Raw genomic sequence first — 71,747 nt, forward strand, 5'->3', positions numbered from 1 at the left:
CCTGTCTTCTGTCTGGTTATCCTGTCTGACGAGAATCGGGACCCTTGTGCCTTTTTGCACACTTGCCTGCCTGCTTTTATCCTCCTTTAGACTAGGTTGCCTGTTCTGTCTGCCTGTTGTCAAACTTTTCTCTGTTCAACACCCCAGTAAACTACAAGCGTTTACTCTATTCTGCCAGTGAGTCTGTGAGTCCACAACCTGCTTACCTGAATTGCTCCACTAAAATCTATTGTTTGGTCATTTGGCTGAAGTGACCCTTTAAAGAGAGGGCTGCAAGAGAATGAAGGGCGGGGCAGTGACACCTACATACTTTCATTAATTCATAATAGCTTGTTTTTGGACACTTACAAGTAACTTTTAATCTTTGGTAGTCTGGACATCTGTCACATGTTTGCAACAATAACTACTGAAATACTGAAAAAACAGTTAAACTTAACACATATAATTGTATAATGATAAATGTCCCAATATTATTGTAGTAGTAGTTTTCTTGTAGCTATAAAGTAGCTTAGCTTACAGCTAAAACATTAGCTCTGACAATTTGCATGAAAGATATCTACACAGACACACACAATAAACATGATTTAAGTTTGATGTGTTTAACTGCAAAGCAGGCATTGCTATAACAAAATTAAATTAAGTTTAAAAATGCTGTGCCTGCCACAGAGTGCTACCTTCTCCCATGTGAATAAGGACTAAACTGAGCATGTGCAGAAATTGGCCACATTACAAATGACCCCTGTTACAACCATCCCAGGTCTCCCCTATGTTACAAAAACAAAATTATAAAGGAAACACTTTTGTTTTTGCCCCCAGTCATCATGAGCTGAACTCAAAGATCCAAGATGTACACAAAAGGCCTACTTCTCTCAAATATTATTCAAAAATCTGTCGAAATCTGTGTTAGTGAGCACTTCTCCTCAAAAATAACATTCATAAAAATGGAAATGACTGCTGTACTAGTAGATATTATATCATTAGATTATTATTCAATTCATGTAAAAGGAGGATTTCGAACAGTACAGTTGGTTGAGGTGGAGCTCATTTTTATATATTTATTTTGTATCAGCCTGCAACTAATGATTAATTGTTTGAGAAATGCCTGTCACAAATTCTCATGGCCCAAAGTGACAATTTCACTATGGACAACCAATAGTCCAAACCTCAAAATAAATCGAAATTATTAAAATAATTAACTAAACAGAAAGTGGCATGAAAAGAAAAGTACAAATAGCTACCTCAAATTTCTTAATAAGTATGCTACGCTTAATATAATCAGTTACATTCCACCACTGGTGGAGTGGAGTGATGAAAGTACATTTGAATGGCATAACACTTTAGATCACAGGAATAAGAGGAGATAATAAGGAGTAAGTGATGAATATGAGTCACGCTGTGGACGGAGGCGTGGAGCCAACTGTAGCAAGCAGGCAGCAGCGCTCTCCACTGTGCCAACAGCGGCTCCTCCGCCACGGGGAGGGGGCGTTTAGAAAACTGCAGCTCACGATCGCTTATAGTGTGTCGCCTGATTCTGTGGAGGTGTAGTAGCCATGGCAGCCTCAAACACTGGCCAGCAACACCCATCACCGCCTCCGCTCCCAGTTCGCTATAGACTGTCGATTGAGGCGCATTGCTGTGCCCCCCCTGTTCTCCCCGCCGTTGTTTTTGGACCAGAGTGTCCCGCAGTGGCCGTCGACTGACTGCTGGACTGCAGCAAGTAGTCGACCCATCGTTTGAGCCCGGTGCACCTAGAGAGCCCGGGCATGCCACCTGTCTCGACTGGAGACACTGTTGTCTGGGCCGAAATTCGCCTTTCCTCTTGAGGGAATCAAAGTTACTGCAATGGAGACTTCGGGGAGGGATGCAGCAGTCACATACTTGGGGAAAGCTGAGGAAAGAGACGGATTTTATGAACTGGAACATCTGCCTCCACTACTGGAGGACGAGGTGAGACCGAGGGGGTTCTATTAAGAAGTTTTTACATTTTATGTTATATATTCAACAGAAAGGGTTAAATTAGCTGTTGTATTCTTAGGCTACATCAAAAGAAACATGTTTCAAGTTGGTTAGATTACATGCTTTTCATAAAGACTCAGAGGTTCCTTTCTTCAAAAACTATAATAGTCATTGAAACTGCTGAGATTGTAAGTCAGTTGCAGAAGCTTCCTGAAGGCCTTGGATATATTATTATTTGATTTGCACCTCAGCTGCATCAGCAGTTTTTCAGTTCATGTCAAAGCTGTATTATGTATATGATATACATACACACAGTATAGATTCTGATTCTGATACAGTAGCCTATACCGTAAAAGTTCTATATTTGAAATTTGAAAGTTAGAGTACTGAAGTATAAGCAAAAATATATTTAAAGTAGGAAAAGCGTGTAGTTCTTCCAAATAGGGGTCAAGCCCCTAAATCTGGGCAGCCCTGAGATGGTTTTGGGGTAGAAAAGAATAAAAAAACAAAGTTCTTCTAAATACATATGTATTCATTTTTTGGACATTGGATCTTTGCTTTTTTGTTTGAAATATTTAATAATTTTACCTATTTTAGCCATGAACAGCTATTTAAATGAAACCATCTAAGTAGGTTATAGGGTAAAGCACTCTTATAGACATCTGAAATGTGACAAGGGGCCACAAACATACTTTTCTTAATCTGAAAAGTAACTATAGATGTCAAATGTAGTGCCGTAAAAAGTACATTATTTCTCTCTGAAAGGGAGTGGAGTACATGTATGAAGTAGCATAAAATGGAGATACTCAACTAAAGTACAAAAACCTCAAAATTGTCCCTGAGTAAATTTCCTTAGTTACCTTCCCCCACTGACTGTAACTTCATGTAGTGGACGTGAACTTTTGTAGGCAACTGAGTGTGGATTTTAACTGAGTTATGGGAAATATAGTTGTTAGGATTTTCATAGACATTTTTGGCAGAAATAACACAAGGGATGAAGGAGTAGACAATACAACGCATTATCAGTAAATATCTTATTAACAATTTAGTCACTCTTTTGAAAATGTAAGGAACTTCAAACAGAAATACGTTGACTACTGGCATTTTGTTTTACTGTTCTTCTCAGTCCCAGCATGCAGGGAGAGGAAGCAAACCACCAGTCTCTTCAGAACCCTGGAGCTCAGAGGCAAACTTATGTAGGACAGCGTATTTAACTTGAGGGGGGTGAGAGAGACTCCTAGTTATCCTCTGCACTGTTCTCAAGGGAAACTGTCTATTTATGGGGCTGGTGTCGCTGCTGCTGCTTGAAGTGGCACTTTTCTGCCCTGTAGTTGTACTGTACCCTACTAAAACACATCGATATGCTTTGTTCACAATCTGCTGCGACTCTCCTGCACCTACAAGAGTCATGAAGCAAAAAAGACACTTCTTCTGTAGTCAGGCCAAGATAGTGCGGTGATTTAATATGAGAGTGATTACAACCGTTAAGACTTACTCACAGTTGGAGTAAAAATAAGCTCCCATTGAGGGATGGTGTGGTATAAATAATGTCATGGAAGAAATAAAATGTAAGTTCGTGATAATGAAGTACTGTAGTGGCCTAAAGTGTTTGACAGTTGCTACTTTGTAATGCCCCACACTCCCCACTTCCACCCCTCTATCTGCATTAAGGCCAGCTTTTGTGTTCACATGCTGAACAGAAGATCCCGTAATAATCAGACGGCAGCATTATGCTGGTTGCTCCGTGGAATCTCTGAGATCATTGCAATTGTCAGGATAAATGGGGCCATTTGGTAATAGTGGATCACAGATGATGTAGTGTGTTCATGTGGGTGTGTAGAGTCACTCCATGGTATAAAAAAGGCATGTGTGGTTGTGTGTAGGATGTCATGTATTTTGTGTACCAAATGCCCTTGCTACTGAAGCATTTTTCAATGTGCTGTAATAAGTAATAATTAAACATACCTTGTGATTGCCTTGAAGTAATTACTGTAGACAAGGACTATTCTTGAGATGGTGTAGCACACAGCACACAACACACAACGATTTCCAAAGCAGACCATAGTTTTTTAAGACAGGGAAAGGAGAGAGGTGGGGAAAGGGTAGATTCCTTCAGGGCAATTGCGTTCATCACATTTACAAAAATCACAAGTGTTTTTTGCAGCTTACAGGGTGTCTGACAACATCATGCAAAGGATCCTAATGAGTGACGGTAAAAACGAGGGAGAGGAGTTTGTTGTGTACATAGAGGAACTGCTAGCAATACTTTATTTTCTAACATTTCTCCAACCCTGACTCACGTTTCCGCCTTCGTCTTTCCCAATAGCTCGCCTCTCACGAGATTTCAGAGTGAAAATTGTCCTTTAGCGAGACTTCAGTTTCTTGTGTTTCCTGTGTCACCAGGTGTTACTCGTAGGGATCCTTTCCATGATGTTTTCAGGTATAACCTGGTACCTGGTATAACAGTCTGAGTCTGTCACTGGCAAAAAGAAGCGCGTTTTGTTGACGTAATTTTGATGGCCGCAATTACCCCGACGGAAAACTGTGCAGCCACTGCAGCTGGTTCGCGACTGCTCGCTGAAGCCATCTCCTGCATGGATTCCTAAACCTTTTGTACCTACTAGTCATTTTAACACAAGAAAATAAGGCCCATATTTAATACAGAAATGATTCTTTAAGCTACCACGTTGTTGCTGCTGCTACAACGCTGCATTATCCCCACGTTACATTGTATCCATCTCCACCCCAGCATCCACCTGTAGGATCTAGTTTCTTCAGCATTGAGGTAGAACTTTGTCATCACTCTCCAGCGTCCCCCCTGTGCTGCAAAGAGTGATGGGGTCAGAGCCCCAACACCAAAATTTAGCCTTTCACACTCTGTATTTACATTTTAATGAATCTGTTCCACATGAGTTAGCTGACTGAAAAGCTGCTGAGAGCAGGGGCTGTTTTGAAAACTCCTTGACGGGCCTTTAGGTGCTCATGAAGTAGAGAGAAACGTGAATGCAAAGAATCCTCGCTACATTGAAAGATTCTGTGTCTATGTATGGTACAATCCTAATTAGTTAGGATGACTGTTGCATTCTGCTTCCTTCTGTCTTCTATTATTTTGAGAAAAGAGCTAATGGTCGACCTAGCAAAATAGCAAAATTTGACAAAAGGCTGGCAAAGGCATTAATTAATTAGTAAAGAGCAAAAAGAGCATTTTCCTTCACACAAGCTATATAGAACCAGAGCACTGATGCTGATCAGGCCTGCCCCTTCATACTTTACAGATTTCAGAGTGTAAGCATTAAACTCACATTGTGTGCATACACCAGGTGTGCTCACCTGGACATACTTGTACGTGTGTGTCAACAGGAGAATGTGTCCCTGGCGGACATCCTTTCTTTGCGGGACAGCTGTCTGTCTGAGGAGGAGGTGTGTGCTGTCTGTGCAGAGTGTGTTCTGGCGCTTCAGAGCATCAGACCTTCCCACCTCTTCCACACCCTGTGCATAACACCAGACACTCTGGCCTTCAACGCCCATGGGAATGTTTGCTTCATGGAGCAGCTTAGTGGTGAGTCTACATTTATACATTTATGCAATAATTAAACCACCCCTTGATTTGCACATAGATGTTTTTTGCCATGATATTTGGCCTATCCTGTTCTGATTCTGGGTTTGACTGATCATGGAACCAATGGGCTGTCAAATCTTACATGCTACTGATCGAGCTTCCTGGTAACATATTTTTGTTATTCAGATTGTTTGACACAAATATTCTTATGTCTGAATATTAAGAAACCAGAAGAGACGACAGATGAGATCAGACCTGCGCTGCAGAGTTTAAATGTGTGTTTGTCTCTTAACTGCAGTTTAAGCTCTATTTGACTCAGAGAGAAGGCAACTTTTCCCTTTACTGATTCGTTGCCGTGATCTGTATCACTTTCAATTTGCAAATTCCTGCTTGAAAACGCTCTCGCTGAATCTGTCAGGCTTTACCAGGGTCTACAGGTCTGCTCTGATTTGCACATCTTTCTCCTTCACAGTGCTATAAGGCCCCCGTGACATCGAATGAAAAACAGGAATCAGGGCCCCAAATCAGGAATTAATATCCCTCACCTCTTCTCTTCCTATTCTTTCTCATACCCTAATTTCTTTCTCGTTCTCTATGTTATCACTTAAACTAGCATTTGTGCAGGTCTATGTACACACACACACACACACACACATACATACACACAGCATTGATTAGATCAACAGTGTCAGAGTTGCCAGGGGGATTGTTGTTGTGGTAACAGCTTGGCTAGCCTATCATCAGTCAACCTGTGTGCTCTCACACACGCATTACACAGCTGGCATGGCATCCTTTAAAGCATTGCATTCATTTATCTCAACGCAAATCAGTAATAGAGACACTTTGTGGAGATGTTTTGATCACTCTGTCAGATAAAATCCTTCGCAGCCTCATTTGATTCCACGCTTTATTGGATTGTGTTTCAGTCCTCTGGCTAAGATTCATCCTGTGGATAGAGAAAGAAACCGCACTGCCCACATTACCCTTCTTGTGTTAGTTGCTCATGCTGAGCACAGTGCATCTATATCATTAATCATAACACTACGCTCTCCGCTTTACTTGCTGTACAGTTTCCTATTGATTCCATTTAGTTGAACTCTTTTGTGCGATAGTGATGACATTTCAAACTGACGCACACTTGAACGGCCAATCCCGTGCTCACACACAAACAGGCTCTCCCTGTAAGGCTGTATAACAGAGTGACCTTGAAGGCTCTGGTGATGAATCTCAGTGAAAATAGCTGTTGCCACAACGACTCATCAACGGGGTTCATTTCAGCTAATTCATTACTGCAGCAGTCACAGGAAGGTAGCTGTCAGTGACTGTGGGTGCTGCTGCAGCGCTGGCATCACCAAGATACCTAACCAGAATCACAAAATGTCTTCTAATGGTTTTCATACAGTGATGGCCAAGAAAAACAAACTGCTGTTCCATTTCTAATAAAACAGGGCTGGCTGTGCTCTGTGGGGAATCTGATCAGCCCATTTGGAAAGTGTTTTGAATCAGTAACATTGCTCAGCTCATGCTACCTGTTGTGCTAAAATGCCGTAGGCATACATGACTCACAAAGCTCTCACCATCACCCTGAAGGCAACTGCGTCATTGACAATGGATGTCTTTTTTCTCTCTTATTCATTCACTATTTTACTGTGTTACAGACCTCAGTGACTACAAAGGGTTTAAATATTTTGTCGTCCTTTTTATCTCCAGTCTGTCCTTTTCTCCTTCGTGTTTGTTTGAATTGAGGGGAGGCATTTGGAAAAAGAGAGGAGACATGAGGAGAAAAGATCAAAAGAAGGAAAGAAATGAAAGAGAATGAAAAGGGAAGAGTAAAACAAAGAAAAGGAGAGAGGAAAGGAGAGAGGTGGGAAGGAAATGAGAAAGGGAAGGAAAAATAAGAGGAGAAAACGTGAAAAAGGCTAGGGAGGAGAGGAATTTAAGGAGGTTGAGAGATGAAAGTAAATGTAAGGACAGGTAATGAAAAAGGAGAGGAGAGGGAAAAAAGTATGGAGGGAAATGAAAGAGAGGAAAAGAAATGGAAGGAAACAGGAAAGATATATAGTTGAGGAAAGGATAGGTGCAGACAGGTTGGGAAAATAAATGAAAAAGCGGAAAGGGAAGCAAGGGAAAGGAAAGAGGGGAAAAAGAAATGGAAGCAGAGAGAAAAGAGTTAATGAAAGCGAATGAGAGAGGAACGAAAGGAGGTGAGGAAAGGAAAAAGAATAGATAGGGAAAAGAAGAGGAAAGGGAAGGGAAGGAAAGGAAAACAAGAGGAGATGGGTGAAAAGGGCTAAGGAGGAGAGGAGAGAAGAGGAGAAATGGAGAATGGTCTCACTGCACCTGGGAGGGGATATCATAACTCATGTAGACAAACCCAGATCTGTCACAGCCCACTTTACTCCCCTCCTTCCCCTTCCTCCTCTCCTTGGCCTCCTCTAACTCTGGGTCCAACCTCTCTCCTGCTGTCTCCATGTGCCTCTATCCTAAGTCTAGTCCAGTTGAGGGAGCGTGTGTTTGTGATGATGTTTTCATATATCTGAGTGTCCTGCTTTAGCCTGTCTGAACAGTGGCCTATTTCATTAGGAAGAGGAAGAGGAGAATGATGAGGATGCAGCGCTGCTCCTCAGTGGCTGCTTCGTCTTCTGATCTGCTGATAGCGCCTGTCTTGTTCGTCAGGGATCATCTCTGACACATGCAAATGAAGGGAAGCCGCTGCGCTAGCTCACTGGACTGTTGTGGTTTAGCATGCAGGAAACAGATTCATCTGATTTGCATCTCATTACGGTAGATGCTTAGCAAGTAGGTTACAGTACAGAATTGACATGGCTTTACATCAGAGCGTTCACATCAAATGACAAATGTCCCTTTTTGATGGCATTATGATTTACTGTATGCTTTTCAGGCATGCTTAATGGAGCAGTTAATTGGTATGTTTTCATCCTGCAGATGATCCAGAAGGCTCCTTTGTGCCACCTGAGTTTGACAGCACAGGCAGCACGTTTGAGGTGAGAGATGGCGAATCTTCATTATAGATTTTAATCTGGTCACAGTTGCACACAGTCACCCCTGGGATTTTCTCAGTACGCCACACATTCACGGGCACCTTGGTGATGTTTGCTGAGGGAGAGGAGAGTGTTCCTCGTTCTCTTTTCTCACCTGAAATTCCCCACACAGGCCAGCAATCATTCACCTCTGTCACCTCCATCTAATAATGTGAAATCTCTTTAGTAAGCTTGCGACTTAAAGGAGAATACTGGTTTATTTCAACTTGTTTTTGTACTTGTGGCAATCAGTCCTAATGGAGATTAACACTGTACTTGCCAAGTAAGTAAGTAAATAGCTGAGATCTTACAGCTAGTTAATATCTCTGTTTAGAGTGACCACATTTTAGACAGTGGAGGAACTAACTATCTAAGTTTACTTTACTCAAGTACCGTATGTATACTTTACTCGAGCAACTCCATTTTAGGCTACTTTAAACTTGTTTGACAGGTTTAGTTTCAAGTTACATTGCAGATTGAGATTAGTAGTACAAAATATCAATAGACAAATTATAATGTATTGAAATAAGATGAAGCTACGCAAGTAATTAAAAATATCCCCTCCTTTACCAGCTGCAACATTATAGATATCTAGTATTTATTGTCCCAGGAGGGTAATTTGTCTTCACAATCTGCACATGTTCATGTCTCACAACAAAAACCTACAAATATATGAAAGAAAAAAGTGGGGATGTGGTCATTCTGAAATGGACCATTCTGCATAATGAGTACTTTATTTGTGACTTTTTTACTATATTGTGATGCTAATAATGTACTTTACTTAAGTGACGTTTAAGGTTTTCTCTCTCTCGCTCTGTTAATTAATTCATGCTTAAGTTTGTGTTTTTTCATGGGTCCATTTTGACAAAAAAATGTTGGACCTGTTAAGACCGCTACCTGCTGTAGTTCAGACAACTCAGGTGAAATGTTTATTACAGCAGAACATAGTTACATTTTGGTGTCTAGACCAAGACCTCTTCACTCCCTGCAGATATGTTTGCACTGTGAAACATGAACATGAATTTTAGTGGAGCTGTGTATTGACATACATCATGAGGCAGAATACACCTGCAGCTCCAGGTATGACACTGTATTTTATCCCCTTTATTTTATTCTATTTTACTAATTTTATATTTATCTTAAACGTGTATTTTAGTCTTACTTTTCTTTATCTTGTATTGTTTTTGTATTATTGTTTTTTGGGTATTATTGTCTTTACACTTGTTAAAGCACTTTGTAACTTGTTTTTGAAAAGTGCTCTACAAATAAAGATTATTATTATTATTATTATTATTATTATGAATGTGTCTGTGTACTCTACTGTCTATATGAATTTTCTTGCCTTTCCTGCCACAAGTCTTCCACTTTTTTATTGTAGGATCTGTATGCATTATTCACAATGGCTATTGTGGGTTTAATAACTTACTTTCAGTATAACTTAGTGTGTCTCTGTAAACTTTATATTTAGTTACTATAGGTGAAGTCTAGAAATATGGTAAATAGTATTTTTGCTGAGAACAATATTTCTCATGTGATTAGATTCAGACGTTTTTGGCTTCCTTTGTGGTAAAATACAGAATATAAAGGTCAAGCTCACACACTGACATTGATGACACTGCTCTCACCATAACATTAATACATGTACAGTAGACTTGTAAAAAGGGATTTAAAAATGAACTGTGCATTCTAAGTTTACTGTTTGTCAAAATTTCTGTTCTTCACTCCTCTGGTGTTTTTCTCAACTGGGTTTTTCTCAAGGTAGATTTTACGCACGGCCAAAGTAATAGCTTAAGCAAAACAGGAGTTAAGGCCTTCATCTTAGTATTTACTCTTCTATTTTGGTGACCCACACTGGGATCCGCCTAGCACATGTGTTTACCACATAAGTATGGGTACAGTCCACTTCAATTGTTGGAAGTGATCGTAACATCTGGGATGTGAACTCAGATGCACCTGGTTCAAATCCACTGCTGCCTTAGAGCTCACCATAATAAGCACTTTCAGTGTAGCAAAGCAAAACAAATGCTCCGTCATAAATATGTACAATACATGACAATTACTGCCCAGAATGGTAAGAAGATCTTGTATTTTTTTTTTGCCTTCATTCACATACAGTCATTCACAGATTCAGATCGCTGCACTTACTGTTAATTCACAGCTGCAGCTAGTCCCTGATGATAGTGTTTCCTCCTCCTTTATCTCCGGCTGCAGGGCCATGTTTACTCTCTGGGCTCTACGCTTTCTGCCGCACTGAACTTTGTCATCGAGCCAGAGCTGGAGGCAGAGCTGGGAGAAGAAATCCAGAGGCTGTTGGAGCAGATGCAGGAGGAGAAGCCTGAGGACAGGCCTCTCCTGCAGGTATAAACACCCTTCTTTGCTGCTGAAATTATTATAGCATGGTTTAGAGAGGGGTGGAATAATTCTCAATTGAGCAAATTGTGTTGGTATCCAGATGTACAAGTGAAATAAAGTAAATAGGTCAAGTCAGGTTAGTGGGTTTCACTGAGATGCAAATGCAACAGTCATGGTATTGCATAATTTGGTTTACATATGTAGTCATAAAAAATGAACAGCTTTAGAAAGTAAGTTTCAGTTTCAGGTCAACACTCAAATTCATTCACCACATAGACATAATACACACTGAGATAAAGCCACAGAGAAATACATTTATTTAATTTTATCATGATCATGACCCAAGGAAATGGATGGTTATTGCACTGCAGCATGTGCGTTGTATTTAATGACATTATCGATAGTAACATGACTTGAAAATATATGTAACCCAAACAGGGAATAATATTTGTGGCTTATAATGTCATGTACATAATTTGCCACAGTAGAACACTTTGTAAGTGTGCCTTTTTGTGTGTGTGCATTTTTTCTTACAACATTATGAACATTTTGTGCACAGTCATGCTGAAAAAAGTGATATTTGCACACCTGGGTCTGGATAGATGGGTGCGTAGGAAAATTAGCAATGCATCAAAGTAATAAAAATGAGCTCCCACACACTGTTGACACTGCAGAGCTTATGGTAAATGTATTAAATATCTATGTCACGGTCTGCATCAGACATTTCATGTCATCTTGCTGTACAACCCTGTGTTGTAAAATGATAAATAAATCTACTTTGTACCTTGTCAATTACAATTATAATTCTTAAAATGACTATAAGTAGGACAATAATCCTGTGAACATCCATAATACAATACAATATATAATGAAATGTCTGAAATTTACTTGATGGAAGCATAGCTTTTCAAATGTACAATCAGAATTACTAATTCCAAATAAGTCACTTTGACAGAAATATGCTGTAGTTAACGTCCTTCTGTGTTTTGCCTCTACCCTCAAATGTTGTCTGAAGGTATCTACAAAAGTAGAACATAATCATTATGTCTTTTATTTTAAATATCACAAACCTGCAAGTTCACTACTCCCACAGGACATCCTCTCTCTGGCTGAAGCAAGGCTGTCTCATACCTCCTCTGCAGCTGTGTGCCGGAAACTGTCTTCTATCGGGCGACGGGTGCTCTCCATCGAGTCAGTGTCAACCTTTCAAGGTCATTTTCTTATGTCACTTTTCAAATGTCACTGTTTGGTCTCTGCTGGGATTTCTCCTGGTACTAATTGTTCTCTTTGTATATCCACAGATGGACAGGAAGGCTCCTGGGAGGCAAGATGGCAGCATCCCAAACCCAGATGTCTGCTTAAAGGACTGAGCTCGGAGGATAATACCAAAGATCTGTGTGTTGACAGTACTGTTAAAGCAAATGGTCTGTCTAGACAGCAGGTATGTGACACAGCGTAGCTACAAACAATTTTATGAAGCTGGGAGAAATGGCTAGTAGCAGTGATGACGCTTACCAACATTGCAAAAAGTTAGCGTGTTCCGACAGTGGAAAATGAATGTGTCCCAAACCACCAACGAGCAGCACAGGTTAAGAGCACAGAAGCCCCCCATTACTCTTGTAATGTTAGCACTTTTAAAAAGTAACATTAGCTGCTGTTTACCTGCATAAATTCAGAGCACAGTAGCCCCCTCATTCTGGATTTTAGTAACGTTGAAATTCTATCAAAATATGACAGGCACATCTGACGTATGCCAGATGCCTTGGTAATAGATGCCGACGGTATAATAGGATTTAATTAAGTATTATCAGCTGCAGGGGATCATGAAAGGAGCCTCTGCACACCTGTTTGTGATGTTCTGAAAAATTATAAGCATAACAACTTGATGCATTTTCCACTGCCAAAAGCCTTTCACATACACAGGACTTTCTCCCAGGAGACTGTTTCTGTTTGTGTCCTCTGTGAAACCAAAAGTCAACACTGACTTTTCATTTTAACCCAAACCATGATCTTTTCCTTAAACTGAACCAAGTAGTTTTGCTGCCGAAGCCTAACAAAACTGCAACTGAAGACTGAAAATAATAATAATACTAATAAGTCAACTAAGTTAAAAAAAAAAAAAAGTTGCTCTTTATACTCCATCTAGTACATCTAGTAGTTTTGAAAATCTAGGGTTACCATCGAGACACAACTATTTCATACTCCATGCATAGGCAGCATAGGCAGTTTAAAGTGAGTTTAAAAATTTTGCCCAAGGTTCCTTGATATCATAAAATGTTGCCGTTATCTCAACCTTTTTCACAACCATTAATGAATAATTAAGATTATTTCTGCATTCAGAACAAATGAAGCAAATGACTGTATGCGAAAAACTCTATCTCCAGGTGTGCGGGGGCTGGGATTCCTCTCTCTGGGCGGAGGACATGGACGACAGTGAAGGGGACGGCATGAACTTTGCAGATGACCTGGACTGCAGGTCTCACAACAGCTCCCCAGTGAGGAGGAGAGCCCAGCAGAGGCTGAACAGGGTGAGGGGGGCTCTTAACCGCTCCTGCTCTGTCCCAGACTCCAACAACCCCCCTTGTCTTTCCCCTCCAACTCACGGAGATATCAGTATACCTGTATCCGACCTCACAGAGATAGGAGTGGATGAACACTTGAGCTGCAAGTCCGTGTGGAGTAACAGACTTCAAAAACTCAATCGGGGCAAGTCCTGTGAGTCTTACCCACACAGTAGCGCTGAGGATTGTGTGAACTCAGTTGTGGACAACCAAATGTCACAAGGAAATGAGAATGCTGCAGAGATATTATGCAGTGGAGAAACAGAGATTCGAGGGTGCCATGAATGTGAATTCCATAGCTGCACCCAGGATTCAGCCTCTCTCTGTACTTCCTGTCAGGAGCTGGAAATGGAACAGGACTCTTCTGGGGACCTGAGTTCATTGAACCACCGCCTCTACATTCCTAATAACCACATGACCAAAAGCATGCTGTGCCTCAATGAAGAATCTCAGGATGAGGTTAGCTAGTGCCAGAGGGCTCTCAAATCTCTGACTGATTGTATCTCGCAGACGGATCTGGTGCAGACATGGAGGTCCACTGACGAGTTGTCTGTAAATCAGAGTAGCTGTGAAAGAGAAAGATAGAAACAAAAAGGTTTCTGTGGTGTGGGTGTATATCAGTCCAGAAATGGGAACAGATTAACTAGATTTTCTTCAACATGGTATTTTCTCTAAGTTGCAGTTACTGTCTTTATCAGCAGGTGGGATTTGCGCTATTGAACATGAAGGATTTACTGCATTGTCTTCATGTGACCTTAGCATAAAACTTTGGTTATATGACAACAGCTAGGGTGACCACTTACAAGCTTAGCTCTTATTTACTTACTCAGCTCTTAGGAAAAAGCTAGTAAATGGCCCCTGTGTTGAGATTAGATTTAGCAAAGTAGCCAGCAAGCCAAGGAAAAGATTGCTAATATAAATCAATAAGGTCTGCTTAGCTTTTTTAATTTACAAAAATGAACTAGGGCCATTGTAATCTGTTATCTAGCCTGTTGTAGTAGCCTGTAATGAAACATTCTAACATACTCAGTAATGTTTGTTTGCTCAGAACCTGTTTTATTAGTCTTCTGTATAAATTAATTTACTTTTCAGGGGGAAATGTTCAGTCTCAAAGAGACAGAGTAATCACATACTCAATCTAATGAAGTGGACTTGTGAGCATTTCCATTTGGCTAATCATTGCTGAAAGTTGCAATGATTCAAAAATAGATTTTGAGAAAGTCAAGTTGGGGATTAGTTCAGGGTTTATTTAGGCATACTGAGAGATATTAGCCCCAAAGTCTGTAACTTTTTCCTGTTTTTAAACAGTGCTTTATTTTCTATCCAGTGGATCTCTCTAAGAGAGTTGCTTACTCGATGTGGACGGAGGCTGACAGTTAATGAGCTCTGGACACTGTGTTACACCTGCCTGTCTTCACTGCAGACCTACATTGACTTTCCAGGTGATTTTAACCACTGCTTAAAACCAATCTTTTTTTTCTGGATTATTTCTTTCTGTTCACTCAAGAGCCAGCTCTTAAAGTTAATTTTGGACTAATAGAAGAAAATTCCAGGAGAGACAAAAAAGAAAATTCAAATATTATGTAAATGATGTTACATGGCTTGCATTTTGATGCCCACCATTGTGCTGTGCAGCTGATTCCTCTTTTTTTCCCATTAGCCTATTTATGCCTGGACACAGTGCATGTGGGCTGCGAAGGAGAAGTACTTTTCTTGAAACCTAAAAACATAGGTAGGTTTACTTCAGTCCTATACTTTCAGTGCTGCTGTAGAGCATTGAAGTCTAACATACTTCCATTATTTTAATCTTTAGTTGTTTATTTACAAATGCATTTTGAAAATGCCCTCTTTACCAAAGTATATGAGGCAACAGTCTCAGGAGCTGACTGTCAGTGTTGTTTGCAGGGTCCCGAGATGAGTTTTACCTTGCTCCTGAATATCAAGAACATGGAATTGTGACTGAGAAGGTCTGTCTTTCTGAACTGCTTTAATTTGTTTTTAAAACTAACTTTCACTTAAGAATTGCTTTGGTTGTAGCCTTTCCCCTCTTCTTTTCTGTCTTGGCTCAGGTTTGTGTGTATGGGGTTGCTGCTATTCTCTGGGCTACAGCCAAGTTCAGTTTATCACCTAATCAAAAACTGGCAATGCCTCGCAAACTGAAGAGACTGCTCCTTGAGATGGCAAAGAGGACGCCCATTGAAAGACCTACCATCATCATGGCTAAAAAAGTATCTTTTTTATTTTATTTTTTTCAAAAGTATGCATTGTTCCTTTAATCCAACAATTTTTTTTTACGTAATCATCAGACAAATTATCTGCAAGGCTCTCTGGCAGATAAGAAAGCTGATGTGTCATATGTGGCTGCCTGTTGTGCACTTTTCTTCTTTTGCCAGGCACAAAGCCACTGCAATTTGCAAATCTTTACTGCATTGGCCTGAATTTATTATTGATTCCAGTACTGAAACACTATTTCTGTTTTCATCACTGTTATAACACAGACATAGCTGTGGGCTCAGTTTAAATGAGCTAAAAAAAAACAAACAAATTACAAAAGACAAATGAGTTTGACTTTCAGAATTTTGAAATGAAACCTAAATGAGAACAAACAGGATGACAGTTTAAACAGAGGCCTCCCCTCCCAGTTATCTTTCATGATCTGTACTCTGTGGGGGTAGAGGTGGGGTGATACTTATACAGGAAAGTAGAGAGAAATTAGATTGATTTCTGATTTGAGTGCACAGTTCTCAGATTGACTATCACTATGTCTAAGATTTACTACCAGTGTAGAACATTTCTCAACAACCCTGCACTGTATAAGCTTGTGATTAATAGGAAGGTCTTTGGTGACAAAACTCACACCCTCTATTTGTGTTTTTGTTCCAACTCCCACCACATTTTTGAAAACAATTTTTCACCCCTCTCTAGGAATGGTCTGTTGCTCAGTTAGTAGGTCCACAATTTTGGTAGCACAATCATGAAGTTAAATTTTGGGGGTTTTAGTGAAATTTGACTAATTGATCGATTGCCACAGACTGTGGTGTAGATATCTTTGGTGCCCGGAGGAAGAACCCTGCTGACTTTGATAATCCCCTGACCTTCTCTTTTTTGACACTAACATGTCAAACATCTGACTTTTCTTGTAAAATATCTCAATATCTACAAGATGGATTAAAACAAATGTGTGTTACAGACATTCATGGATAAACCTTAGACTGTATGGATAAACTCTTCTGACTTTGGTGATCCGATCTGACTTTTCCTGTAGTGCCATCTGCAGGCCAAAGTTCTGCAAAACTAATTAGCCTGAGGTGTACTTTGTGTTTAGTGCTGATGAACTACTGTTTAGCCAGCAGCTGAGTGAGGTACTTAGGCACTACGGTGCTAACATGCTGATGTTTAACTGGTCAGTGTTACCATGTTCATTGTCTTAGTATAACATGTTAACATATGATGTGAGCATATTAGCATGTTAATGTTAGCATTCAGCTGTGCATCATTCTTTTTTATATTTTAAAGCATATTTTATTTTGTCTTTATCATATCATTTATTTTGGCAGATATTGCAACTTCAGAGATGAGCATTTTTCCAAATAGACATATACCTTTTGAAAGAAAATCACTTGCTATTGGTAAAAGTGGTTTATGATTGTATTAATCAAGGACTTAAGATGAACTTAAAACAAATGTAGTAGCTGTTAGTTTTACCAATTGTGGATGTTTTGTCTTCAATCAAACACTTAATTCTGACAGTATTGGTGTCTGTGTGTGATTGAAGTTTTCTGCGTTGTTATCACACTTGTTTTTGCGTGGATCTGTTCCAGAGCTGCCGTGACTACTTATCACGTCAAGGGACTAATACTGAGACTGTCTGGAAAAACCTCATCAGCAGAGTTCACCCGGTAAACTTACCTTTGTTTTTCACCGCTGATACATTTAAATCTTTGTATCTTCATCTATTTATACATTGTATATTATATAATTCCAATTGTTAGAGTCAGCTTTTCTGTTTGGTCATCCTCTTGATGTAGGCCCTGTTTTGTCTCATTGAAAACTAGGATCTCACTCTATTGTAATGAACCAATTCTGTTTTCTTTCAGCCAGCTTCAAAATCCAGTGATGCAGATGATTTGAGTGCAGCTCATCAAAGCTCATGTAAAGAGTCTGCACAAAACAACAGCGGTAGGAACTTCACTTTAGTATAAAGGACCCTCATGCAATATACTTGAAATGTCATATTATACACTAAATTTGCCAAACATTTGGGAGACTACTAAAAAAGGGAGCCTGGCTTTTAACTGGGATTATGCCATAGTAGCAGGTCCTCAATATTTTTACACATTTTGTGTAATTTACCATTGTGCATTGCATGAGACAATATCACTGATATTGTATCTGGCATTGTTGTAACTGTGTGTAGGCTTTGTGCCCATGGCCACTGAGAGCCGACTGGCTCCTGTGCCTGGCCCTGTTCCCCACAGCTATTCAGTCAACAAGGAGTTCCATCTCCCAGAAGCCTTTACTTCCACTGCCACACACTTCACCCCCATCATTCTGACCGATGAAGGGGACACAGAGGAGGAGAGAAAACACGTTGGAGCTGCCAGTGCAGGGTATGGATGTGCCAGACAATTATTGTTTTATCATTATACATGTTTATGAATGCATCTGTTGTAAAAAGCTAAGTAAAAGTCAGTTAATAAAATTTAAAGGAATAGTTTTAGAAATACACCTTTGCTTTCTTGCTGAGAGTTAAATGAGAATAACCAGCTAGCTTGGCTCTGTCTAAAGCTAAAACAAGTCGAGCTACAACCGCATCTAAAGCTCAATAATAAACACTTTATGTCTCATTTGTTTCATCTGTACATAAACCAAAGTGTAAAGATGACACCTTGTGGGTTTACAAGGAATTATGTGCTGAACTATTTCTGAGCCAACTTACTTCCTCCACACACGCACACATGACAATGTGTGACAGTAATTTACTGATACAGCTCTTCCAGAGTTACACTAAATGTATCAAATTCTGATAATACAAAGAGTCATTTTGGAGTCTTTGTGATACTTTTACAACTTTCCTTTTGTTATGATTGTGTATGTTTGTAATTATTTGGGCATGTGTGTGTCACTGTACACAGTGACTTACTGATATCTCTACCTAACAACAACACTCCACAAAGTCAATGCGGCAGGCAAAGAAATAGTCCAGCACATAACCACCCATAAAACCGCAGGTTGTTCATACATTTGATTGTTTGGATTAAACAAACACACAAAGACAGAGTTGTTTCCCCGTGCTTCCAGTCTTTATGCTAAGCTAAGCTATTTGGCAGACAAATATGAAAGTGGTATCAATCTTCCCATCTCAGCAAAAAAGGGAATAAGTTCCCAAAACTATTTCTTTAAGAAACAGAATTAAAATTAAATTGAATTTAAGAAAAAGAGGAGAAATGTAATACATACAGAAAATGCTTCACAGCTTTAAAAGGAGAACGTTTATTAGGGATTGTTTATTTTACAGGACTGTGGAGGAATTCACAAAAAGCGGTGAACACATCGGGGAAAGGGACCTTGATTTCCCTTCACACTCTGAGTACTCATATCCTACTCAGGCTGAACCAAGTCTACACACACAAGAGTATCCTGTTAATCAGGCAGTCATAACTACAACTTCGACAACTTCTAGTGACAAGATTCTGGTCAACTCTACTTCTGCGCTCCCTGATATTTCCTGTCTTGAAGTCTCTCTTCCTCCACCGTTATCCACTAACCTCAATGGATGTGGTGTTTTCAACAATTACCTTTTCCTACAGGACCCCACAACAGGACATCTTTCCTTAGTGCCTGTGCAGGTTAGGGCTCCCGAGTCTCTCCTTGGGTTGGATATAAATCTCTCCCTGGTGCCACAGCCTTTGCCGGGACTAATCACAGTTCCAGAGAGCACTGGTGGTCCATTTATTAACTGTCTGAATGTGGCTTTGAGGCCTGAAGCTCAGGGTTATGGCCCACCATCATCTTATTTTAATGGTAGCTCCATCATTTCTGATATCCCTCTGGAGCACAGTGTGCCCAGAGCTTACAATGGACAAACAAATCCAGGAACTGGTGAGAACCAGTCTCCTTCAGAGTCCATCTCCCCTCAAGTCCACCCTGCCCTACAGGAGGTGATTGACCTGCTCAAGGGAGAGTTTTCACTTGATGGGTACTTGGATGATGGACTTGAGGACATCGTCATGGGTATGTGTCTTTAGATGACTGTAATATAATTTTATTATTCCTGCATTTGCTTTACAGATTAGTAGTGAAAAAACCCACTATATGTACATTATGCAGTGATTCCCATCCAGCGGTATTGTACACCAGGGGTTACTTCTGCAATTTCTAGGGAGTTTGTGGAAAGATTAAAGGTCGGGTAAACTAATTTGAGTATGTTATGATTATATTTTTTTATGTTCACATATTGAATTAGCTGTGACACCTCAACACCACATGCTGTGTGAAAACTAGTTTGCATGTAAGCCGACAAGTTGAAACAGTTAAAAGTGAATGAATAAACAATTCAAAAGTAATGGATAAAATGTTGAAATGTCCAGCTTCTGCATCTCCAAGCGGTAGTAGCACGGATGTAGATTTTACCTAAACAGTTCAGTTCTATGTGCAAAGTATAATTATAGCATTAAACAACATCCAGCTTAAACCAATTCAAACAAACATTTGGAACACGACCTGAAAAGGTTGCTACTACCCTGACAGACCCGAAACCACACTCAGATGCTGCCTCGCATAGGACTTCTCAGTCACAAGAGACGCTGTACCAGCGGGGCAGACCCCTAGGATGTGACAACCATGGTCAACCCTGACTGATGGAGGCCATAATAAGATAATTATAAGATCTCTACATACATGCAATAAAAGCTCTGTATTAAATTATATATTTATATATCAAGTTCCACATAGATATGTAAAATAATAGTAATGTTAGTGGTAATATTACAGATATCAATGAAAACATAATAACAGTGATAACAATAGTAATGATAACCATACTATAGTTTCAGACTCCACAGCTCCCAAGGCAGAAATACTGAAAGCGGCAGAAGGAGAGGGGAGAAAGACAAGAAATGTAAATGTAAATGCTCTGTATTTGTATAGTGCCTTTCTAGTCTTTTCGACCACTCAAAGCGCTTTTACACTACATCACATTCACCATTCACACACATTCATACACTGAGCCTAAGTGCTCAAACAAGTTGAGAAAGCAAACGAGACAGTGAAGAAGTTGAGTTAGTAACATGCATTAATGGGGTAATAATAGAGGTGACAGTGGATAGTGGAGATGATGTCTGCCTACTGAAGTCAAACTGGGACCTGGTTCCACAGGAGAAGAGCTTGATAGCTGAAGGCTCTGGCTTCCATTCTACTTTTGGAGACTCTAGGAACCACAAATAATCCTGCATGGGCTTTTTCAGATATGGTGGTGTCTGACAATTAAGGGCTTTGTAGGTAAGCAGAAGGATTTTAAATTGTATTCAGGTTTTTACAGGGAGCCAGTGCAGAGAGGCGGATAATGGACAAATATAATCTCTTTTCCTAGTTCTTCTCAGTACACATGCTGCAGCATTTTGGATCAACTGGAGAGTCTTATTTGGGCAGCCTGATAATAAGGAATTGCAATAATCCAGCCTAGAAGTAACAAACGTGTGATCAAGCTTGATCTCATCTAAAACTCTCTCTGTATCTATTGACATCAGGATGGCAGAAGTAAACTAGACAGCTGCAGCGTTGCAGAGAACCGAAACCATGTTGTCCAAGCTAGTGCTAACACCAGACACCAGACACTGAAGACATTTGTAAATGAAACAACAGAAAAATAACCAATAATATTATCTTGAGTTATTCAGACATATTCAAATAGAAAATCTTTTCTCTTTTCCGAGGGGAGTACATCTTCTCTTTGAAGGAGCTCCAGTACCACACGTTTGCCAGTGTTGTGAAGGAGAGGTTCAGTGATCTGTACTGGGAAGACGACTTGCTGGGTGTATTGCACTGCCTGGTCCACTACAGCCCATCCACACTGTGAGTAGGACTTCAAACACTTGTTCCACTTTATAATAAGGCTATGAAATGCATGCTTAACACAGTTTATGTGCATAGTTAATGTTTAATGGCTCAGCAGTAAATTAATTTAACTAACATTAATTTATATGCCACCAAATTAGCTGGAATCCAGTTACCTGTTATTATAGACAAATAAAGCTGTTTTTTCAAATCAAACTGGTGGTCAGAACATCTGCATGTACCAGGATGACCCAGTGCTTGTCAGATTTACAAGCTCAGCTGAAACATGAGTTGTTGTTATGATTATATTTTTTGTTTCTGTTGAAAGAAAGGAAGTTTAGCACAAGCACAAAAAAGTGCACTAAAGCCAAAACAAATCTAGCGGTGTCAGTTGGCCAGCCAAGGGAGGATGGACCGATCTTTAAGCTGATCGTTGCGTCATGCAGCAACATGTAGATGTTTGCCTGTGATTACCAGTCCCATGCATTACTACATCATTGTGAGTTATGTGTCAGTTATGCATTACCTAAGCATCTGTTTTGTAGCTTTTATTATAAATTGAATAAGTATTAACCCTGAAATTATGATTAAGTAATTAGTCTGTTGACAGAAAACAAATCAACAACAATTAAATAATCAATTAGTTGTTTAAGCCATTTTTCAAGCAAGGTTGCTTCACATTCTCTGGTTCCAGCTTCTTAAATGTGAAAATCTGATGATTTCCTCCATTTAAATAATCCAGTAGTAATTGAATACCTTTGGGGTGTAGCAATTTGAAATCAATTTCTGGGCCTCGGGAAAAACTGGAATGGGCTTTTTTAAAATGTTTATTTTGTGGATGTATCCATTTGTCTGGAGGATCACGGAAAGCACACAAGTGGGACCCAACAAGTGGCTGCTTGGTTTCAGACATGAAATGCTGCCCACAGATCAGATTCTTCAGAAATTCAAATAATGAATGAATGAATGAAGAGAAATTTAAATGGCAATCCAGTCTGGTTATTAGGCTTGATAATGCTAACACAGTCCTTTCAAAACTGCCCCAGTGCTCTGGAAATGACATATGTTTCACAACATATTTTCACACATCAATATCAATTACATAAGCTCAGTCGGAGCAATCTTTGCTGCTACAGTAGCAGTTGCATTTTTCAAAAGTTATTTCAAAAGCGCCAAGCTTCTTTACACCACACCACAACAACCCCATTTTTGCTGTGGTCACAGACCACACATCATCTCTACACTTTTTACAGCATGTGAAAAGTTACATACTGTACATATTTCAGTTTTGATTACAAAATCATCTACAGTTCAGATTATACATCAGTGTTTAATCTGGCGGTGGGTTGTCAAATTAATCAAATCAGCACAATTAGGCTAAACTGAGTTGAAGAGATTGTCTTGGGTGAAATTGAAAATTGATATATTAGTAACAAAAATACAGCCAGTGCTTCCATCCAAACAGTGAGATGCCCAAATCTGGCTGCTTGTAGTCAGATTTTTAATTTATTCTTATGTCGGATGTGAAGATTATGCACACAGAATGATCCACTCCTCACTGAACATGACCTCTCCTCCACACACTTCCAAATGCATGTGCACACCATACGCAGCATTCAAATGAGCGTTAATACAATATGCACGTCTAAGTGTATGAATGAATACATGAATAATGGCAAAGAAAAAAAAAGCTTTGCAAATCTCTGTTCATTTAAATGTGAGCTGGAGATGAGAAGAGGGACGAGGCTGTCAGTTCTCTCAGACATCTTTTTGTCCTGGTGTTGCCATGCTCTTATGCTTAGGGCAATATGTGGAGAGACCCTTTAATCTGCTGGCAGGGAAACATCACAGCTTTGCAGAGAGATAGATACTCTTCCTCCAGGGCTCAGCTGTGGAGGGTTATTTTTTCCACTGTTTCATTTTCTCTGAGGGGACAGAGGGGGGGCTGTGGCCCCTCTATTGAAAGATGGTCCATTCTAACTCTGACATGGACTGGAGTGGACAGTTTTTTGTTTGAGCCCAATTTTATTTTATGGATCAATTGGTGTGATTTGCAAGATGTGAGCGTTGTGACATTCCCCTCTGTGTAAAAGTTGGATGCTGTATTCTGTATTCTGGCTGTTTCGTTCAAATTATCTTTTTTATAATATACTTAAATGTGTTTTGTCACTATCTTTGAACACACTGTGTGTGTGTGTGTGTGTGTGTGTGTGTCCTAATGTGCCTCATGCAGCGGCTCTAATGAGCAGCCTCCATCAAAGGCTGTGAAAAGGGCAGCCCTCACCCCGCCCGTGATAGCCACTGTCTGGGGAGGGAAGAAAGAAGTTTGCCTGCATGGTTGTCTCGACCTGAATGGGAACATTCACACGTCCAGTCCTGCTGCTGTGGATTCTTGGGAAGAATCCGAGGCCCGGTCCTGTCATGGAGAAAATGAGGCTGTGCTTGAAGATTTTGAATTAAGATTGGAGAATAGTCAACATTGTATCTATCAAGGTAGGAGATAGACTTGGATATTCAATATTGTTTTTGCTGTTTAGACAAAGATCAAACCTATCTTAGCTACACTGTGTAATAATGATTTAAATAATCTTGGTCATGGCAAATACATCTGTTTGGTTGAGAACCAATAGCTGGTTCAATCATGGTTCTGGTTCCAAGTTTATAAAATGCACAGATTTGTTCACATAGCAGTGTAGAGCAGGTAGTCAACTAAATACAAAATATGCATCTATGTGGCAAAACTTGTGTTTAGTGCGAATATAATGCTATTATTTAAGAACCATATTGAAAGATGCCCTAATGTATATCCTTTGTAACACAAATTCGTTGAAAGCAAATTTTATAACTGCACCCCAGTTTTGTTTTTGTTTTGTTTTTTTAGATATTAGCAATAGTGCAAAATGAAAATACTCCAGTACAAGTAAAAGTCCTTCACAAAAAATGTCACATAGTAAAACTATGTCTGTCTTATTAGTAAAATTTACTTGCCCCTGAGTGTTCTTCTATTTTATATAATTTATAACAGAAAATATTTTATCATTACTGATTAATTATAGCATTACGCAATTTACTTAGTAGGTCAATGCAGAGCTGATTTTAACTGTTTGATATACTGTTGGGTAGTTTAATTTATAACAGTATATTATAAGCTGGTCATATGATTTACATGTAAAATATTTATGTGTAAAATAGCTAGAAACTAAATCAGTCAAAGTACGATATTTACCCCTGAATTCTAGTGGAGTATTTCCATTTCATGCTCATTTATACTTCTACACAAGTAAAAACAAGTTTCTTAAATTTGTACTTACTTACTTACTTGCTTATTTAGCTACATCCCACCACTGCAGTGCTCCTCATGCAAACTACCTAAATAGATTAATTAGGGTATTTCTGAGGATTTGCATTTGGTACACAGATTCAATACTGGTTCCAGATTTGAAAATATACCATTGAACCCCAACCAATGTTTTGATATTTCCCTTTATTTGGCTGCTGACTGAAATCATGTGAGCTGTGACTGGCTGTTGGATGCTGCTCTAAAGATTGAGGCCCATTCATAAGAGTCCAAGGCATGCTAGCAAACTAACGATTTTTTTCTCCCCTGGAACTCATTCCTCGCCAGTGGCATTCACAAACACATGCACACATACTCTTGCATCTGCATGTGTTGTGCTACTAAAATATGCTACACAAGTGGTCTTGAATACAAACAGCCTCTTACAACGCACTTGATAAAAACACAGCGATCAAAATTTGAAAATTGGGCTTGAAATGCCATTACGCTCATCTTTCGAACAGTGGATGCATTGTGTAGCTATGACAGGGTTAGCAACAAATACCCCCAGCGCCACACTTGGATCTCTATCTGAGTTTTCCAGTTTGTTGTTTGTTTTTTTTTGCTCTCCATGTGATTCAGTCCCTCTCTCTTTCTCTTCCCCCTCTCTCACCGCCGTCCCTGTTTACCGGTCGAGGCATGAGCACTGACGGCTCGGACGCAGGGGTTATGGAGGGAGGAGATCATTCAGCGGGGGGCAGCGATGAAAGCCCCTCTGAAGCTGAGCTTCTGTCGGGGAGAGAAGAATGCCTGATGGGAGCCCACGACGAGCAGATGAGCCCCGACTGCTCGGAGGATATGGAGGACAGTGACTCTCTGCTGTCAGAGCGACTACTCTCACCTGGATCCAGAGCAGAGGGACTGGGCCTCAGCTTCAGTCCAGCCTGGGCCTTGGCCTTCTTCGGAGAAAATTGTTTTAGTCCAGAGGTGATCCAGTATGCAGTGAATCTGGGACAGCACGCAGAATCACCATGTCTGGATGTGAAAACACAGGTGGGTAAACCTGTGAAGCTTACTGACAGTGAGTCATATTTGACCTTAACCGTATGTGTTTGAACAAACGGCAGACTGCATGAAGTGGCTGATTTATTTATCAGATTCTATTACACTAACTCAATGAAATGTATATATAAAGTATGTGTTTTTTTATTTCATGCCTGTTCCAGTGGATGTTTTTTTAAAAGAAAAACAGGTTGACTGAACAGGTTTTTAGCAGCAAAAAACTATTTGTATATTTTCATCAAACTATTCTCTGACATTATCCCTGCAGATTGAAAATGCTATGCTGTGAATAAATCCAGTATTTTCATTTCTATTCTTTATGCATTTTATCCATGTATCATTTTACAGCCAAGTGCTTATTAAGCACAGTTTCACTTCCTAGTTTCATTGAGCCTTTCACCAGGTCGGGTTTTATGATTAAGTGCAAGAATTATTTTCCTATCTGTAATGAAGTGGGGCACGGTCAGGCTTTGGGGTAAATAGGATGAGAACATGTGGTGGGACTTAAAGATAATTGGCGTATTATTCTCACCAAACTGGATCTGAATATTAATATGTTGAACTTAGCCCATGGCAGAGGAAGTTATTATCATTTGCAAAAGAATATTAATGAATAGTCTTTGTGTTTGCATGCTTTGATGGAACCACTGCTCCTTCAGAAGGTTTGTGCAACAGCTAATAACACACCTTAAGTGCCGTGCTGCTGCGACTTCTCACTCATTTCTCTTCAAAAGAGCTGTTGCTTTTTGTTGCCACAGTGAAGAGAGAAAAAAAAACAGCTGCCCCATCCGCACTGGAAACACCCAAAGGCTTCTTTCAGTGGAAGGCATGTGGTGTTATTTTAGGGCCTTTTGTGTGACTGTGTGTGATTTCCTTTGAACAGGAACTGCAGCAGCAGCTGATAATTGAAACAAGGAATCTAAAGAAAACGAGAAATTTCTATCAGAAGCTTATTCAACAAGAGAGAAAAAACAAAGGTTGGCTACCCATTTCATAACGCTGATAGTATACAAACATGGCATGCGTAGCTTCCAGTAGGATCTATATCACAGTGTATGTTTTCCAAAGGTTCTGAGAGCAAGCTGATGCTGTCCAAACTCAAGTCCCAGTTTGAAGAACTCCGATCCAAAGTGGTCTTCTTGGAGTGTGTGAAGAAATACCTTGAGGTACTGACAAAGCTCTCCAATCCCCACTGCTATTTCTCATTCATTCCCTAACAACTTAAATTCTTTGATATGATTTCTTGTATCTCTGCAGATTCTGAGTGTGGACCAGTGGGGTTTGGAGGTTTCATTACTGCCTTCTTTGGCTGTCTGTGGTCCTGGCTTTTTGGACCTTAAATCCTCTGAGGACCCGTGTGTTCTGAGCTATGGTACCAGCAAAGGAAAGAGCACTCTGCAAGCTGGATCTCCTCTGGGCCTCATGGCTTACCTCTACGCCAGGTATTATTGATGAGGGCTTAAGTTAGAAATGCGCTAGTCATGGCTTTCCTCTAGCCGTAAGGTTGTGTGAATTGCGATAATGTCTCAAAAGTATTGCCTGTGTGATCCATTTTCTGTGTTCTATTATTTATCCTCCCTGCTACTTTGATCTGTCCAACAAAGGGATTTCACAAGGACTCTGGTTAGAAACTTACCAATTTGCAGCAAAAAACTGAAGATTCTTGATGAACAGTGTTTTTTTTTTTCTAAAATAAGGAGTTTCATTACAGCTAGTTTCACAGCAGTATATTGCTGGTATCTGTGAAGTATCTCAACAACTACTTGATGGAGACAGCTGAATCATACAGACTTTGGTAATCCCTTGACGTTTAATCTACCGCCACCAGCTCATCATTATTTAACTTTGTTCAACATTTGTTTTATGACCATATACCTGCATGGCATAATGACATTTCCATTCCCATCAGTCTCAGTTGTAACAAATGTTAGCATGCTAACATGCTATCCTAAGATGGTGAACATAGTAGACATTATTCCGGCAGCATGTTAGCATTGTCACTGTGAGTAGATATGTATGTATATAGCATGTTAGCATTGTCACTGTGATATATCTGTATATCTATATCTATCTATATATATATCAATATATCATTGCGAAGCATAGAACTTTGTTCAACAAACACCCATCCACCCACACATCCACACACCCACACCCTCAAACACACACACACACATACACACACAAAGTCATAAAAATCATGTGTTGCCATGGGTTACTAATTCCTTAATTTGCAGTAGAACGTAAAATGATACATTTTAATGAACAGTGTTAAATATTCTGTGTTGGTTTCTGAACCATTCAGTGTCACTCTGTTCCTTTTCAACCTAGAAACACTGCCGTGGAGGGTTACACCCAGCAGTTCCTGTACACCTATCGTTTCCTCTGCACTCCAGAGGAGTTACTGCAGTTCATAATGGATAAATTCATCAGCGCTGCAAGGTATTATATATCTAGAAGCTCATGATTGCATAGAGAAACAGCTATCTACAGCACAGTATACCAAGAAAAGCTCCAGTCCGGCCTCTCCTGTAAACTGCAAATCATAATGCACTATAGCACACAGTATGAAACATCTTGATTGTATAATGATATAATTTGTTTTCCATGCTAGGCAAGGTCCAGACATGTCCGGGGACAGTGAAAAGATCTTCCATCGCAGTTTGGACTTGCTCCGCTTCTGGATAAGAGACTGTAGACACGTCGACTTCACACCGAAGTCCAGCCTTGTAGATACGTTAGAAAACTTCCTTAATACTGAGGTGACCACATAAACATACATGTTGCTCTACAGTGATGACTTGTCAGTCAAATGGCCTGAAGGTAGCTGTTTCTGCTCATGCTACCAACACACTTCATCTTCTGTTAGTTATTTTTCTGCTGTTTGAAGCATCAAACTTGTGTGTTAACATATTTTACAGGTGAAAGGACCATCGGAAACTGGGTGGTTAGAGCGGCATAAGTAGTTGTCTTTCATGAAGCATACAACTCACCAGTGCAGTGTCTTATTATATGACAGAGAATAGCAAAAGGCATCAATTATAAGTGATTTTTTTTTTTTTGCGATAAGATGCAGTTTAAGCTTTTTAACTGTGTAAATTGCTTCATGTCACCTTTTTTTATCTCCTTATAAAATGTCTACATTCTGTAATTTCCTTATTTTCCCACAGGTGATTCCTGTAGACAGCAGAGGGGAGGCCATTCTTGCTGCTCTCCACAGCCCTGCATGTACGACTTGGAGCCAAAGAGGAGGAAGCCTGATCAGCTTTGAGGAAGATGATGATTCTGTGTGTCTGCATTCATCTACTGAGGATCTTGGGAGAAAGGTCAGTATAATATGGTCAAGCTAGGCTTTGTTTGGATTTTGTCAAAAAAAAATGGTAGCTCAGTCCTTCCCGATCTTAAGGTTTTCCTTAGTGATCAGCTACAATAAAATCAAAACTGAATTGAATTTGCAGTTTAGTACCACCAGGTTTATGCCAAGATTTTCTGGACTGACCTTTTATTTGATAATAAACGTTCAGTCCACTTTCAGTCCATAATCCAATCTTGATCTAAATTTAATTAGGGAAAAACTTTTTATGTAAAGAAGATCTGTTGCAGCCTGTCTTTCTGGTGATACGTAAACTGTATTTTAAATATAAAATGTCTCTCTGCTGTTTACAAGCAATAGCACCCTGCATGCAATATAGAACAGCATCCCTTCCCCTACTACTGTGTTGTCAGTTAATAATGACATCATTCAGAGCATGTATCCTCTCTTGTCAACTGTCTTTCTCAACCCTTCAGTGGAGATTCTCGCGAGTAGTGGAGCCCTCTGCATCCCTGCCTAAAGAGAAGGTCTTCTCTATTGCCACAGCCCTGCCTATGCCTTGCTATGGCTCCCTGGTGGATGACCTCTCCAACGTCTGCCTGCACAGTGAAGAGCGACTCCCCTTCAGCCAGAATGAATTCAGCGCGCAGCACATAGCCCAACAGCTCACCCTCCTGCAGCAGGTACACGCACAAACTGCACAGTGCACTCCCCGACTTTGCGCTGAAGTTGTTGTTGTCTCTTTTTACCACTAGATGGAGACATGCCTTTATGTATGCATGGTAAGACTGATTCAGTCAACCCCTGATCTAATATTGAAGTTATACATTTTGTAATGCAGGAAATGTTCCAAGGATGTCATCCAGTTCATTTTCTCAACTCCAGAATAAAAGGAGTCAGGGACAAAGTCTCAACCCCAAACAAGTGAGTACAATGATTCAGCTTTACACAAGATTAACTTACTTTAAATACAAATAGGTGACAACCAAAGGTTTATTAATGAGACTAGTGTCATTTATACTGGGGATCCAGGGGACATGTCCCCACCACATTTTGAAATGGCTGATTTGGTCCCCATTACTTTTTGAAAGCATTTATTAAAAATGTACCAAAAAATAGCACCAAGAAGAAACTAACAAATCAAAATGCTATGGGAAAGGTTTATTTGCACAATAAGAAAACATGCAATCAAATATAGTTTTCCCTCATATTTAATCTAAATAGTGCAAAAAATCTTCTTGTCTTGTTCTCGTGCATTGTCACATCTCATGACCCTAATGTATCATCAGGCCCCTAATCTGCGCCCTTATGTCCCCACCACTTTTCAACACAACGTGACGCCCTTGAAGGCATTGACCATGAGCTTCCAGCACAGCTTCATTGCTACTTGGCAACTCTCTGAAATCTACTAGAGAGATGAACATCATTCCTCCAAAAATAAATTTGGAAATGGAAGCTTCTGTACTCCACTAACTGATGATGGTCCAAATCTGGCCATCGAAAAACATTTTTGACGCCCTTTCAGGTTTTTTAACAAATCTAGATGACACTGTAAATACAAGTTTCATGGAAAATATGTCTTTTTAACATTTAACAATAATTAATACTCCTTATGAAGAAAGAAGCATGCAAACTGAGCCTACTGTGCTTTAAAATTAAGTCTAATAAATTTACCCAATGAATTAACAAATAGTATAATGGTATTATGGCATTTTTTCTTGATAAAGTACTAAAACAATAAATCTATTGTCAAATACATTTTTATTGCTTGAGTAATTATTTCTGGTATACCCCCCCCCCCCAGGAATGTGTCTCATCATATCCCGCCAGCAGGGGGCAGCAGTCTGCTTGTATGTGAGGGGACGCCATCAGACAGCCACCTCCAGCAGCTGCTGACATATGCTGACAGTGTCACTAACTGGATCTCTGCTGAAATAGTCATCTGTGACTCTGTCAAGGTGAGAGGAGACATATCTCATGAAAGTAACAGGGTCATCTGGGGGAAAAGGCAGCCATTACTGTCACAGCCTGTGCTTTGATTTCTCATCGGACATGGACTCTCATGTCAGTCACAGAATTTCACCATATGTGCTTTCAGTTGTTTCTTTAGTCTCTTTAGTGGTTGAATGGTTTATAGACAGTTGGGCTAAGCACATATGGGTCTAAAACCTGAAACAGTAATAAACAAAATAATAATATTAATAATAATATTATTGACACATTTCATCCCCTCAGCTACTTCCTCGTACATTCACACAGACACTCCATTCAAACTTTAAAATGCTCCGTTGGTGCAGTACGTCTGCGCATCCATTCAGATTTTGATATCTTTCATACCGACATGGCAGCTGGTGCTGACACAAATTACGATGTACTTAGACTCTCTGGTGCTTCAGCTTCAGTTTAAATTTCTACTGTCATCTTTCACACTCCAACTGACAATGCAACTGCTTACAAGCCTTGAACTCGAACGTTCAACAATTACAAGTGATTTCAGAGGCTTTTGGGTTTTTATAAAGATGCTTCAAATGCTTTCATTGTTTCAACTTAAACTGCAACACCCATTCAACATTGCAGATGGAATGCAAAAACATTATAACCTGTTCACAGTGTTTGGACAGGCTTCATAATGCAGCCTCCTGTAGTCCCAATAAAAGCATACCACTGTAAAAACCTACCAGGATTTTGCATTTGGCCTTATTAAGCATTTTCAAGCTCTCCTCTATTGCAGACACAAGTTGCTTTGCTGACCAAGTATCTGTGGATAGGAAAACACTGCTACGAATCAAGGAACTTTGCCACAGCCATGCAGGTCCTCGGAGGGCTGGAGAACATGATTGTCAGGCAATTACCAGTAAGACTGCTTTTCATAAATTACTCCTCATACAAATTCTGAGTTTCTGCAATAAGTCAGCTGCCCTCAAGCTAAATGTTTTCTTCAGCTTTGATAAAATTGCTTGGTTTTAATTAGTTTCACGAATGAGAAATTAGCATGAATGCATTTGACTAGGATGTAGAGAGTGTGAGTGCAGTGAGGAGGACTGTGGCCTGTGAAAAGTCACAGTTACAAGACACCAGTGTAAAGAAAATATAAGAAATTTCCATATTTCCTTCAGAAGGCAGGTTGTAGTCACTGACTCCTGTGTTACGTTGAAACCAGGGTATAATTCGTGTTCATTTTGGAGCTACTAAATAAAACTTCCTCCTCTCTTGCCAACAGGCTTGGAAACATCTGTCTTCCAAGGTGTGTGAGATCCTGGAGGAGCTACGAGCCGTGCAGGTGTGTGTGTGTGTAGGTGTGTTTGAGCAAGCACACACGTATGTTGTTTGTAACTGAAGGCTACGCCACATATTGTGAAACTGGGCTGCAGGGCAAACAAATCAATAGAAAAACAGCTTCAAGCAACTCGCCTGTGTGCTGTGGGCTTACAGCCGGCTGTGCTTCTGAAAGTTACCCTCAAAAGAACCTGAAGCATCAAATATTATGCATCACTCTCTTACCATCTATTTAGCTGTAATTAAGAGAAACTTGTAGAATAATTTGGCTTTGAAATGTAGAGGTTAAATATGTTGAAGACCCTTTATTACAATACTACTTTGGATGTATTTATTACTGCGCCAAGCACCTGAAACTTTGGCTTAATTGGAAATTTTGTACTTTTTCTATTAAGTAAAAACTTTGTGGATAAATTGCTCTTTCCTCAGGTGTTTCTGAAGAGTGACGACCTGTGTCTGATGGGGGGAGAACACACGAGGAGGAGGCCCACCCTGCCATCAGTGCACATCCTGGCCATGCACGTGCAACAGCTGGAGATCGGAGCCTTCAAACTCACTACTGGAGCGTACAAGTGGACCAAGCTCAGGTGAGGAGATTTTTAGATTTTTAATAAGCTGCTATTGACTTTATGTGGCAGACCAATGTTTCTGGTTTTGTCTCATAACTTCCAATCTCTATTGGGAAAAAAAAAAAATAACATATATATAAAACTACCGGGAAAGAAAGTTCCTCATGTGAGTTCCAGATGTGGGGGTCTTCATCGCTCTACATTATGTTGTGACTGTGGCTGTTGCCAGAACGCAGACAGGAAGTTTAAAGAGAAAACGTCTCTGCGGAGCACTTCCTTGTTGCTGAGAAACATAAAGCGGATAGATGCGCTGGGCCTCTTAAAATAAAATCCATGATGGGAAGTTCCCATTCCCCTCTCTTCATCTAATAGTAGAACCATTGTTTTACTGCATGTTGGATTTTGCACTAATTTGACTTTGTTAAAGGTGGGATATCCATGACATGTGCAAACAGCCAGTGAAATTAGCCTGATACCTATCCTTGCAGTGACACAAAATATTAACAGTTTGTGTCATTAGCTCAGAATTAGCTCTCTCCCCATATCCCAAGTATCCATCTATGACAAAGTCGGCCAACTCTCTATAAGGATGCATTTTCCTGTGTCCTTCTCCTTCACTCCAATATGGCTGACCAGATGCTGAGGTCACAGCAAGTGGCGGTTGGATGGTAATGGCGCAGCTGTTGAATTTGGGTTGTTGGTAGGGGTGCCAGTGTTGCACCAGATGGCGCCCGTGGGATGGGGTTGATTGGAAAAGAGGATTTCTTGCCAGATGCTGAGCGGTGACCGGCTATAGCCAGATGCTGGGGTCAGGAGATCTAGCAGGGAAAGGCAGAGACACAGCTGGTTACTGTGGACCCAGGGTTATCCCCGCTCTCTCCAAATCAGGTCACAGACAGAGCTGATGATGCTGCTAGGAAGAAAGCTCTGGTATGATATGCACCTAGATATAAATTCCTTTGATGTTTTCACTTTTCCTTTTGTTGTGTTTTCCCATTTCATGTTGCTCCGTCCTCTCATCCGTCCGTCCTTGGCTCAAGGAGCATAGCAAAGGTTGTGAGTCAGGTACATGCCTTCCAGGAGGCTGTATACCCCTACAGCCCCGACCGGGACCTGCAGGCCTACCTCCGACGCCGCATCGCCCGGCTCGCCACCTCTGACATACACCTCTTGGCCGCCGACAACGACGCCAACTTCCAGCAGTCCAGCGAGCGACAAACGCGGAGGATCCAGGACACGCTGAGGAGGGTTAAGGCCACTTTCCAGTGAGCCCTGCCCTGGTCACATCTCCCTGCCCAGAGCCAGACACCACCACCAGGTTGACACCTCATGTCCAAGCCCAGATTAAGAATCCAGGCCTAAGCCACGACCCTCAGATGCCTCTGTTGACCTGACAGCTGAGCCTTGTGGGCTGGAAAACTTATTTTGCTGTTGTATGTTCACTATTTGTCAAAGGTCCCTTAACTTAAGTCCCTAATATCAGTTTAGACTAGACTCCCAGATAAGCTTTAATTATAACTCATACCCTTAAGATTACACAGATATAGCTGTTGATCACACTGGTTTCTTTCACATATCTCTTTGGTTTTGATATTAGCTTTCACAAAGAGAAGTGATGAGCAATGTTTGTAATTTGAAACGATTCTTCCTCAGATCACAGGCTGCGCTTTTCAGCATTATTTGTGAACTTAGCTTTTATAACCTATAAATAATCATACGTGGACTGAACATGGCAGCAATGTAGATGCATGTCAAGGCTGGATTACCAACATGGCAAAGTGGGCAATTGCACCAGAGCCCGAGACCCCCGGGAGCCCCCAAAAGCCACAGGTTCACTGTGTAGCAATGTGGTAATGTGATCAATTGTAACCTTGTTTGGGAATATGCACCACTAAAGCACAATATCAGCTGACATGATGAGGGCCTTTGGGTGGAATTTTTTGTCCATGCCAGCAGCATCAAAAACTTGCAGAAAAAGTTACAGTCCCTTCAGATTTCGAAGCTGTTAACCATCCCACATCCAGTTCTGGTAGAGAATACTGGCCTCTTGTGGCCCTGTCTTAAAGAAGGGCTAAAGATCTAGTTTTAAGGCCTTCATTATTTCATATGATACTGTGCTTGCGAGGTCCATATTCCTAAATTTTATTACATTTAATGTTATCACCACGCAGCAAACCTGGGAACATGTGACATTCCAGCGGAGTAATGCTGTGCACATTACTCAGAAAGGAGAAGGAGGTAAATAGAGGCCCAACAGCTAAGTTTTACCCCAGGTCCCCTTGCAGGACAATCCAGCCATGTCAGACATTCAAATACAATCTATTTGATGTCATTGAAATGTGTTTGACTTGTAGGAAACTAGATTGAATAATACAGATTGTGTTCCATTCATTGAACCGTTTATTGATCATATATTTGGCTTAACATGCAACAAGTAGTCTCTGTTTGTTTACAAATTAGGAGTATACCAAATTAGATTTATATGACTAGATTGGTAAATTAATATCTAATATCAATCCCATGTAAACAGCACAATGTGAAATTATTGCATTTATTATAGTGTGTCGTGAAGGGCAAAAGCTAGGCTGACTGTCATGACAATACCTTACCATTACAGAGCAAGTGATAGAACGTAATGAGATGTCAGTGTGAAAAATGTTATTTGAGGAACGATGTTCAGTCAGTGTCTATTTTCTATTTTCCTGCCCGCTCCCTCTCTTCCATGGTCTTCTGCCGTGAAACGCACCGTGGAGATGGAATGTGACGTGCTATGAAGATTTGCTTAATTTAGCCAAATAAATGAGATTTTATAAGCCCTGTCTTGCCCAAGCGTATTATTGTCAGACAATATCCGTGATGGAATGTCTCTGTGGCAGGTTACAGCCCTGTTCCATCTGCCAGGGAATGTGGTGGGAGGAGCTGATGCTGGTCTTCCTCTTCTCCTATAAGGATTTAAAGTGTATGGTAATGACTTCATAGTGTGTGCTCTCTGGCATTTCCTCCTCTTAATTATCACTGGAGGATTTGCTGTGCTGTAATGGCTACATGGATACAAAAACTGGCACAAGGACATTTTTTTTTTATCTCTAAATACTTTCTTCTGACCTTATTACAATCCAATGTATGTTCAGGGTCAATTAGACCTCTTATGAACAAACTGAGAAAAATCAAAATAGAAGTATTTGTTATTTAGTGCTGCCTGAACAGTACTGGTAACTCCAATCACAGATATAGAGCAGCTCAATCCATCTCTGAGGTTTTCTGAAACATATCATCAGTTCAAAATCATAAACAAGATACTCAGAGCAGTGGTGAATTCTAACTATCCACATTTACTCAAGTACTGTACTTCTGCACAATTTTGAGCTACTTGCACTTCACTACTACTTTAGCTACTTGCGCTTGCAGAATGCTACTTTATACTTCTATTTCACTACATGGGAAATATTATCTACTCCACTATATTTATCTGACAGCTAATGTTAAAATAATAATTACTTTAATTAGGACAATATTATACAAAAAATGTATTTCTACAGTTTGCTATACTTTTACTGAAGTAAAGAGCTGACTTATTGTGGACAGTAAATATTGCCATGAATAACCTTAAAAGGCTCCAATAAAAACATTCCTGTGTGTGTGTGTGTGTGTGTGTTGATTTGATTTACTATGTGAGTAGATGCAGGATTGTTGTGCCATTTCCTAACAGCACAGAACAAAGTACCTTTTGCATTATTTGTCCTGTCCAGGCTCTAGTGTTTCAGTGAAAATTAGAATACAGTCCCTTCTTCTAGCTTCTTCTCTTGGACAGAGCACCATGCCGGCAGGGCTGAGGAAATAGGCGCAGTGTGAAGGCGACGTCCCGGGCGTTTTTTATTGTTATCTAACGGGATCAGGGCGCATCTTCAAAGCTTCAGAGATAAAGAGTCTCAACATGCTGAAGGGACTCCTGTCTCCACAGCGACAGATCACCGATAAAGGAGACAACTAGGCCCAGCGTCTTATCTGCTTTGTCATATAACTAAACGATCAGTTTAGTGGCATTGTTCCTAAGCCGCTACATGCAGAGATCTCTCAATTGAGGGTCCCCAAATCCCTCAGGTCAGGCGGTGCGTGGAAAGATGTCTCTCGGTTTATTTGGCACATAGACGTGATGTGATACTGTCAGCCATTACAAATAGTGGAAGACTGAGCATTTAATGAAAAGCATATATTCCTAGTTTGCCTTGGGATAATCTAAGTGAGTTAATAGTGATTTTACTGATTTAAACTAAATGACTACCTCATGTTTCTATGGACTTGTTTGCGCTCACAGGGTTTTCCCAGCTGCCTTACAGCTTGTTTTAGCATATTTACATTTGAACGGGCCGACAATCAACCGTAATTGTGTTACTACTGTAATACCTTTGATCCGTAATGTTTGAAGCGCCTGTGCCAAACGCTGGCTTTTGGGTAGCTGGCGCCAGCGCTCACCAGGGTACCAAAGACATGTCAATAAGAAACCATCTACGATCGCTTGTGTTTCCCCATTTGACTGCTGGAGATATTTGTTGGGGTTTGAGTGGCTTCGATGCAGAAATGCTTTATGAATAGGCCTACCTCTAAAGTTGTTTTACGCATACAATCAGTTTTGTTCATTTTAATGCTTATTTCTATTTGGTCACTGTTAAATGTCTTTTATTGACCTATGGCCACATTTGTATGCCAGATGTAGTTACTCAGATTACCTTTTTTTTTCAAATCCTTCCTGTCCACATATCTCCAAATTTGGTGATTTTGAATTGGATTTCCAATAAACTAAATGATGAAATGTAAATTCTCCAACTTGTTGAGCTAAATATTTACCACCCACCCCAGCATAATAAGCTTATAGAATATGATACATTGGTGTGGATTAACCTACCCAACAGCCCAAATGAGCACTGCATTAAACATATACAACAGTAAAATGGAACATATATGTTAATGCAGAAGTAATATTAATCCAGAAACATCATCACAATATCCAGGGAGAAGTGTTCACATCATTTACTTATGTGAAAGCAACACCTCAGAGGTTTCTGCATGGCCCCTTGTTTCAGTAGGGGCGGACAAATGTATGAGCTCAGGAGGGTTCTCACAGACTCAGCGGCGCCAGGTCTTCACACACTCACAGGATATGTAAAGACTTCAATAACGAGCCATTAACCTCTAATCATCGGGATCGATCAGGCGTTAACAAGGGCCCCTACATATGCAAATTGCAGCGAGGGCCAGTGCCCTATAAAAGCTGACCCTGGACAGGGGCTTCTACCACACACTCCCTCTGACACTTGGATTTACAGGTCACTGATCAGCACTGCGAACATGGTGAAATACTTTTCTGTGGACTGGCTGGCCCAGAGCCATCACAACACGGATACAACTGAAGACCACGGAGCTGGCACGGATACTGCGCCTACCTGCAGACCTCATATTCCCTGCATGGTGCAGCCATGTCCGCCAACTTATGGCAAGAGTTACCTGCAGCCAAAACCCAAAGCATCAAAGCCCATTGAACACATGGAGCAAGTGGAGAGCGGCGGGATCCTGGACTCCAACCTGTGCTCACCTTTTCATCCAACAAGCTGCGCCTCACCAAGTAGGTAGCCCACAAACTGTAACCTGATTCATTACAGTCCTTCAGTCTTGACACACAAGCAGTGTTTGTAACCAGATTTTTAATTTCTTAAGTTTCAGAAATCAGCGGGTATTCCTCCGGATACGAGAGCGAAGCGGCTTCCTCTGAGTGTCACTACTTGGACGAGGGAAGCGAATTGGAGAAAGACGGACCTCAGCGTCGTGCGCGCACAAAGTTTACTCCAGAGCAGATCAGCAAGCTGGAAAAGATCTTCAACAAGCACAAATACCTGGACGCTGGAGAGCGAGTGAAGACAGCACAGAAGCTCAACCTCACCGAAACTCAGGTAAGACGAGAGTCCCATTGCAAACATATCAGTAACATTTTACTGACAGAATCTCTCAATCTGCATTGATCTGGAAACTAACTTCATTTTTGCTTTCTCTCAGGTGAGGACCTGGTTTCAGAACAGGAGGATGAAGCTAAAACGTGAGGTTCAGGACTACCTCTCTCCTCAAGTCACACCGGTGATGTTCCAGCCTCTGCCCCCGGTTCAGTACCACAGCATGGCCGGACAGCGACCCCACTACCCGGCGACCAGCCCGGCCTTTTACCAGCTCCCCGTCCCGCAGCTGGTTCTCCAGCAGCAGATGCCTCCTTACCACCCTCCTCATGGCGTGATCCTCAACCGACATTTCTACTGAAGAACTGTCAACTAGAGACTTTTCCAACTGAAACACTTAGAATCCAAACAAGTGCAATACAAAGTTATTTTTATTTGATATGATTTTTATTATATTTGATAAAAGTTGTATATAATTTACAGAAAAGTATATTTATCATTGAATAAAGTTTATTCTATACTGCATCACTGGACTCAGCATTTTCTTTGCTTTGCAAACAACATTTAAGCTATGCTGGCCTTGTGCCAACAAATGGGGAAAAGCTGATATTACATTTATTGCTGGGTTAGTTCAACATGAATAGATCATCCTCCCTGATCTCAGTGGGGGGTGGGGGGTGGAAGAAAGAACTGATAAAGATGGGATTGGTCTATTAAGGTTAAAGGTTCTTATCACAGCTCATTGTATGGATATCCTGTTTTGATTCTCATTATATCAAGCTGATATGGGACATGGAGCAAAGCCCAGTCAAACCAATCCACATAAACAAAGCATACTAAATTAAATCACTGAGGATTGTGCATTGTCCATACTGTCATGTTAAAAAGATAACAAAACCATGCCACAAATATCTGATTCCACTGAGAGCATCATGCAGATGTTGGGGGTTTTCCCTTACCTGTCAATAAAGACCGACCATGTGCTCTGCTTTTATAGGAGTTGTTTGTCCCTATATCTGCACTTCAAACACCAGCTAACAGGGGAGATCATGGTCAGCAATTAGTCCCAATTAAGATGCTCATTGATGAGTTTACACTTACCACAGGAGGCCTGTGGCCTGGCTCCAGAGAGTCTGGGGTTTTGTCAGGTTTAGACCTCTGGAGTCCTGCAGTTAAAACCTGATTAGGCTATGTGATGAGATTTGGAAATTAGCAAACTTACTTCACAACAACTTCAAGATAAATAAAAGTTCATAAATGTGCAAGTTGCAGGCCTGTATTAACAACTTACTTCTAGATGATGGGACGTTATTTTAACATTTCCAGTAAAAATACTTCTCACAATATAATCATTATTCAGCTTTGGGTCATGTATGGGGTTGGAAGGTGCCCTGAGGCCCTTCAGCAAATGACTAATTCAGATAGGTCAACAAAGATCAAACAGAACTTTCTCACTCTCTGTCAATATGTTCTGACTACAGTCAGACCCACCCACTCCCACCATAATAACAAAGGCTTCATCACCAGGTTGCCTGATGCTCAAACAGCTGACTTCTGTCTGCAATTGCAAAAGTCAATCACAGATTTGACAGCCAGGACATTTTGATTGCAAAATATATTTTTAATGTGTTAAAATTATCAGTATTGTAAAACATCAACATATGGCCCAGATATCTGACCATTTAGGGAACATTAAGAATGTATATGGCCATTAGCACATTAGGACATTAGTTTTATAGAAATCGGTCTTCAATAGGGCTACACATCTGAAATTTCAGTGGCGGATATAACTCTGAGTCACTTTATGCAGAGATTTGAGATGCCACGTAACTGATACTCAGACTTACTGGCACCAGAGCATCCCAGCCAGCCAGGAACGTGAGAAAAACCACAGCTCAGCCTCTATTAACCTCAATTACAACGACCATCAAGTTTCTATCGTTCCGTTGAGATCCCTTTGCATATGCAAATAAAGATGTGACCCTCCTATATAGCGGCCAAGAGTCACCCAAGGGGCAGCAACACAGACCTGCACACACACAAACACACTGCTGCGTGAACACAACATGGCAAACCTCTCTGTAGAATGGCTTTCCAGAAGTTGTTACGAGGAGATGACTGTGCGGGGTCAGAATGCTGCGTGTCGTTCAAAAGTTCACAGTGAAACGGAGGAATTTACAAAGGAACCAAGAAGCCATTACTCCCCGAACTCGCCAAACTGTAAGTTCACTGATAAACTTTGTCTGAACACAGTAATTTGGGTAGGCATTGATTTAGACTAAATTACTTAAATGCTCCGTTCTTTTCTCCAGACAGTTGCGGATACACTTCGGGGACTGACAGCGAGGTGGGAGATGACAGCGAGGGGGAAGCCACCCAGCAACGAAGGATGAGGACAAAGTTCACCTCCGAGCAAATCAGCAAACTGGAGAATACCTTCAGCGAGCACAAATACCTGGGCTCTGTACAGAGGAGGAAGATTGCTGAGAAGCTGAACCTCACCGAAACTCAGGTGGGTTTGCTGTTACAGCGCGTCTGGAGGCCTCCAGTGACATTTCAGAGGTCACAATAACAACAGCTGATTTTGATTAGTTAGCCTGTGGGTATGTAAAGCAAGTATAACGTGGGGGACCCTGGTGCGTGTTCTTAAATATAGTAAAGTAGTGATGATTCATAGCTGAGCATATGATAATAATAAATGGCTGCCTTATATTTCCCAGGTGAAAACGTGGTTTCAAAACAGGAGGATGAAGCTGAAGCGGGAGGTCCAGGATCTGCGTCCTAAGTTTCTGTCGGTCCCATCCGCTCTGCTGCCGGCTCTGCTGTTTCAGCACCCCGCCCTGAGTGGACAGCTCCCCGCCAGCAGCGGCTTCCACCCGCAGCTGCAGCCGCTCTGGACCCTGGCCGCTCCTCCGCACCAGCACCGCCCCCACCCTGTCATCATGCCTCCACGTTTCTACTGAACATCCAAGAAGCCGATTCCCCAAAAAACTTTTGTCTAGAATCTAGATATGTTTTCCAATGTTCTCTCTAAAAGAGGGGTTTAAAAGTTACATTATGAATACAATCGCTTTTAATTTGTCCAAAGCACTACAGTATATTGAAGCGACTTGTATTTATATGATTAAAATAATAAAGTATAAATAAATAAAGAATAAAAGTATTTGTTTCCAATATTTTATGCTTTATTTCACAAATAAAACAGTACAAGTTGACTCTTCATGTCATTGTAGCCCATGTCTATCCAAAGTCCCCCTGGAATATTGACAATATTTATCTCCAGTATTATATCCGCGGTATATTACAAAAATACATATTTAAACATCTAAAATTAGATTGCTGGTTATGACATATAAAGAGGCAAACTATTTAGACAAGATAGGTTTTCCACTGAATGAACACATTTGCATTTTTAAAAACGGATGATTTGATCTTTCCAATATCACCAATATGAAAAGTAGCAGTCGGCTCTTGGTGAATAGCACGGCCACATAATCACAGTTATGACTAACTCAGGAGACCCAGCATGTTGCCAGCTGTTGAAAGATAGAAACAACAGGAACAAATGGTGCAGGAAATGTTCCTTAATGTAACCATGTTGTGCTTTATTCTCACACCTTCTGTATACCCATCTTTTTCTTTATTAAAGAAACTTCACATCGGCCACGTAGGATCACAGACAAGCTGAGTGACCAGCCTTCTCCGCTTATTTGTTACAACATCAAAAGGCATCGGGATCAGTTTGGAGTATCACAGATACAGATAAAAAGAATGATCTGCAGGCAAATATTTTCCTTTGGCGTCCGGTGCCATGGCTCCAGGCTGTGATCGCGCTCTCTGCTCCTTGAAGATTTGCATCTTCAAAGGGACTTCAAAGAGGAGGTAACTGCTAGATCATTGAGATCCATTGAGCTCTATTGTCTCCCTATTGAACAATTCGCACTTACTTGAGAGACGCGGAGATGGCGCCCTCCGGTCTGCCCAAGGTGTATATTGCCTCACGTTGAAGTCATTGGCAGCAGCTAAATAGGTAGCTGATTGAGTCATTCTGACATGAAGCGAGTGTGCCTTGTTCACTTTGATTTGCGGTTCATTATAGGAAAGACCTGCGAGGGGAGTGATTCCATCAGACATTGACATATGCTGTGTGATCTGTTTTCTGTTTAGCAGCCACATTCCTGATTACAAGGAGGTTATTCAGCGGGGCCTAGTCCCTACATATAGGAAATAAAAAATATACTGACACCTCCCACCAGGAGGCCAAATTATCAAAGGAGACTATTAGAATTCCATGCATCAGTAACTACTGTAATGGGAAGAACATTATTCATTTTAAGGTTTACTGGACCATATATCCATTTATGCAACCCCTCTATACAAACCACCAGACAGTGCCAGGCCCTCAGTCTGCAGCATTAACTGGGATTGTTCCTGGCACTAATGGCAACATGAGCATCAATAAATGATCCATTGTGAGAGGGCAAAGCATCGGTGACTTGAATGACAATGTGTGTTTCACTGATCCTTTTGAATCAGGTGAGTGGCTCGGTGAGGAGGTGCTAACAGTCTCACTGAAGCTGCAGCTGGATGGCAGCAGACAGACTGGAGACAAGGCTGGATGACAGGGGGAAGAGGCCAAATGCTGTTTACAAGTTCAGCCACAGAGGGCTGCAAATGAGATCTACAACATCAGCTGATGAGTGCTGGTGTTAGGCTTACAGTATATCACTTTCAGGGAAGTCATTTCAACTGCTCTAAATGTAGAAATAGCCTTTGGGGTTGGACAAAATAAAACAATCAGTGTTTGTGTACAGTTATGAAACTTACAGAGGTCACATATGGTAGTATGGTAGTTTAATAACTCCAGTTTCGTCAATAGTGGAAAGTAACTAAGTAGACTTACTAACTAAGTTTTGTGTATAATCTTGAGGTACTTGTACTGACTATTTCCATTTCATGCCATTTTATACTTCTAACCCACTACATCTCTGAGGAAAATATTGTACATTTCACTCAACTGCACTTATGTGACAGATAAAGCCACTGGCTACTTTACAGGTTCAACTTTTGCGTGAACATTAAATTAAACCTGAGATTCCAGATCTTTTTGGCTTGTGAGCCTCATAAGCAATGTTACGTTTCCCCTTTAAACTTCTCAGATAGTTTCATTTAAATAACAGTTTGAGGCACAGTGACGTAAAATGATGAAAACAAAAAATATTTCACAAAATTCTAAACAACTGTATGTAAAGCAGTTGAAACTAGCTCCACCTTGAGCAGCTACAACAATAAAATGCTACTTATGCATCATAATATCATATATAATAAAACATCACAGGGGCCACTATCCTGCCGAACGACTACTTTTGGTGGTTTGAGTACATTTTGTTGGTAATACAATGCAAATTTGAACTTTTACTCGTAATGGGGTGTTTTTATCACGTTTGTACTTTCACTTAAGGATCTGAGTACTCTTCTTCCACCTCTGTTTAGTTTTGATATTTTCTTTAGTCAAAGAAATAATTATGTCAGATAGTATATGGGCAGAATCAGCAGTTTATCACAACAGCCGTTTTAGCAGCAAACAAAAAGGTGAAGAAAATGGTAGAATATGTAAAAATATGACTTGTTTTATGTGGTTAAAGCAGCAATACTGAGGCAATTTCTTGGGCACTGTTGCCCATCAGAGTTGCCCAAAAAATTGCCTAGTGTATCACCACCCTAAGTCGTTTTGGTGTAAGTAAAAAATGAAAATAAAAATTGGCTAAATATCTTTATTGTGTGATTCAGCTTAAAGACCCCAAAAGTCAGAATGCATAAATGTCAAATCCAGTATTTAATGCCAAGACGTCTTTATTCAGAAACAACAGCAAACAAATGACTCAGGGGCAAACAGGTGTTATAAATGAACAGTAATGTAGCAAAAATGCAATAACACATTACTCCACACACACACACACACACACACACACACACACAATGTCATCATGAATGAATATGATGAAATGTGAGTTATGATATTACAAAAAAACGAATCACAGAGACACAAATATCACCTGTGGTCAGTGTGTCAGGATTGCTTTGCAGTCTTCCTCTATACAGTCCAGGCAGGCTGGAGCCCGGTGTGTGTGTGTGTGTGTGTGTGTGTGCGCAAGCGCTTTGAGCTGTCATGCGGAGAGGATGATGAAATGGCTGTCTGCCTGGTGGAATACCTCTGCAGCCCCATTTTCCCATGCCCTATGCCTCTTTAAAGTTACATCTGAAAGAGGTATATGCATAGGAAAAAGGAACAGCGAGTGCAAAGAGCCCTGCTGTCCTGTCGCCGCACGCTGGAGCCTGGAGGGCAGGGATGAGAAAAGCTGGTCAGATAGAAGTAGTAACTCAGATATTCTTTCACTATCTGACATCTTGAGGCAGCAGGCTTTTGCTATTAAATATGAAAATGAAACAAAATGCATATTCTATCCAAAAAATCCCCAGTAAAGTGTTTGGACAACATTTTCTTAGTTTCCAACAATTTAAAACAAAGTTAAACGAATTAGTGTATTAATTTAATTAGGCGTGAAGAGGACTTACCCCACAAAGCTCCAGATGAGTCTCTCCTGGGAACACACCTCCTCTTGGCCATTTATCCCTCCACAGGGACCTTGAAGATGTTTGAGAAAGACAAAGTTGCTGTTGTCTGCGCTCACTCAGCACTTATCCTCCCCTCTTGATTTCAAGCCATTGCGACACACCTGTGGATAACACTGATGCCTCTGGAGAAAAAATACTACACCGCACTGATACACATAGTTTGGATGCCCGTGCAAAGTTCATTGTCTGTTATGCCTGAATCACTCTAGTTAACAGTGAACTTGTTGCAGTTATTATCTCCTATCTGGCACCCGCTGTAGACGTCAGAAGCAGAGCGTGGAAGAGGGGAAACGTTCAGGACGGCTCGTTCCTGCCGTCGTTTCTTATCTGTTCAGGGGTTTTTTTTTTTTGCTCCCTTTTTCTCTCCCAGAAGAGAGGCCCCCATGCTTTTTAGCACTCAAGGTCTCTAGACAAGGACTCTCAGGGTGTGCAGAAGTGAGACACAAACACACACATGCAAACACACACACACACACAGGCCGTGTAGTGTGTAGTTCGTAGTGTGGGGAGTGTTATGGCATGTCAAGGCCAGTGCAACCAGTCGAAGATGAAACTGTGCTCTTTCCTCTGAACCTCTGAGTTTGCACTGGTAAGAGCAGCAGTCATATATCAAAGGGTTTTGTAAAGAGAGATCTATCTTAGATGATCATGTTGGCCCAGCTGAGGTCATCTCACACCCCACTGTAACTGATGATGAGCACCACAAGGAGAGTTACATGATATTCACATCTTTACAAGCTTGTTTTAGATCTGGTTGTTGAGCTTTGGTCAATACAAACATGTTTTACTTTACCATCACAGATGCTAAATCACATATTAACATAACATAAAAGTGCGCTGCCCCACTCATCATCTGTCTGTAGGAGGCTGATGTGCTCTGTATTGACAGGATTCTTCTGTGTTGTAGTGTTAAATCCATTAAAAGCAAGCTTTTATGCAAATTCATGGAGAAATAGTTTGAAAATGTATCCTATCAAAACGAAAAACGAAATTATGAGCATATATGCATATTAAAGTATGGCCATGAATACCAGGTTGCATCTAAATCGCAAAGATCTTTAGTTGCACAGTTGAGATTCAGATTGAAAAACATTCATGAGGAAAACACATTATGTGAGCTGTCTAGTTTGGAAGAAATAGAAAGTGAGTCACAGTTAACTTTATGTTGCATATATTTGTTGATTTAAGAGGGTCCTTTTTCTTTGAAAAACCCCTGAAATATTCTGGTGTACAGATGATAAAAAATGGCTGTGATGTGTTTAACTTTGTCTTTAAAGCCTGGGATAAAAGGCAAAAGTATTTAATTTATTTGTTCAAAATTATCCAGTATTGTGATTATCCATTTTGTTAGGGATTTATGCATTGTGCCGTAGACATAAAAGTCCAAAAGCCTGATTGAGAAAATTATTCCACTAGGTTTTCTTTGTTTTTTGGCTTCTTTGTCGTATGTTTGAAAATGTATATGCGGCATTCTGGACTTGGCTTTCATTAATTTGTGTGGTCTTGTAAGGCCCACAGGGGCTGGGCACAACCGTACACATGAAGTAATAAGATGTATTCTTTAGAGTGTCAATACAGTGGCCTTACTTGCAGTATGCATACAAATTAAACAATTTGAATATTTGCCACTTTCAAGCTCAGATCTTTTCCAGCCAGTCCGATATGAGTCCTCCAAACCACCACTTGGTGGCAGCCCTGACTGGCAGCTCAATGAGGTCAAACACTATTTGTATACAGTATAATGTAATTATATATTTTTTAATGTATACAGTATCATATTTACGTAAGGGTTACAGTGTGTGACACTACAATGACTGGCACAAACAGTGACTGCAGTGCAGTCAAATACCCATGCTGACAGTAAGTGAGTGATAATGTGAGCCGTGCCCCTTTGGTGAGATAAACACAAAACTATTTGATCAAGGGCTGATGAGCACTGGCATGTTTGTACTCTAACCGAGGAATATGCAGTAGTCATGGAGAGCCTGTGTTTGCTGGTATCAATCTGTACTGTACTTGTAAATACAACAGACCCTCAGTACTCTTTTGGTCACATATCTGAAAAACAAACAGCCAAAACCAACAATGGCAAACAAGTATACTCTACTGCAGCGTTTCCCCCTTTATCAAAATGTTGGACTCATTTTCCCCACGTCTCACGAGGGGCCGCTTTAAATCGGGTACAATTTAACAGGCAGCTTTTAAAATCCAGTCTTGGTTTTTCTTTTTACAGAGTCTCATTTGAGCGAGGCACATATGCAGAGTTAAGCAGAAATGTCTCACTCCCCAGAAAAAAAGGCAACAAAAGCTGCTTGTTCATCTAAATGCATCTGCCACGGAGCAGCAGCAAGTTCACTCAGCACAACATTTCAGAGCTGAAAACGTAGTTTAAGGATTTGACACTTTGACAGGATGAGGCTATGATTATTTCCTGAATTGCAACACAACAAACACTTGTAGTTGTCTTTGGGCTTGAATAGTCAATTTGGGGCAATTTTATTCTCATTAGCAACAAACAGGAGGTTCAGTGCGCTCAGTGAACACCATGTTTGCCTCAAAAATACCTACCGAATAAGATACAAATTACTTTCTAGATAATGCAAGCTGGTGTGTAGGTTATCATTCCCTTAGCTCTAATCACTGTCAGTTGGATGACCAAATTGGTCAAATATCTCTAGTTATAGTTGGCAATGTGTACTTACAGCTATTAACTATCTTAACTAACTATTAGATGGATTGGTATGACATTTTGTACAGAAAGCCAACTGCCTCTGGTGATCTTGTTTTTCCTCCAGTGTCATGAGGTTGACATTATCGTTGTTTAGTGAAATGTCTTGACAACTATTGGATGGAAATCTGGTTCAGATATCTGTGGTCTCCAGATGATGAATCCTAATGACTTTGGTGATCCTGTGACTTTTTGTCTAACGCCACCAGAAGGTCAAAAATTTCACTTAGCTTGTGAAATATCTCAACATCAGAGTCATCACCAGGGGCCAGTTTCGCAAAGATGGACTTTGACTAAGGCTTAGATCAGAGTGACAGTCACACTTAAGAGAGAGGTCTAAATGAATCCATTGCACAAAGCTGTCTAGTTGCTGATTATCACAAGCAGGACTGATTTGCAATGAATTCTGGGTAAATTAAACTAAAACTAAAAACATGCACAAAGCTGTCTAGTTGTTGACTAGAGTGTTGATAAGTGGGACTAAATTTCTATGAATTCTGTGTTAATTAAGGCTTTTTTTCAAGCTTAAAAACATGGCTGACCGAGCAAGTGCTTGAAATCACTCTGCTCTTTTCACTCCTGTGGAAAATGTTTGGCTTTGGGAGGAATTCAACAGTTTACTGGGAAAATTAAGGAAAGAGTTTTAATAATTCAAAAACTTCCAGTAGCATAAAATCTCAACACAGTGCAATCCTGTAGCAAAGCTGAGATGCTGTGGGAGGGCACATTACTTCTGCTAACTCATCAGTCAGGCTCAGGATAGTTTCTTAGGACAAATGAAATTGACTGATAATGTCCTCACTGCTGTTTATTTCCAACAGGGTGTTCAGCTGTCTAAAAACACTTTCCCTTCCCATTACTCACTCTACAATTATGTTATAAAGCCACAAATTATGAGTCATGTTTTTCCTGCTGGAATACTATACTTACTGCTAAAAATCGAAAACAAATTTTGGACCTGAACTTGTATCTAATTGTTTGATTTCTTTACATTTGTCATCCCCTACTCTGCTAGAGCTGTTGACTGTTGTTCTTTTTTTTTTTTTTTGGTTAAAGCTGCCTCAGGAGCCATGTTTAAAATGTTACAGAATGAAATATTGCATTTTTAACATGTATTAACTTTAGGAAAATAGAGAAATGCATTCACCACAGTTTATACTGAACAATGAAATATAACTGCCTTCATCTCATCCGCATTCAATTTGAACCACATGGGTCCAAGGTCACTTAGATACAAAGAATGCTTTCAATAGCTGAGCCAATGCTGCTGCATTCTTTTCTATCCGAAAATGCTACTGAGTTACACACCTCTGGGATGCAGAGTCTGAAACACTGTTAGTGAATTTTAACTTCCCCTCCCTCCATTTCCCTTGTTGTGTTGTGCTTGGTGCAGGATGCTGGGGTTGCAGCTAAACAGATGGAGGGGGGGGGGGCTCCCTGGGCCCCTCATGTAGGGGCCAATCTGCACCAGGCAGGGGTTCTGACAGAATAAGGCCATGGGGAGGGGAGACAAGCACCTCAAACAGGTCCTCTGGGGAGTCAGGCCACCATGCTGCCACCTGGCTCCCAATAGGAGGCTCATGAGTTCAAGCATGCAGAAGCTTAAAGTTCTCCTCACCTCTGAGCGATTATGTCTCTTTTCATCTGTTCTGCATTCGTGTGTGTATGTCTGAGAGAGGAGGGTGTGGATGGGAGAAAATAATGCTCGAGCATGATGGAAAGCAACTGAATGAAACAATGATTACAGGAGGGTGGGTGTGAACTCCAACGTTAGTCTCTGCTTCACAAGCACAGCTAAGCAAGATAAAACTGAGCAGACGCAGACCAAACAGAAGCCTCGCCACTTTTGTGTGCCGTGAACATCTTGAGTGCATAACCTCATTTTACATTTAAATGAATTTCTCCAGCTTTACTGCCAGTATGTTTGTAAATTGTCGTTCTCTGCTCTGTGAAATGAGCAGGAATCTATTTGTGGTTCAGAACCAGCTGTAACGGAAACCAGGCGGTGTTTGACCTCAAGCGTTCACATGGCTCTAATTCATGTGCTCACATGATTCAAGGCTGTAGAACACACTGCCTGCAACCATCTCATCCTCTGCTCTTTGACTCCAGGAGCTTACTGTATCTGACACAGAGTTACTGACAAAGACAACATCTGCAGCAGGAGCTTTTGTTCTGTGATTACAGGCAAAATACTGTATGTTACTAGATTTTTCTTTTTTTTGAAATTGCAATAGATAAGCTGTTTTTTCCGTTCACATTGGAGACATTAGTATTCAGTTTGACATTTTACATAAGTGAAAATCAGACTATTAAAAGGCAAAATCCATGAAATCCTTAATGGAAAACTGATGATGGCTCATGTCACCATGGCAATAATAGAAATAGGCTTGCCTTTTAACAGTTCAATAGTCAGATCAAATAAAAATCCGGTGTTTTTCTATCCTTGTTACTCACACTTTCTCTAAGTCCTGTCTTTCTCTAAGTTCTGTCTAAGTCTCAATCTCTTCCTCCTTGTCTTCTCTTTCCCTAAAGGCGTCTCAATCAGACGACAACAGTGGCTGTCTGTCGTCGTCAAAAGACATTTCAATTTGGCAACCGTCCCTCGGGTTTTGGGGCAAATTACCACTTCAAAAGGCTGCGAGTCCTCAGGTCGCTCCCAGTGGGCTCGGCCCAGTGCGCTCTCTCGCTCTCCCTCTCTCTCAACCTGCTGCTCAGCAATGCTAACGAGGGCTCAGGCCCCCCTGAGCACGCCTGTCCCTCTACACTAAACAAAACTCTCTTCAGCAGTACAGGGAGCATGCTTCATTCTTCTGTATGAACAGCATAATGTCTTTAATTCGTGTTAGGCGAGATGTGTTCATAGCTCTTTTACCACTGGAAATGAGCAAATGATGCAATTGCTTATTAGAAGTTTTGACAGAAGACACTTGACCTTTTAGTCTAAATTTGAGGGGTTTGCAAAGCAAGATGTAAATGATACATCCGTATCATTTAATTGTACAGGTAATACAAATTGCTGGGTGACTGAAAAGACTTTACAGGTTAAATTCCAGCTTGTCCTAGGCCAATCAACAGATATCTGTCCTACACAATAAATGATTAAAGTCACTATTTTGTTGCCTGATGGTATAAGTTTTGCTTGTAGAAAATACCCACGTCTTTAGTCTTTGTGTCATTTGTGATACTTTTTTCTATGTGACATGCTTGTAACTCTTAAGGAATTGTTTGTGTTTTGGAAGAATTCACTTTCTTGATCAGAGTTATATGAGAAGCAATCATGTCTGTATGATAAACATGAAGCTAGATCAAGCAGGCTTTGTACAAACACTGTGTGCAGGGGGAACCAGATAGCCACGTCCTTTTAACATTTTTTTTCTTACATATTTCACATGTTAGCCTTAGGTAGGAGGATTTTCTTTTTATACTTTTGAACAAAGCCAGCCTGTTTTGCCCTACAGCTTTTATGCTAAAGCTAGGCTAAGTGCGTGCTGGTTCTACCTTTATAATTAGCCTTCAGACAGGAGAGTGTATTAATTTGCTCATTGAACTCTTGGCATGAAAGCAAAAAATATTTTTTCCCAAGAATTACTGTTCCTTTTAACTTATTAGGCTACTTGTTTTATTTTTGTAATAGTTAATGTCACACTTTAGTATAAATTTGTCAATTAATTCATTTCAATTCAGTTAAATTTAAAGGGCTGAACGTTTTGCATGAACGTTTCAAAAGCAATGTTGCCAAAGCAATATTTGGACAGCACACAATAATAGTAACATTAACCTTTATGTACAGCATATTGTATACATTATTTGTGTGTGTGCATGTAAAAGCGTGTGTGTGCTGTGTGTCACTCACCGCTGTGGCATGTTGATACATAATAGGCAGTGAGATGTGTCCTGTCTCTCCTTCTCCTAGGGCTATTTTTAATTTTGAGAGCTCATTTTGCTGATTGAAATCTGAGATTACAGAGCTGACCTTGTTAAAGCAAATGCTCCTTCTGCATTCCTGTCTCAACCTCACCTGTTAAAGAGTGACCACATATTCAGTTTTCTTTTGGTTGCCATGATTTTTTTGTGTCTTCCTTTTTTGACTGCCAGTGTGTGGTCACAGAGCCTGAACTTGGTTAGGACCTGTCTCTGCTTTCTATCTCTGACAGTATGGAGATATCCAATTCATAATCTCTTTTTAGAGCCAAAGACAAATTCTAATCTACTTTGGCTTTTAGTTTCTTCTTTCCAATGTTCCAAATAGATTTCTTTACATTGTGTTATAATTTGGTTTACTCTGATTGGCGTATGGAAAGCAGTGTTGTTGTGAGACTGTCGTGTGTCTGAGAAAGGTCAGCTAGTCTCAACACCAACTGGTGCAGGGGACTCAAGACTTATGATGTCATACTGAGCAATTTTGCAATTTCTTTGAAACCACCCAATCATTTGGACTCTTCAGAGCTCTCTGTGGCTCATGCTCCTTTGAAAAGTGACAAGCAAACCTATTTTATAGCTGACAAAAGATTTTAACTGGCATTCAATCTAATAACACCCACAATGGATCAAGTTCATGAAGTTGTTATTTATCATGTACAGCTATCCATTTACACTGTGCGGTGAAATCCTTTCTACATGAAGTGTTTACTTTGTGCAGCCCATTTAGTGGCCAAGGGGTATTTGACCCACTGCAAAGAGTGTCAGTTAGGCATTTGTATTGTTGTTTTTGAGATGGGAGATCAGAGAGCAGAGCTGGAATTTCAGTAGAAGTCAATTTCACAATATTTCTTTCTGTCTATGCCATCATACCGTCCTCCATCATAAATCTGAATCATTAAAATCATACTCCAGTGAAACATTTCTGTGTATAACAATCCCAGGTTGCAAGTGTGAAAGAGGTATAATACTCATTGTACAGTACAATACCATTGTAAGTCACTGTGTGGATAAAGACATTTGCTAAAATCTAAATTAAAATATAAAATATAAATGACTTTTGCTATTAACCGCAGTGCAAAGACATGAATTGAAGAACTATAACTTCCTACATACAGGGAAAAGATTGAGTTGCGTAAACACAGACTTAAGTAATAGTACTGCTGTTCCAGACTACGTTTTTCTTTTGTTGGGTAAATGACTGAGTCATGCCCTCTTTCAGCACATTTGCAACTTCTCTTGTATTATAGGAGGAATTGCAACAAGCCGAAATTACAGTGAAGGCGAACTATTTTCTGAGTTGACTGACACTCACGGACTCACCATGCATCACCACTGCTTTAATGCACCGTGCTGTTGTTGAATGGTTTGATCATGGCTAATGGTGCACTTATATGGCAATTAAAGATCAAGCGCTGTTTTATGAAACATTTAGTGTTTGCACATCATTCACCCCGACCGCTCTGGGTCTGCTTCTCTGGGCCTTTGACTCGGCTGCTGCACAGAGGTTTTAATTGATTAAATTAGCACAAAGTAATTGCCACAAAACAATGTGAGGCCTTTGGGTCCCTTAAGACCCTGAGACCCCTTGGCAGTTACCCACTTTGGCCAATTGGCAATCCGGTCTTTTTTTCTTTTCTAGTGTACCCTGTGTCCCAAAAGCTGTCCTTCATATGTTGTCCAAGTACCAGACTTATCCACTCTTAATATATCTGAGATGTTTACAGCTTTAGTATTGACCATACAGCATGCACTTAGTGTAGAATTTTCATTAAATACTATTTGAATTGTTACTTTGTTATATGGAATGCTGATGCCTTAACCTCACATGCGACAACCACCTGACAAGCCCGTCAGGTGGTTGGTATATACGGTATTTGCTTGTGGTAGCCATCTTTACGCATATTGACATGATGAAGATCTGACTGGGATAAAAACAGATATATTTGTTGTTTGGAGTCAGGGTGCGGATGCAACCATCTGATTATCTTCTTCTCATTCATAATCCGGGGATATTAGTGAATGGAATAATTTAATTCAGAATGAGGGAATGTGATTGATTCAATTGCGTGTTTAAAAGGGTAGAAAACTGTTATGCAGAGCTGTTATGCAAATAGACTTCAAGACTGAGAAAATGAATTAGTGAATGATATTTACTGACTTCATACTCAACTTAAAATAATACAAGTAAATAAGAGCAGTACCAGAAAACAGCAATAACAGCAGCATAATATTTCAAATAAAGTAAAATTGCACATGTACAAATGTACAGAGGTTGAATGTTATATTAATACATTACTACATTTTTTAAAGTTCCACATTATTAAATCTACACTTGTGACAGACATGACTGGCTGGCACACTTGCTGATGTTTCAATCTTTTCAAGACAGAAAATTTCCTTTTGAACATGATGGTGACCAGAGCCTTCCCATCCCTCCTTTATTCAAACACTGTCCTATTTCTTACATGCTGACACATACTGTATGCACACCCAGTCATACACAAACAGTATTCCTTCTAGTTCTGCTAAATTAACAGCATCCGAATGTGCTCACTTTAGGTGCGGTATGAGCAAACCCAGGCACAAATAGTAGCACATCAGAGCTGCTGATGGAAAGGATCTGCCTTTTTATATTTAACCTCATGTGGTGCCCGCACTGTGCTGGGGTTGCAGAGGGGAGATGTGAGGGTCGTCAATCTGTCTCTACTTTTTGACATTTCTCCTGTTTTCCTCTCTTTCTTCCTCACCCTGAGTGAGATGAGATCTCTCTCTCTGTATTCTGCACCCTGGTGCGTCTGATGATCAGACATGGGCATGGGAAAGCGGGGCTGTGGCCTTGCACGACAGGGGCTCTCACCTCCTACCTTCCCCCTCATCCTCCTCCCACCTCCTCCACTCCCTCAAGTCTAGTGATAAGAGTCGTATGAAAGACCTTCCTTTCTGCCGGTGGTGGGAACTCGGAGATAAGGTGGGCGGCTTGGCGACTGTTGGGCCTTCTCCAGGGAACAGGGAGTTCCCAGACTCCTCTGATACTGTTGTACAGAGCGGATGAAGGTTGAATGGTGTGTATTTGCGCATGCACATTTGGTATTTGAGGTCTTGTGTTCATCTTAGCTTGAAACCCTGAATGCATGAGGCATTTTTTCTGTGGCAATATTATCACAGCTTGTCAAAAAAATAACACCTCCGCTCAAGTTTACATCAAACAAATGTGTCCTCCCAAAATACATGCTACACATACTGTCAGCCTGAAAGTGTCAGCCACATCTCTGAGAACCTGCCGGTGGTGGCACAACAACACGTAATATCTGATGAAGGTTAAGCAAAACACTGGTCATGCTGACCCTGTGCAGAGCAAACTGCCTTAACCTTCATTCAATGTCTCACTGTAGCGTTTAGCAGAAGAGCACTGAAATGTGGAGGACAAATATCTGCTAATTCAGATACATTTTTCTCAAGTCATAGGAACAGTCAAATTACTAAAGTCAGAGTGAGGGATAAATCATGCCTCAAAGAGTTGCCCTTGAATAACAGTTGGAAGCTAAAAAGTTGGCAGTAATTCACTTTATTAAGAGAAACTTAGAATCTGTCATGGGAGGCTACCCATTAATCTTATCTCTTATCTTAAGAAAACTGAAGTTTCAGAACATAAAAGTCGGCACAATTAGCCATTTTCCTCCTCCGTGCCTGTTTGCCTCCTTGTCTCAGCCCAGCTTGAATACAAAACTCAATTTGATTCCTCCAGCTGTACCTGTATTTTCCAAGGTTGTTGTCTGTGTTAAGGAGAGGGTAATGAGCTGCCAATCAATTGACCAGGGTTTGATTCATGGGTACCTTCCAGGGACAAAGTTACTGCTCCAGTGTAACCTGAGCAGCGACGACAGCTGATGCTTGCAGAAAGAGAAACAAACAGGCACATTTGCATCGCTGTCGTTTTAGTATTTTTTCTTTTTTTCCAGAACTGCCATCACCTATTCATTTTGACACAAAATATGATTATCTCCCTTTCTCCCATGTGGTTTATGGTGAGAAAGATGTATGTGAGTGTGTGGTTAGGTAGTGGCTTGAGGAAAGAGTCCGTGGTCGTCTTTGTACACCTCTCTCTGCTGGATGCACCTTGTGTGTCCCTGACACTTTCTCTCATTATTAGATACATGGCCTCCTGCTGGGGAGGCCAGGTGTTGCTGGGGCTGTCATACATACACCCCCAATCAAGATGCCTCATGCACACAGACACATGCATGCACACACACAAATATATACACTCACCCACACATCAAAAGGGGTTCTGGGAGAGGACAGATGTGATATATTCATCAGTCCGTCACTAGTACACTGAGGAGGTGTTAGATTGTGGTCTGGAGAGGTGGAACCTAAACTTCAGTACCCACTTTTCAGCTGTCCTGTCTATTTCCAACATGGTTCCAAGATGTTTCAAGAGATTGAATAAAATCTTGAAACCCAAACTACATCAGTGCGAGCTAAACCAAACATCACATTACATTTATTCATTTAGCTGACGCTTTTACAATTGTTATATATGTCAGAGGTCGCACGCCTCTGGAGCAACTGGGTTAAATGTCAGGGACACATTGGCGAATGTGTCACAGTGGGCAACTGAAGCCTAGTCTCTCACATCAAAGGCATGTGTCTTTGATCCACTATTCCATCACCACTCTAAATAGCCAGATTAATACACATACATAACAATGAAACAGATTAACATCTCAAGTAAAGTGTCACCTTACTCCAGAAATCAGTTCTAACTTGACATCTAAAGGCCTCTCTTATTTTTTGTTAACTTCATATTGAATGACAGGCTGTCCCACAGCACAACACCAGTATAAAAGTGAGCCTCTGGCTTCAATATTTACAGGCATTTACATGAACGCCTGAGGAAGACATTTCTCTGTGACATTACAGTAAACTACTGGCAGCTGTCATCACATCATCATTCTTTATTTTTATAGTCTCATATTGTAATTTACAGTTTATTAATGTAATTATCACATTTTTCCACAGTAGATTGTGAGGTTTGCAGTGTAATACTGCAGCCAGTCATGCCAGTAATATACAGTACTGTGAATCTACATTGTGGCTGTTGGAATATACGTTAACGCTTTTATGTATTACAGTAAAATACTGAAATGTATTTCATATTAATAAAAACAATTGTGTCTCTTATCTTAAAGGTGCAGTATTTAGATCTAAAATCTAGCTCAATTTTACTTTAAAAATACCTTTAAAACACCTAGCATAAAAGAGCAAGTGACAGCTTTATGGGACTGAACATTTATTCAAAGGCAGCACAGCGTGACATATTGTAAAGTTTTATTCTAACTTCAAATACAGTATAAAACAAGCAAAATATCACATACTCAATATGTGTTTGAAAAGGAAATTTGTGTGTGTGCCCTGTCTCGGGGCATCAGTGTAAAATTATTAATGATAATATCCTGAGCTGCCTCACAACTGTACTTTGCGAACTACTGTACAAAAACTTTATTCAATGAAACAAAAAACAATATAAAAGCACTGTTGAGGTTAACATGATTTTTAATACCTTCAAATGCCCTCAATTTAATCAGCAGAGAGTGGGCGTCCAGGGCCAGCTCGCTGATTGAGGACACTTTTCCCTGCCTGGCTCGTCTTTCTTCCCATCTCCGGGTTAATCCCGCTGAAGCACCTAAAACACCAAGTAACACTTATGTGACTAAATAATGATATTTCCTGGAAATCACCTACTATGTCAATCTTTGCAGCAACATATCTACAGCTTAGTAATGCACTTAGGTTGAACTAAGATACAAAATAATCTTGCAATACAGTATAAGCAGGGTATGTTGGGGCTCAGCTGCCAAAACAAGTACAACTGTACATTGTTGTTAGAATTTGGCTTTTTACAGCTATTTATTACAGTGGTTGAGTATGGATTATTGATGCATGTGGACACAAATATTCAGGAGCATGCCCATTGATGATATTGTACATATTATGCAACTTCAGTCATTCTACCCTAAAATGTAAAGGCAGCAGTCCAATGCTTCTGAATTCATTGGTTTGAGGAGACTCTCATTCAGTAAGTGCAAATAATGGTATTTGGTTTCACTCTCAATTTGTTTAGCTATCAAACCTCTATACTAAGCAGAACAGACATAATCAAAATGACACTGTGTACATTGCACAAGAGACAACTTAACAGGACTATGAAAGGCCTAACTAACTTAAGTTTACTGGCATTCTTAGATAATGTTCTAGCAATAACAGGTTCACAAGCGAGAGACTGGTGCAATATTATTCCTACGCATGTAAAAGATGTTAGGTTATCACTCACACACACATGGTAATTTCTCACTTCTCACTTTCGCAGATACCACCAATGCAGACAGTATCCCCAGTGCCCATAAACTGTAACAACTGTGACAACAGTAAAGAATGGTCCACGGTGTCAAGAAAAATAGTAGATGGTCTGATTTTATTAATGCAAAAGCCATCGAATGCATTAACATGATGTCTCTATATAGTAGTTTTATTGGTTGTGATAGTCTGTCATTCCTGCACTGGATTCAAATGGCCTACCTAAGCAAGAGGGATTCACAGGAAATAATGAATGAAACAATCCAGCATAAACATCTTAGTGTTCTTTGTGAAACAGTCACAGGAAATGCATTGTATTTGTCTCCACGGTTATCACCATGGTAACTGTTCATCAAAAATGCATCAGCTTGAGTCTTTATTTTTGCAAGGAAGTAATGGAACGAGAAGGAGCAGCTACAGAGAGCTGCAGGTAACAGGCACCTTTACTGTGTCCTGCTGTTAAAATCAGATCACTTTGCATTTATAATTGACTTAAACAATGTGATTTTGTTAGACCATACTGTAAATACTCTAGATATACTGGTTGCCCTTCTGTTGTTTTTCTGACAAAGTAGCTACTCAGCATGTCATGGCTATAATATTAAACCACACTCAGTGTATCCATGGTAACCACAGGTGATGCAAATCAACCAGAACAAGAATTTTGGGATTAAATGCATCTTAGCTTGTAAAAAGATTAAACCAGGATTCTAAATGGAAGAAACAAATGAAATTTAGGATATACAAATATAATGGCAAATTTATATGTCTTGCAACTCCATTTGTGATTAAAGAAGAAAATAAGGAGTTTTTAAAGTGCCTCACGGTCTCATATTTCAGTAAAACCTAGGAAGAATGTGCAATGTATTGCATAACCCTGACCCTCTGGGATGCTCTTGACTGTGAAGTCAATGTGCATGCATTTCTATGATTTATAAATAGTGCAACAGCACAGGGGAAGATTTGATCATAATAACCCGCCTGCAAAAGTGAAGGTTCTTATGCCATTTCATCCAGCCATTTATACCACTGACTTCACAGGAGGATGAGTTCAAACATCTCCAGAGGTCCCAGTGGAGAGTAAACAGCTTACACTAGAAGAAGCAGTGCCATACTCTTCCCATTGAAGTAGCTCTCCGTGTCATTATCAGTATTTCAATTAAAATGTGCATATTCTCATCTTCAGTACTGATACTAAATCTATTTCTAGCTTCTTTTTTTTTTTACCACTCTTCATTAACTTTCTTTTCAAGTCATTTCCCACCAAGGTTAGGGTTAATTCTTAATCTATTCAATTAATTTAAATTGTGGGCCGAGATCTGAGTTTGTAATTATAGGGAATTAATTATCTTATTCATTAATAGATTGAATAGTACAGCTTCCTCATGCAAAAAAAAAAGCCATTTTAATATTCAAATTTTGAATATCCCCTTTCTAATCTAAAGTTCTGAAATATAGTCAGGTAAGGTGCTCTTCGGAAGGAACAGTCAAGTGGGCAAGTACTGGCAAACACTTGAGTGGAACACATGACATCACAGCTTACACAAGTGACTTTTCCAAAGTCTGACCACCAGGGGCCTGTCTCATGAAGCAGGACTAGGTCAACAGGTTTTACATCTCTTTTTACTCACTAGACTTACTAGACCGTTATCCTCATAATTCAATGAACCAGAATTGTGAGACAGGTGCCAGATGGCTATATTACGTGTGTACACAAGAAAAAACATTTAAGGAGCAACTCTACAGCAGCTGAAAAGCATGTATATGTTGTAGATGTTGTAAGCTTTAAAACCACAGAATGGCAAATGCGCTACAAATGCAGAAATACAATGCTACACCACAATGCTACAAAAAACATAACATTGTGCTGTAATGCTGGGGCTCTGTCTAAACAACCGCATTGATGCAAGGCATCTTAAAAGATTTCAATTTAAAATATTCCATTCAATGGGATTTGCAAAGCGGTTGTCCTGAGAATGCCTTCATCCTTGTTGTAAAATGTTCAGATCAAGAAATAAACTAGGTTTTAAAAGTCTGACTGTATGTTTACTGCCAATTGTTTCTGGTCTGCTAGATTAACATTGAGTCAGCGTTAGATCAGAAGCCTCCGATTGTCCCATCTAATCAAAACATCAAAGGAGAATAACTGAATAAAGAGACTCTCACTGAGGACAGGGCACTGAGTAATGTTGTGATAAACAAAAGTGTCTTGCCAGTGCCCTCTCTGCCCATAAAGAGGAGCAGCCTCCTTGTACACATCCACAGTCCAGCAATTACAACTGAGCCTGACCGTTTGATGCTTCTCGACATGTCAGTGCTGAAGTCTGACAGGACTGTGGATGAAAGAACAGGCAGTGGACAGCTGGCAGAAGTAAACAGCAGCAGAGTTGGGATGAATTCACATATGTTTTGGTCACACAGGACATGGATTTTCTGCACAGTTCAAATACTTAATAACTAAAAATAGCAAATCGAATACAACCTATTGGCAACTGAGAGTTAAACCAAACCAACCGAGAGCAAATCCAGACATTTGACAGATTCACAGCCTGTTTATTCGCCCTGTCCAAGTTGCCCTTTTTAGTACAGGCTCTGCCCCTGAAAGTATCTGCAGATGCCACCGGTTGATTGAATATATATAAGTCCTGCACGATTGTTTTAGATTATCTCCACAGCCACAGAGCCACACAAACATGCCACACTTTTTAGACACTTGTAAACTCTTTTCTCATGAGGACTGGAGAAGACTGGAGAGTAAGTGTGAAATTGTAAATTGCGACAGCTGGTTTTGATGTTGAATTCCACAGAAAAGAAAGTCATAATCTTGGACTCAGACTTATTTCCCTTCCGAGAGCCAGGCTTTGCCTACAAATAATCCTTGCACTCATTTGCTAAGGCGGCTCACTGCCTTGGAAGTGAAAACAGCTGCAAGGAGAAACAGTTCTTTTCCCCCCTTTCCTTCTTTGTTTCTCTTTAATTGACTTTTTAACAAGGCTGTGTTCAAGTTGACCAGCTACACCCCTTCATTCCCAGCCACCACTCACTCACACACATACACACTTCTCTTATTGGCTGAGGTGGGAAACTCATTAAAATTGTGTGTGTGTATGTGTGTGCAAAATGCTCCCAATTTCGGAATCAATGAGCTATGTGCAGAGAAGCATAAATGAACAACATGTTTATATGCATGATAATGCCGACTCCTCGGTTTCTGTCAGGAGAGGTCAAACTACATAATGTATTCTGACTGAGATGAAAACACCCCTTTGCATGGATTTGGAGAAAATTATTTCAAGCCACTGTCATAAAGTCCTAGTGGGAGCCTGCACCAGGACCATAATTTGGAACGGTAATCTACCAAACACTGGTGGTTAGAACAGTAAATGTGAAGGCTTTCATTTGACTGGGTGTAGACTGAATCACTATTTTATTAAATCATGTGGGGAATAGAAAATACTAAAAATAAACATTGACATTTCATATGTAAATACTTCATCTTATTAATATAGAGAACATTCCGCACATTGATCTTATAAATTATGTTGAGTTAAAGTACATAGCAAATTACCTGCGCTGCAAAAACCTCATACCAAGATGTTTTTGTCTGTAATTGAGTCTTTAATGTTTTATTTTCTTAAAAAAGAACTTAACTGCCAGTTAGTATAATTCAACAGTCACAGTAATCTGACCAAAAGAATGTGCAATGTCCTAAGTATGGAATAGTGATGATAACTGAGCTATTTCCATGACAGCTGAACACACTCCTTCCTCTGAGGAAGCCCATGAGACGTGGTTGAAAGCTCTAGAGTATGTATTTTCTAAAATAGTTTAATTTTTTTTTTTATTCTGCAGCAAGCTGCCTCATTGTGTCTTCTTTCAAGAACTTGTAACTAGACATTTCTTGAAACTAGCTTGATTTTCTATAGATAACTGGTTGAATCTTACAACAGTGGCCCTTTTTGGGCGCTATCTTTAGTTAAAAGTATCACTGCGTTTGCTACAAGGGCGTCGCCAGGCTAAAGCCCCGGATGTTTTGACTGTAGCCCAGAATGTAAGTCAACAACAGCAATAAAAATATTTTCATATTAATATGCAGTAATCTTCATGACAAAGCCTGTCTCGCAAGGGTTCAAAGAGCGGAGGCTACTCGCTATAACTGATACATTTTGTTTGAAGTTCACATAATGTGACCCCCCCCCCACACCGTTACTCAGACTGCCTGCATTTAGAGAGAGCACGAGAGAGACAGAGAGAGAGCATTGCTCACAGCTTCAGGGCTTCTCCGCGACTTCTGAATTGCAAAATTGTAATCATTATATTTAAATATAAATGTTGTCGGTCAATGTATTAACACAAACGGTTAACAATTGTCGCTCAGTAGTGCGAAAATATCATGACACCTGACGCTCTGCGTCCTGCTGTCTCTGTCCCCCTCGCTCTGAGACACTACTGTGTCTTCAGGATGCTTCATTCCCTTTTAAAGCCATGTGAGCTGCACTTTATCAGAAGTGCAGAAGTAAACATTTGTGTGGAATTGTGGTGATATTGCTGTCTGATCACAAGTGCTTTGAGTTTCGGTTTTCTTCCTCTGGTGAAGATCAGTGCGCTCATCTCATTGAGTAGGCTACAGTCCCAGAGGGGCTCTGTGTCTGTCAGACGGTCTAAAGGGGGTAGCCTCAGGGTTGGACTGGTAATCTGGCATATGCTACCGGCCGACTAACCTTTAGGGCCAAATGCGCGAAAATAACGATATGTTTGGTACTGGAGCTGCAGTAGCTTCAACATCAGCTGCAGAGCCTACCCTGCATAGAGCAGGCACTTGAAGAGGAATAAAGGAGAGCCATGGCCACTGAGAAATAGCTTGCACCAAGTAGGCTAATATTAATTAACAAATAAAATGTTATGAGAAAGGTTTATTTGCACAATAAGAAAACCTGCAATGCAATATAAATATATTGAATATATTTATATATTTTAAAAAAGTAACTTAAGGTAAAAAAAAAAGAATAAGCTACTGCATTACATTCTATTATATTTTTAAATTCTAAATTGTCGCCTGCCACCTAACTTTTGTCCTTCCCTTTCACCATAAATTGGTGCAGAAAATGTCTCTAGAATGCAGGAAATTAAGTGTTTAAAGCCCAAACTTTTCAGGGACACCCCCCCCCCATTTAATATTATCAGTGTTAATTATTATCAGAAAATGAGACAGATGTTAGAGTTACTGTGTAGGGGTCATTTACTGTTGCTTTACAGACGTACTTTGGGTAGGCGGCAACAGGGGGTGAAAACAGGTGAAAACATGAAAGATTTCTGGGCTGGGCTAAGCCCCCAATGTTTCAAGAGCCTGGATACGCCCCTGGTTTGCTGTGCCCCCAAAAAAGGATACTGCTAAATGTAAAAATGTATTGTGAAAGTAGCACAAGTAGAGAAAAGTCATAAATTGAGTGAACTGATTCAGTAATGTCAGCTACACAGCAGTGTGTAAACTTTGCTAGCATTAGCTTGCTAACTTAAGCTACTAGTGACACTAGACCAAGTAAGGCTGTAGTAGCAAAATCCCTGAGTATTTTAATGACTATTAAGAGAGCATTTCATTCTTTTTGTTAATTTGTAGGATAATGAATGAGCTTTTTATTCTTTAGTCTTGCTTTAAACTTAAACACTTGTAGTAAAAATAACACCTCCCCCCACCTCAAAAATCCGTCAGTGTAACATCAGGAAACTGCACACAGCAATACCTGGCTGATCTGTGACACTTGATACCAAATGGTAGGGAATGAGAGGTCTAACAATGTCTAACATTGATGTCCAGCTTTCTGTAGTCACTGCTGTTAAGGAGACAGTTTGTATTTCACTGTGAAGTTTTAGTACTTCTTTTCCAGCAAAGAGAATATTTCACACCAGTCACCACACCTGACACCAGAATAAAATCTTGGCAAATATACCATAAATGTGCACCACCCACAGAGGGCTGATGGGAGTCTCTTCTCTGTTGCAGCTCCACTTTGTGGCGTACTCTGATAAGAACGGAGTAAATATCTTGCCTCATGCAGGATTCATTAAGTGGCAATTGCAATGCACTACTTTCAAATAATTGGGAGCTTTTATGACACCAAACCTGCATGTCATTTTAGAGACTGGTTAAATTTAACTCATCTCCTTTCATACAACAATGGGTATTTTTTGATAAAATTTTCTCTTATTGCATTCTGATTGAGCAGTGGAACCTATTTGATGCATCAGTGTGCTGACCACCTCTGTGTGATGTAAACACACATTGTTCAACTGTAAGTGCTGATGTGCTTAATATACAGGAATCATATGTTTTATAAATTTGAAACAGATTACAGTGTTAAAAAAATATTATTTTGACAATCATTGCTGAGAGGTTGTTTATTTCCCTTTTTCTTTGCTTCCTCTCCCTCCGCTTGGCTTATTTACCTGTTTTAGCTGCCACAAGGCTGGTGGATTAGCAACCACCCCGAGGGGTAGGTTGTTCACTTTACAGGGGACTTCGGGGGGACTGTGCTGATGTTATCGTTTCCTCTGAAGTCTGTGCTATCTCTTTGAACACCCTTATATCTTCACATCTCTGTACTTGCCTGCAAAGGGAGCAACACACAGGGGCTGCTTTGAAATGAATTAGCAATAGGAAGGTGCCCGAGTCACTTGTGAAGCTTACTTAATTTGTATAACATAAATTAATGTTCTAAAAATAAGAACCTCATCCACCCTGAGTGGGCTCAGGGAGAGCTTGAAACAATGAAATCCAGACAGTGATGAGGGACGACATTGAAAAATTAGCAGAGTCAAAATGTCACCTTCCCCCCTGAAGTGCTGCAGCCAAGCATCCATTAAAAAATACTGAAAAAGAAGATGAATGAACGAAAGAGACGCTAAGCATCCAACACTGGCTGGGATCCCTGCTGACGGAGAAAGCAAGGCAAAACGACTGACAGACTTCAAGGGAGCTCAGACAGACCTTCTTGGTTTTGGTCCCTCTTGCCTCTTTCTGCTATGGCTGGAAATAGCAATTGTGTGACACTGGGCTCCCGTGGGCCCGGGCTGCTATAAGCCAGCAGTGAAATGTTATGCTTTCTGCCGTGGCTATGTACTCTGACTGTTGTTGTTGTTGTTTCGCTGTGGAGGAATCAGAGTGGGGACTCAGGGCTCTACTGTACACCCAAAGGAGAGTAGATTTCATATTCCAGAGTGAAATGCCTTCTGGCACTCTTCCGCCAGCCCTTGATTTGAATAGACAAGAGCTGCTGGGGAGGATTGAGGGATAAAAGAGGCTGAGGGAGAGAAGTGACTGGAGCCTCAAGAACAGGCACATAGTCTATATGCTGTATCAGCACGCAGACATTTGGAAAAATTGAGTTCTGAGTGTGAAGTGAACTGAAAAAGAGGATGCGTATCTTGTTAGGTCTTAGCTTGAAAGCACCACAAATATCATGTCTGTGGAGTTTGTTAAAGCCTTTGTGCAATAGGTAGCATATAGAAGTGGTTCTCCACCTTTTTGGCCTGTGTTTTTCCCTATTCTGTATTCTTATTTCAAATTTTTCTTTTACTGACATCCTCAGTTATACTTAACATACATAAAACATGAGACATGGGACCTTCCTGGATAATGTAACAATACTATAGGTTTATGTTATGGCCATCAGTTTTCATTATTTTAACTTAATTTCTGATGAATCATGTCATTTTGGAATGGGGGACGGCTCTAAATATTACAGTACCCATGAGCCTGGGTTACTTCAGCTATGGAGAAGAAGCCCGTCAGAGGCACAGAACCAACTCATGACCCCTTGTCAGAGGTTGCAAATGAGCTGTGAGCAGTTCAACCAAAGAATGATCCTTTCTCAAAAGGTTTTTTGAGGCCTAATAGAGTAAAATGCACGGAGACTGTCTTTTGTTTGTTTTACAATAAATGAGAAGGTCAGAGTGAGATAAGTGGTAGTAGGGGAGACTGGGTATGGTTGTAAAACATTTTGGAGTTCTCAAACTTTTATACAAACCCACTACTGGGGTACGTTGTAACACATACTGTGGTAGGTTGTAACAATAACACAAAAGAAGCAGAAATAGATGTCACACCATGTGATATGCTTCAAAAACAGGTATAGTGAAATAAAAGAACAATATTTCTCTCTCACTGTAAAAGACTGATCTGATCTGTCTCATGACTCGCGTACATGTATGTGTATGTAAATTTGTCTATAGAATAAACTTACTTAACAGTATACTTAATAAATACTACTACAATGTACTTAATTAAAGAACATCTTTGTACATCTTTAGGTCTAACAAAAAAAAGGTGTGTGTTAACATGTGTATATTCTTAATCAGAGTCACAGTCAGTACTTAAAGTGGACCAGTACTCACCGGTACGCAGTACCAGCATTTCTATATTTTATCCATTCCTATCTGCTCAGTCAGAGACAGGACCTTAGTTCAAACCCACTGTTTAGGCTGTGTTGCAAGAGACAGCTAGTAGCTGTTGTGGCATTTCACTGTAAGAGATTCATATTGTAGATCTGAAGTGTGCAAAACTTTGCAAAAGTAGAGCTCTAAAATGCTGCACTAGTGACTAAAATTGACATTCCTTCTCCTACAGAACAGCAAGAGGTCAACTAGCATGTAGAAGTTGTGCTTCACATTGCCACCACTCACACATGCCTACACAGACAGTTGAACAATGAGCTCAGCATTCACAGCCCCGACCTCACCTTAGGTTTTTCATGTCCTTTCCTTTTCATCACCTCAAAGGATTAATCAGAGGCTTTTATAATGCAGCTGCAAATAAGCAGACATGTCTCTTTCTCCTCCCTGTGACCTGAATGCAGCAGCAGCCTTCCTTCCCCTTTAGTAAAGACTGCCATGAGAGCACATCAAACACATGCCCTCTGCACCTGAGGCAATGAAAAATAAATCAACAAACAAATGAATAAGTAATCACAAAGGGGGAAAAAAACAACAAGGAGCCTTTAAATTATGTGCAAAAAACATGTTGATCTGAACAGTTCTTATGTTTTCTGAGCCTTTTGCGTCTGTGTATTTTGGGAAACATGTTGGTTTCCGGGTCCCTGATCTCATTAGATTTATGTTCATTGCTTTTTTTCTGATCAAGCAATGCTTCCGTGGGTTGGTTTTGTGAATGGCATTGTTGGCTATATAGTATGTAGCACTCCCCCCAGGATTCTTGCATTTGAGCCAGCAATATGGAACTAAACACACTCCACGGCTGCTGGGTGATGTGTTGGCTGCAAGAATCGAATAAAAATCGTCCTGTAAAGGAGCCACCTTGATGTTTTAGAAATAGCTTCATACCGATGACAGCTCAGAGGCATCATCCAGATGGTCACAACTGTGTGCACAGACGTGTGGAGTAGCCGTGTATTTAATAGAAGAATAAACACAAAGATACTCATTCAGTAGGCAATAAGGTTATCTTTGAAATCCTATAAAGTGACTGTATCATCATTTAAACAGTAAACCATTCAGTGTGTAATAAACTGCCTGTAGAGACACTGCAGATGCTTCATGAATTTTAAAAAAAATTAAGAAACCAACTCCTGCATCTTATTGAGCCGTAACCCGATTCAATGACCCATGCTGTTCATAGCTTATGTGTACCTGCTGAGCCATGTCAGTCAACTCTTGATGTGCATTGGGCCCTGCTTCTAATGTTGACAAAGAGGTCATTAATTCGCATCAAGGACACCGGCGTAATAGACTTGTATCACATATATACAGTGGCTGTTAGTTTGCAAACAGCTTAGCAAGCAGCAAGCGTTGCTTGTGCTTTGATTCAGTGCTAAGTGCTTCATCAATCACAATCCCAGACAGATCATTAGAGGCTTCTAGGATGACAGGACCAGCCAAAACATCTACAGCAGATTGCTCCAGACCACCCCTCAAACCTTTAATTACGCCTGAGGTTGGCAGTTATCAAAGACACACAGTGATAAGTGACTCACTCAATAGTACCAATTAGTTAAAGCAACTTGTTAGTGTCAAATGTTTTAAATAAATTTCATTGCATTTGGTATGTTAGGCCCAAGGGAACATGTTTTTCTGTAGAAGAGAAAAAGTATTACTCAAAATAGCCCATTGAACAACACAACAACACACTGACATATTTAATAACAGAGCACTAATTCAGCTGTTTTCGGCTTTAGATTTAAGTGGCAGACTTTGTAGCCAGATGGTTTCTGGATTGAATCTGTTGTCAACATGCGTTTAAGCAAGGTACTTAAATAAGACAAATATGAAAATAATGTTGGCTTCAGTTTAAATGATAAAAGATAAAAATAAAAGAAATATATATCTCAGCCTGTTTTTAAGGCATCGCAATGTCAGGTGGTCAGTCCACCACAAGAAACAAGAGAACAAGATGAGAAGATTTTTAACACTATTTTAAAGAAATATGAAATGCTGAAATATACTGTAGGGGGTCTGGGGGTCCTTCCCCAGAAAATTGGAGTAACCTATTAAACACTTAATTTCCTTCATTCTGCTCCAATTTACGGTGGAAATGTCTCTTTTATATAAAAGTCAGCTGGCCATTGACAATTCATAAAAATATGACAGAATGTAATGCAGTAATCAGCAGCTTGTTTTTTTAGCTTAAGTTACTTTTGTAATGCACATTTGTTTTTTTTATATATTTAAATCGCATTGCATGTTTTCTTATTGTGCAAATAAAAAATTTTGAGAACAAAACAAGGCACCAAGTGCCACAGCACGCCACAGCTGCTCAATTAAAAGTTGACACATAATCCAAAAGTGATTTTATTTAAGCTGCAGATGTGTTTTCAGTAATATTTAGCTTCCACCAAGTCTTAGACAAAATTTAATTTTCTAACTTTGGTTTGTGAGAATATACCTGCCAAACAAATTCCCATCAGCATCAGACGAATGGAATTTAGTGCTAAGTAGCTAATTATTAGCAAACTATGCTAAACTAAACTAATATACGTTAACATGTTAAACTTAATTGGTGAACATGGAAAAAAAATAACCTGCTAAACATCAGAATGTTAACATTGTGAGCATGTTAGCATACTGAAGATAGCGTGGCTATAGACTCTTGTTCAAGGATAACACAATAAAGACCATAAGCTCCATTGTGGTATTGATATAATCAGTGAGAATAACACATGGAATCATTTGTTATGGCACTATTAATTTATAATTTTATTATCATCAACAAATCCCATGAACAAAGCAAAACCAACAATGGATTGTCGTACATAAAAGCCAGTCACAGTTTGACATACTCTTTAAAAGGTTATGCCTAGAGAATTTGTTGCAATGATATGAACTTCAGGGGATTTGCTGATAAAAATATACTTATCCTTAAACAACCCATTGCTGACTGCAGCTCCTCTGAGTCCAACATTAGACAGCTACAGATGCACTATGCAGCTCCCAGTGTTTCTGCAAAACAGCAAGCACACTCAGTCTTTGCCTTAAATAAATAAAACAGCTATAAATGGGAATTTGTTCAGTGTGCACTCTCATATTGTAAGCAAAGCATGCTCTTTTGTCCTTTTTGCCCACCTGCTTAATGGAAACAAGGTGCTGTACCAATGTAACACCCCAGGAATGATTGGTAATGTGCATGTACATGTGTGTGTTGGAGTGAGGCCATTAGACAAATCGTTCTCTCCCTGATGAGCGGCTGGGTGATACATACTAGAGCAGACAGGCGTCGGCCAGGGTCAGGAGGTAACTGTCACAGGCCCTTCACCTGTGTGTGCACCAATAGAGGGGATCCTAGAAAGGGAATGTCTATACACATTTCCTCACACTGTTCCCTTGTGAGTTACTCTGGAGATCAAGTGCCCCCTGGTGAGCAGAAGGAAGACAAGTCCCCGAGCGAGATGAGTTATGGGGGATTTAGCACTGCCTTTGTCATCAAACAGAACTTGTGTACACACATGAAACTAACACAATTTTCCACTCTAATTATAATTTAGAACCCCAGACTACACTATTCATGTAAATATTCAGCATATTTCTGTATAGCCCACAGCCATATTCCCCCACCCATGTTCTGTTGTGGATATAGATCCAATATAGCATCAATGACTACTTGCCTTGGGAGAGTTATAGTGCTTGTTCCAGCAGACAGAGCGGGGAAATCGCATGAATATCAGATCCCAGTGGAGCTGTAGCTTTGGCTGCTGTTTAAAGCCTAATCAATGAAAGAAACATAACCCATGTCTATCTGTTGTGAATAGGATGTTTCTGGGAAAACTGCATGCCAAGTGTGATTCAGGAAAGAGATAATATGTAGAAAAAACATTTACACAGATATCATTGGTAAATGTTTTGCACCACTGTTACGCATATGATTTAATGACTACACCTGAGCAAACTGTTGAGCAGGGCAGCAGCAAAATGCTACAGTAGCTCTCTGGATCTGAGCTTGCTGACTATGGAGATTTGACTGATTTAGCTGCAGGCACAGGCTACCTTCAATGTCCAAAGCTATTAGTGATTCCTGTACTACTAAAGCGCTGCTCCAGGGTACCCATTTCCTTGCATTAATGTCTACCTTCCACCACAGCAAATCAGGCTTATTCTAAAGCCTCTGCCTACCTTAGTATACTTACTAGGTGAGAGGGCTCAGGGGCTTTTGGTGGTCAGAATGAAATTCAGAGAGAAGCACAAACATGTCACATTTCTTGTACATTTGAAAGAAGAACAATTTATTATCAAGAACAAGAATATCAAACAAGAGAGAGGAAAAAAAGTTTGTCAGTTTCACAAACTTGTTTTCGCGGCAATCTGATCACTTAAACGCTTCCGGCACAGAGAGAATGACTTATTAAGCTTTGAGATTCCTTCATTTAATCTTACGCCTCTAGTTACAGTTTTTCATAATTTTTTGCCTTATCGTGTAAATATAGAACTGCTCTGCTGAAACCAGAGATCGCATTAGCAGTTATTAAGAGGCTATTCAAAGGGGGGTTTTAAATGTCAGTTCTGTAAAGTGCTGTATGCCCACTTTTTGTCCTCATCACAGAGAAGGTAGCGGTTCCCTTATGTCCGATTTGTGATATGGGTTCCTTATTGCCAGTGGAAGGTGCGCTTCACCAGCCTGAAGAAGGTACGGTTGTGTT

General features: G+C 40.2%; 4 protein-coding genes and 1 long non-coding RNA gene across 6 annotated transcripts in view; 3 read left to right on the forward strand and 2 right to left on the reverse strand.

The window, feature by feature from the left end:
* The first annotated feature begins 1,199 nt into the window (after positions 1 to 1,199).
* On the forward strand, positions 1,200 to 35,836 carry LOC119917557 (kinase non-catalytic C-lobe domain-containing protein 1). The gene is made up of 31 exons (XM_038737928.1): positions 1,200 to 1,947; positions 5,317 to 5,515; positions 8,462 to 8,520; positions 10,768 to 10,914; positions 12,002 to 12,119; positions 12,210 to 12,349; positions 13,293 to 13,928; positions 14,797 to 14,911; positions 15,130 to 15,201; positions 15,375 to 15,436; positions 15,539 to 15,697; positions 17,291 to 17,368; positions 17,567 to 17,648; positions 17,887 to 18,079; positions 18,988 to 19,703; positions 21,404 to 21,542; positions 23,758 to 24,017; positions 25,499 to 25,854; positions 26,747 to 26,840; positions 26,932 to 27,029; positions 27,121 to 27,305; positions 28,195 to 28,305; positions 28,478 to 28,625; positions 29,034 to 29,189; positions 29,653 to 29,859; positions 30,018 to 30,100; positions 30,981 to 31,134; positions 31,908 to 32,030; positions 32,397 to 32,456; positions 32,882 to 33,039; positions 34,062 to 35,836. Exons 1-31 carry the CDS (start codon positions 1,843 to 1,845, stop codon positions 34,288 to 34,290), a joined length of 5,442 nt encoding a protein of 1,813 aa, XP_038593856.1. The 5' UTR covers positions 1,200 to 1,842; the 3' UTR covers positions 34,291 to 35,836.
* Positions 35,837 to 38,106: 2,270 nt separating this feature from the next.
* Positions 38,107 to 39,486, forward strand: vox (ventral homeobox). Its single transcript, XM_038737636.1, has 3 exons — positions 38,107 to 38,641; positions 38,734 to 38,966; positions 39,070 to 39,486. The coding sequence occupies exons 1-3, from the start codon at positions 38,368 to 38,370 to the stop codon at positions 39,322 to 39,324; spliced, it is 762 nt and encodes a 253-aa protein (XP_038593564.1). The 5' UTR covers positions 38,107 to 38,367; the 3' UTR covers positions 39,325 to 39,486.
* A 1,518-nt stretch (positions 39,487 to 41,004) lies between these two features.
* Positions 41,005 to 42,980, forward strand: vent (ventral expressed homeobox). The gene is made up of 3 exons (XM_038737637.1): positions 41,005 to 41,183; positions 41,276 to 41,475; positions 41,684 to 42,980. The coding sequence occupies exons 1-3, from the start codon at positions 41,030 to 41,032 to the stop codon at positions 41,924 to 41,926; spliced, it is 597 nt and encodes a 198-aa protein (XP_038593565.1). The 5' UTR covers positions 41,005 to 41,029; the 3' UTR covers positions 41,927 to 42,980.
* A 1,813-nt stretch (positions 42,981 to 44,793) lies between these two features.
* LOC119916819 lies at positions 44,794 to 45,881 on the reverse strand. The gene is made up of 2 exons (XR_005447168.1): positions 45,540 to 45,881; positions 44,794 to 45,299 (listed from the first exon to the last, which is right to left on the reverse strand). It is a non-coding gene; the product is annotated as an uncharacterized LOC119916819 (long non-coding RNA).
* Positions 45,882 to 71,305: 25,424 nt separating this feature from the next.
* Positions 71,306 to 71,747, reverse strand: part of hs3st1l1 (heparan sulfate (glucosamine) 3-O-sulfotransferase 1-like1) — a 21,492-nt gene continuing 21,050 nt past the window's right edge. For both annotated transcript variants that reach the window (XM_038737974.1, XM_038737975.1), the window contains exon 2: positions 71,306 to 71,747. This exon is cut by the window's right edge and continues 1,070 nt beyond it. In XM_038737974.1, coding sequence (XP_038593902.1) covers positions 71,695 to 71,747 — 53 coding nt within the window. In that variant the 3' untranslated portion in view covers positions 71,306 to 71,694.

The sequence above is a fragment of the Micropterus salmoides genome, unplaced genomic scaffold (genome assembly GCF_014851395.1).
Source record: "Micropterus salmoides isolate LMB-PRFRI ecotype aquatic unplaced genomic scaffold, ASM1485139v1 Ms_hic_scaffold_22, whole genome shotgun sequence".
Classification (NCBI taxonomy): domain Eukaryota; kingdom Metazoa; phylum Chordata; class Actinopteri; order Centrarchiformes; family Centrarchidae; genus Micropterus; species Micropterus salmoides.

Excerpts from the sequence above, each read along its gene's own strand:
- LOC119917557 (XM_038737928.1), top strand. The coding sequence starts at position 1,843 with ATGGAGACTTCGGGGAGGGATGCAGCAGTCACATACTTGGGGAAAGCT. Across the intron at positions 19,704-21,403 it reads ACTTGAGGACATCGTCATGG|GGGAGTACATCTTCTCTTTG; the intron begins GTATGTGTCTTT and ends CTCTTTTCCGAG. Across the intron at positions 32,031-32,396 it reads TGATTGTCAGGCAATTACCA|GCTTGGAAACATCTGTCTTC; the intron begins GTAAGACTGCTT and ends TCTTGCCAACAG.
- vox (XM_038737636.1), top strand. The coding sequence starts at position 38,368 with ATGGTGAAATACTTTTCTGTGGACTGGCTGGCCCAGAGCCATCACAAC. Across the intron at positions 38,642-38,733 it reads AACAAGCTGCGCCTCACCAA|TTTCAGAAATCAGCGGGTAT; the intron begins GTAGGTAGCCCA and ends TAATTTCTTAAG. Across the intron at positions 38,967-39,069 it reads TCAACCTCACCGAAACTCAG|GTGAGGACCTGGTTTCAGAA; the intron begins GTAAGACGAGAG and ends GCTTTCTCTCAG.
- vent (XM_038737637.1), top strand. The coding sequence starts at position 41,030 with ATGGCAAACCTCTCTGTAGAATGGCTTTCCAGAAGTTGTTACGAGGAG. Across the intron at positions 41,184-41,275 it reads CTCCCCGAACTCGCCAAACT|ACAGTTGCGGATACACTTCG; the intron begins GTAAGTTCACTG and ends TCTTTTCTCCAG. Across the intron at positions 41,476-41,683 it reads TGAACCTCACCGAAACTCAG|GTGAAAACGTGGTTTCAAAA; the intron begins GTGGGTTTGCTG and ends TATATTTCCCAG.